At 40.5% G+C, this 72,089-nt stretch overlaps 3 protein-coding genes across 6 annotated transcripts in view; 1 reads left to right on the plus strand and 2 right to left on the minus strand.

Annotated features, from left to right (window-relative positions):
• Positions 1–27,176: 27,176 nt before the first annotated feature.
• On the plus strand, positions 27,177–28,579 carry LOC148346785 (general transcription factor II-I repeat domain-containing protein 2A-like). Its single transcript, XM_088325664.1, has 2 exons — positions 27,177–27,441; positions 27,795–28,579. Exons 1-2 carry the CDS (start codon positions 27,177–27,179, stop codon positions 28,577–28,579), a joined length of 1,050 nt encoding a protein of 349 aa, XP_088181790.1.
• Positions 28,580–33,002: 4,423 nt separating this feature from the next.
• On the minus strand, positions 33,003–48,346 carry slc30a1a (solute carrier family 30 member 1a). Of its 2 annotated transcripts, none has more exons than XM_088325135.1 (3): positions 47,302–48,346; positions 38,667–39,539; positions 33,003–33,491 (listed from the first exon to the last, which is right to left on the minus strand). In XM_088325135.1, the coding sequence occupies exons 1-2, from the start codon at positions 47,849–47,851 to the stop codon at positions 38,677–38,679; spliced, it is 1,413 nt and encodes a 470-aa protein (XP_088181261.1). In that variant the 5' UTR covers positions 47,852–48,346; the 3' UTR covers positions 33,003–33,491; positions 38,667–38,676. The 2 variants fall into 2 exon arrangements, with proteins under 2 accessions (XP_088181261.1, XP_088181260.1); XM_088325134.1 differs by lacking the exon at positions 33,003–33,491 and adding an exon at positions 35,290–36,974 and having other exon boundaries at positions 47,302–48,345.
• An 819-nt stretch (positions 48,347–49,165) lies between these two features.
• The window catches only part of nek2 (NIMA-related kinase 2), a 24,764-nt gene continuing 1,840 nt past the window's right edge, over positions 49,166–72,089 (minus strand). For 2 of the 3 annotated variants that reach the window (XM_088324781.1, XM_088324783.1), the window contains 8 exons: positions 65,593–65,810; positions 62,863–63,103; positions 60,574–60,656; positions 60,374–60,500; positions 58,996–59,218; positions 58,216–58,270; positions 53,829–53,899; positions 52,943–53,331 (listed from right to left, as the gene is read on the minus strand). In XM_088324781.1, the coding sequence (XP_088180907.1) occupies positions 53,156–53,331; positions 53,829–53,899; positions 58,216–58,270; positions 58,996–59,218; positions 60,374–60,500; positions 60,574–60,656; positions 62,863–63,103; positions 65,593–65,810 (1,194 nt within the window). In that variant the 3' untranslated portion in view covers positions 52,943–53,155. Of the gene's footprint in view, positions 49,846–52,942; positions 53,332–53,828; positions 53,900–58,215; positions 58,271–58,995; positions 59,219–60,373; positions 60,501–60,573; positions 60,657–62,862; positions 63,104–65,592; positions 65,811–72,089 lie in introns of those variants that run through there. The other variant, XM_088324782.1, reaches the window with a different exon arrangement.

A 72,089-nucleotide genomic window follows, 5' to 3' on the forward strand; every position in this document is an offset into this window, starting at 1 on the left:
CATTAGTTGTAATACATGCACCTTATTGCGATGCACATATTTGATTGTAGTATTTACTTTTTGTATTCATTTGATGTTTCAATGTTTCAATTAATTTGGTTCTTTCCTAGTCATGTTTTGAAGTGCCCTTGAGTCTCCTATTTTTTTTATCAGAACACCTGCAAAATCCAGTCAGAACAAAGGTTTCTTGTGAAGAAGTCCCTCTCGGAAAAAACGGCCAATATTAGTTTCATTTTTTATTTTGTCAAAGCCACGCCTTTTTCCTTCAAGACTGGGATAGATATTATTCGATGCCCTTTAGTGGGAGAACGCTCACCTGATCAACCGGCCCAGAGTGACTCGATTTATTTTATTCGGTAACTTTGCGATACAAGTCCTTGACTGAACTGCTCTCACATCTTATTTTTTCCTTGTCTAAATACTTGGTCGGGTCCCGGGAGTTGAGCTCACTGCGAGACACGCAATGTTTACGCTACAAGGCTTCTTCTCAAGGTTTCTTATTTTCCCCTCATGTTGAGGTTATGAGTTTTTCCTTGCCCGCATGTCGGTTTCAGATCAGGGGATGATGTCATTGTGGCCTTTGCAGTCCTTTGAGACAATTTTTGATTAATTTGTGATTTGACCTGATGCGCAATATGAATAGCAGTATAAAGTTGGCCATTTTGCCACGAGCAAAGCTGTGTGATTGGTCGCAAGAAAGGAGCGATGTCATTTCTGGTCGTCAGAAAGAAAAAAAATGGCCGCTTAAATGAATAACATTATAAGACTTTTCTGTTTGATTATAGTCTACAAAAAAAATGTTTCAGTTGATGAGGTTGTATAAAACAATGTGTAATTTCAGAGCCTTAAGAATAAGTCTAAGTTAGGAAGGGGCAATTATTTCAAGTCTGGGACTTAAAAAATATGGCCAAGCGGCCAATTCTGGAGTTCCAGTTTTTTAACTTGTGAATAAATATAAATGCAGATATCTCCATGCTAGGTTTCTTTATAATTGTTGTAGTTTTATCTTTGTAATTTTTCTTCAGTAGTATTTTTGAGGTTTTTATGTGACGCCTTTGTAGTTTTTCCCCTTACTATTTTTTTTTGTATCATTGTAGTATTTCTGTGACATCTTTGTAGTGTTTCCATAGGAGATTTTTTTTGTATTTTTGTAGTATTTCTGCAGTCGTATTTTTGCAGTTTTTCCCATAGTAGAATTTTTGTAGTATTTCTTTAGAATATTTGTAGTATTACAGTAGTTTTTTTGGTAGTATTTTTGTAGTATTTCTGTGGTATGTTTGTAGTAGTACAGTATTTTAATTTTTGTAGTATTTTTGTGATATTTCTACAGTAGTATTTTGAAGTATTTCTGTGCTATTTTATTTAGTTATTCCATAGTAGAATTTTCATAGTATTTCTGTAGTATGTTTTTAGTGTTACTGTAGATTTATTTTGTGGGATTTCCGTGATATTTCAGTGGCATTTTCATAGTTTTTCCAATAGTAGAATTTTCTAGTATTTTGTAGTATTTCTGTGGTATGTTTGTAGTTTAACTGCAGTTTTATTTTTGTAGTATTTCTGCAGTAGTATTTTCATAGTATTTCTGTGACATCTTTATAGTTTCTGCCGTGTTAAATTTTTTGTAGTATTTCTGTGGTATCCTTGTAGTGTTACTGTAGTTTTGTTTTGTGGTATTTTTGTGCTATTTCTGTGGCCTTTTTGTAGTTTTCCAATAGTATAATTTTTATAGTATTTTGTAGTATTTCTGTAGTATGTTTGTAGTTTAACTGCAGCTTTATTTTTGTAGTATTTCTGCATTAGTCTTTTCATAGTATTTCTGTGACATCTTTATAGTTTCTGCCATATTCGAATTTTTGTAGTATTTCTGTGGTATGTTTGTAGTAGTACTGTAGTTTTATTTTTGAAGTATTTCTGCAGTAGTGTTATTGTTTCTTTGGTATTTTTGTGGTATTTTTGTTGTAATTCTGTAGTATGTTTGCAGTATTGCTGTAGTTATATTTTTGTTGTATTTTTGCAGCAGTGTTTCTGAGTATTTCTTTGGTATTTTTGTTGTAATTCTGTAGTATGTTTGCAGTATTGCTGTAGTTATATTTTTGTTGTATTTCTGCAGCAGTGTTTTGTACTATGTTTGTAGTATGAATGTAATTTTATTTTTGTCGTATTATTTGTGGTATTTCTGCAGTCACATTTTGTGGTGTTTATTTGGCATTTTTGTTGCATAATTTTGTAATATATTTGTATTTCTGTAGTATGTTTTTGTAATAATTCTGCAGTAGTATTTTTGTAGTATTTCTCTGGCATTTTTGTACTTTTTTACAGTAGAATTTTGTAGTATTTCTCTAGTCATAATTTAGTAGTATTTCTGTTTCTATTTTGTATCACTTTTCCATCATAGTATTTTTGAGGCATAAATGTATTATTTTTCTATTAATATTGTAGTTGTATTGGTGTGTGGGAGTGTGTGTGAAGCGCATTGTAAAGTGTGGGAGTTCTTCAGTGACTAGAAAAGCACTATATAAATCCAGAGCATACACCATTCACTATTTAGTTTTTCTGTAATAATATTTCTGTCTTGCTATTTTTGTAGTTTTTCTGTTGTATTGTAGTATTTTAGTCATATATGTCTAGAAGTATTTTTTAAATATTTCCATTGTAGTATTTTTGTCTTATTTCTTTCTTCTATTTTTCTCTCACTTCCTCTCATTCTCTGTATCTATTCTTGAAATGAAAATGAAATGAAATAATCTGCATTTATATAGCGCTTTTCAAGTCAAGACTTCCCAAAGCGCTTTACAGTGTGCTTCACATTTCCCAATAGTGGCCGTGCAGCCATGCAAGGCGCTAACCTGCTTATTGGGGGTACTAGGGGTTCAATGTCTTACCCAAGGACACTTGGACATGTAACACGGAGGAGCCGGGATTCGAACTGCGATCACTTGATCCCAAGACGAGCGCTCTACCTCCCGAGCCACTGCCACCCTTTTTAACTCTCTTTCTGTCATTCTCTCTCTTATGATCTCTCTCTATATCCTCTGTCACTTGTTCTCTCTCTCTCTCTTGATCTCTCACTCTTGTTCTCTCTCTCTCTCCCTCTTGTTCTCTTTCTCTCTTCTGTCTTTCTTTCCCTCTCTTTTCTCTATTTATTTCTACAAATTACTGTCTCTCCATCTCTGTCTCTCTCTCCCTGTCTCTTTCTCATTCTCTCTCTCATACTCTTTATTTATCCTGCTCTCTTTTTTTCTCTCTCTCTTGTTGTAATCTCTCTCGGTCTCTCTTTCTCTCTCTCTATATCTCTCTTTCTCTTTCTTGTTCTAATTTCGTTCTCTTTCGTTTTCTCTTTTTTTCTTGAATCCACTAGTCTGACCCCCATTAGAGTTTTTTTTCCTACCATGTGGCTCCCAAGCTCAAATGAGTCACACCCCCGGTGTAACTGGAGTTAACATTCCAGTGGGCTTAGTTTTAAGCCCCCGCGACCCCTAAAGCTCTTTTAGCGGAGGCCCAAAAAAATGCCGAGTCTGGGAGAGGACAAGATTGTCATTTTCATTAATACAAAACCTGAGTGTCGTACAAATTGAAAAAATTATGTAAAAAATTATGAATGCATAGTTGGTTATACAAATGGTATAAACTAGGAACAAGCCCTGCAAAAGAAAACAAAACATTTTTTACAGTTGACAGGAAATGATGAAATAAGAGAAGACTGTAATCACTCAGCTGAAGTATATTAATTAGATAAAGTGCATTCCGCTCTTGTGGCTGAGATACATTATCCTTGATTTACACCTAAAATGAACTCCACCGTGGTGGTCATGATCTGTTATCCCCAATCCCATACTACTGCAAGCGGGGACCAGGACTTTTGTAAGGAGGTGTGCCAATTGTGGCCTTCCTAAAATGAAATGCATTGTTTTGGAGGCAATCCATTATCCCCAGTTGACTACTGCTGAGAACAGGGGTCGGCAGAATGCATTTTATTCTCTTACAACATGCCACTGTAGCAGGGTTAAAATGAAATTCACTGTTTAGGCCACAATCGACTATTCCAGTTAAGTGATGCTGCGGGCAGGGAATGGCACTTTTGACGGGAGGTGTGCTATTGTGGCCTGCCCAAAATGTAATGCACTGCTTTGGACACAATCCATTATCCCCAGTTGACTATTGCTGAGAACAGGGGTCAGGAGAATACATTTTATTTTTAAACAGCATGCCATTGTGGTTGGCCTAAAATAAAATGCACTGTTTGGGCTTTAATCCATTATCCCCAGTTGAGTATTACTGCGAGCAGGGACTGGTACTTTTGACTATTGTGGTCCGCCCAAATTTTACTGCACTGTTTTAGCCGCGATCTATTATCCTCAGAGAGAGAGTAAATTTGTGTCAGCTCTTGTTTCAATTATAAAACGCATCCCTGCTAGATCCATTATCCCTGGTCAACTTTTGCTGCAAGTAGGACACAGCAGAGAGCATGTTTAAAATGTCATGAAGGAATACTTTTATGTAAAGGTTTCAAACCCGTGGCCCGCGGCGGCCAAATGTGGCCAGTCACATCCTTTCATGTGTTCCGCAAGAGCTTAAAATGTCAGAGCCTCTTAAAATAATCTGGTTAAAAGAGTGCACAAAGTGATGGCTCAGTGTCGCTAGACGCCAGTATTTAAATATCATGTCGATGAGTGGAATTGAGGAATAAAGGATCTTAAAATGTCCAAGAAGATTTATTTATTTTGTTATACAAGGATTCCTCAACACGCAAGATTACTTGTACTTGTATCTAGAATTGCTTATATTTCGGACAAATTTTCCCAATGCGAAATAACTAACGACCAAATAATTTGTTCCTGGCCTCCCAATAGCATCCAAGTTAACCCAAAATTCAAGTCAAATCTAGTCATGTTTATTTGTATAGCCCTTAATCACAGGGAGTCTTAAAGGGCTGCACAGACCACAGATTATTGCAAACAACAGACTATTATTACACCATCCCCTGATCTAAAACCTACACGAGGGCAAAGAAAAACTCAAAAACCTCAACATGAGTAAAATGAAAGAAATTTGATAAGGGACCACACATGAGTAATCCCCCTTCCAGGATGACCAGGTTGCAATGGATGTTGTAATAACAATTAATACACAGACATCGTCAACAGGAAATATAGGTCATTCATAAATTACAGAATAGAAGTTTGTTTCAAGCCTAGATTTAAATAGTTACACTGAGGTTGCAGATCGAATCTAAGGGTGCAGAGCATTCCACAACATCGGGCCCCGAATTTAGAACGCTCTCAAACCTGCGGTTTTCTTCTTGGCTCTTGCGATCACTTATAGACCATTATTTTCAGAGCAGATGCTCAGGACCGGAAATAAATAAATAAATAAAATAGCTTTAAAAACATCTTCCTGATTACTAAAAACACATTCAAATACTAATTGAACATACAAACACAGTAATAAGAGGAAAATGATAATAAAAGGAATATAAAATCCAGGTCTCTTGTGGTAAGGTCTGGAAATTCTCGTAACTTTTCTCTTGTATATTGGGGGAAATTTTTGTTCAAAGACTTATCATAACTCAAATTTATCAAAGCTCATATGTAGAGGGTATTACTTTATTTATTTTTAACAGTATATATGTGTGGTGATGTATTTTTTAAATGCAACTGTAATGTTTGTAACTTGAATAATGAATGAATTCAGAGTTACTAGTTTACATGAAGGAGTAGTTACGTTTATTTTACATACCGATTGCATTTAGTTACATTTTTAAATTACATTAGGCCCTTTGAGAACAGCCATTAGTCTGATGTGGCCCTTGCTTAAAATGAGTTTGACACCCTTGTTACAGTATATGTGGTTTGGTAATGCATGCTAACAGGGGTGTTACCAGGGTGAGACCTGAGGGCAGTCTGAAAAAAAAAGAAAAAATAAAAACAAAAGAAGGGAGAAAAGAGAAAAATATATAAAGCAAGGAAAAGTAAGTAAAAAGCTGGGTGGAAAAGAAACAACAATAAAAGAAAAAAACAAAAAAGGGAAAAAAAACAGCAAGCAGGAAATATATAAGAAAAAAAGCAAGAAAAAACAGGTAAAATGCTACAAAAAAAGAAACAAAATAAAAAATAAAAGATAATAAAAGGGGAAAATGGAGAACAAAAAAAGAAAAAAAATGTAAAAATCAAGGGGAAAAGACAAAACAAAAAAAAGCAGAAAAGGGACACAAAATGAAATAAACATTTAAAAATAATCTATTAGTTATTAGTTTTTAGCTATTATGACAGTTGTTTTCTTTCCTTCTCCAGTGAACTTTTAACTTATTTTAACTTTTTTTTATATTAAGCAAATTGAAACTGGAATCCCTGCATGACACAACTAAATGTAAAAATATTTTTCAGTGCAATAACAAACAAACTACAAAATACAAGAATGAACTATACAGTTAAGAAAAAAAAGCTAATTGTGAAACACATCCCTGTAACAGACTGGAGACATGAATACAAATATTAACAAATATATTAAAACAATTATAACACAAAAAAAAACATATTTTATATACTCAACAAATTGACTGTCAAAAACACAGTAATCAAGGAAAAAATGCATATTGATCAATGACAAGAGAGGAAAAAAGTGCAAAACTAATATATGCAGGCTAATGATATTTGTGACTCTACATGCATTTGATATGAGAGACTCCTGTATGGTTTTTGCCCTGTATAACAGGGAATTTGATTTTGGTTTATTTGCTAAAAATTGACACCGGAGTCAAAAGGGTTCAATGAAAACACGGGACGGTGTGCTGACTAGCTTTTTGAAAACGCACACGCACACAATTACCCGCAGGCAAATGTTCAAAGAACACCCAGCATGAACAAAAAAGCCTGCAAAAAACCCACTTGTCCACATGAAACCACAGCGGCACAAAGGAATGCTGGGTGAGCCGCCCCCCAACCCCCTCTACCCCCTTTATGTAAGACCCCACGGCCTACTGTCGTGAGGTCAGACGCTGTAGTCGTGCTAGATTTCGGCATAGGACTCCCATTTCTCTGTAAAAGTTTTGTAAACAAATATTTAAGCGAGCCCTAAAATTGCAGAAAAAAAATGTTTAAATCTGCTCAAACTTGTGTTTGGGCATTTGGGTTGGCCATTATCCACAAAATTTTGTGTGTGTTTTTTGCTACTTTTCCATTTTTTTATTTCCTTTTTTTGTATGTGTTTGTCTTGCTGTCAGTCACCCCTCTCGAGGGATATGACAATGGTAGCTAGATAGATAGATGTGCTCATGAATTGCACTGAATCAGCTAAACACAAGACAAACTGTCCTGGAGTGATCTTTTGTTCATTCTATCAAAGTTCAGCTGATTTGGCACAAGGTGCCATGAAACTGAAATTTCGTAAGCTTTTGAGTGCTTCCGATTAATTGATCACAAAATGTTATTTAGGCCACTGATTTTAATTCTAGTATATTTATCAGGGTTTGTACACCCTTTTAAAGGCCAAATTCAAGCACCCTTTAAGCACTTTCAAGGCCAATTTGTTAACTTTACCAGTACCTAAGAAGGAAGAAATTCTTCGTCGATCAAAATAACATTTTTTGGTGTTGTTGACTTTGATGACTAAAACAAAGTCGCTAGCTTCCTCAATTTGTGCCATTTTGAGCTGTTCCTATCCATGATCTAGGATCTTTTTGAGCTGCTATAAACTGACTGCTTCAACAATGCACGTGCAGCTTCAATACGTCCCACTTTTTCACAAACATGGAAAGGGCTTGATAGGTGTTGGTTAATAATTGAGTTCAATACGGAAGACCAAGAAGAAAGAAAGGAAGTACTGTGTGTACAAAAAGCAAAGAATTATCCAAGTTCTGACTCATTTGAGTATCTATTATCTGCACCGCTCATCCTCAGTAGGGTTGCTGGAGCCCATCCCAGCTATCTTTGGGCAGTGGGCAGGGAACACCCTGAACTGGCTGCCAGCCAGTCGCAGGGCACACAGAGACAAACAACTCACTTGCTCATTCACATTTAGGGACAATTTAGACGGGCCAATTAAACTGTCATGCATGTTTTTGGATTGTCGGAGGAAACTGATGCCCGGAGGAAACCCACGCGAGCACGGAGAGAAATCGCAAACTCCGCGTACGCGCTAACCACTCAGGCGCCATGCCATGAAGCAGAGTTGATTTAATCTTTCAATCTAAGAGTCTGCTGTTCTTTTGCTTTTTGTTTTACTTATTTTAATTTATATATTTTTTGCGAGTTTCCAGATTAGCTGTAACTAAATGGGTGAAAATAGAATTGTTTTTTTAAATTTATTTTATTGTTTGCATTTTCAGGGATTTTGTGTTGTTGTTCGACTTAAAATTTGTTCTGTGTGTAAGAAGCTAATTTTTTTTCGTATTTTACTATTTCCTTAAGTAGATTTGTTAATATTTTAATTTACATTTCAAGTGTTTTTCAGGGATCCCCTGCAAAACGTGAATTTACTAATTACTAAATCATTTGGTGAATAATGTTTTATTGTTATTAATAATATATCATTCATTAAAAAAAAAAAATACATCTTTCAGTGAGCCGAGCCAAAAGAAACGGTTTTCTAAATAGAGCTGTCCTCTTGGGGCGGGAAACCTCCAAAACCTTTTGGCTCTATCGTTTTTGTTATGATTTGCCCATTGCCCTTACCTGTGCCCGCTCGTTTGGCCCCAGCTGTTTCTTGTTCCCCTCCTATTTAAACCCAACACTCTCATTCACTCCTTGTCAGTCTGTCAGCGACCTCCGCACATACAAGGCAAGCATTTCTTGACTCTGGCTCCCGTCTGTCCTGTCCGATGCTTTATCTTACTCGTCTACCATGCTTTGATCTCTTGTCCAGGCTGCTCGACTCGTTTCCGCCCCTCAACCACGCTCCGACCTCATGGGCTTCCTTCTTCTCCTGCCCAGCGATCATGAATTGCTGGTATTTGTTTTCCTGCGCCCGACTTCTCCGCTTCCGCAATAAAGCTTGGTGTGAAACGTTATGCGTTTGGGTCTACTGTCTGTTCTGGTTCTGACAGTTTTTTTTTCTGTATTTTTACCACTATACTTTTTTAAACTTGTTTTTTTAAGGATTAATTTTCCTGGTGGATCTAATGACAAATTAAATCAATCATGGTTTAGGCTGCAAAAAAAATAAAAATAAAATAAAGCATTCTACAAATGTTTAAAATTATATTTCCTTTATGTCCTTTTTTAACCCCCTTTTTCTTTAAAAAATTTTTATATATATATATATATATATATATATATATATATATATATATATATATATATATATATATATATATATTCCGTAAAATGAGCAAGATTATGAGACCTGGCATTTCATTCAACTCATTTTCATCCTTTTTTATTCATTAAAGAAAAAAATTGTGCTATTTTAGACTTTCATCATGTAGTAAAACAATAAAAATAATCATTAAAATAAGCAAGTTCAAGATAAGGCAGATCATTTTTTTACATATTATGTTTTTTTCTCTGAGAAAATTATCCCAAATTAGCAATATTACCTGACATTTTGTTATTTTAGTATTTAAGTATTGTTTGGCTTGAAAAATAATAAAATCAATCTTTAAATTAATTAATTAATAATTTATTATACGTTTTTAATTAATTAATTAAGATCGTCACATGAGCTGTCACAATCACCCGGATCGGGAACACCTGTGTTCAGGATTTGGCGCCAACAGCCAGGACAGCTGATTGGCGCACCCTGTATATTTAAATCCCCAGCTTCCGGTAACACTTTGTTCGATTGTACTATGCGATCTGTTGTCATCTGCTCAGAAAGCCCGTACCTCCGACTCTTTGCCTGCCTCTTGTTTTTCTACCTGATCTCCGTTGCCGACCCGTTTCCGAATCTGCCTACGACCTGCCCTGCCCGCCTGACTCCTGATCTCTCTTCCGAACACAACGACGCCCTTCTTCTCCAGCCCCAACCAACAACACGCCGACTACGCCTGTCCGCGACCATTCCCGCCAAGCCTTCACCCGCCTGTCAAGTCTCGACAATCTGTCAAACAACGGATCGAAGATTCACGTCTTGTCATTCCTTCCTTCCAATAAAAACCAAGAAACGAGTGCAAGTGACCTTAGTTTTCCTTACATCCTGCCTGACAGAACAATCGAACCATCATGAGATCAGCGCACGTTTCTCCGAAGGAAGAACCAAGCAACTCGGAGTCCCCTTCCGCTCTACAACGGCTACAATGGACCGAGAGTGCCGTACAGAAGTCTGCAAATGACGTTGCCACACTACAACAGCAAGTCCAACAGCAACTAGGTCTTCTGCAACAGCAACAACACCTCTTACTACAGAACCAACAGCAGGTCACGAGCCTGTCTGAGCAGCTGTCAAAATTACTGACGTTGTAGTGGGTTTTACATAATTCACCCACGGAACCATTTTTTAGTTAGCGAGTTCCTAGGGGGACTCTTAATTCGGCCGGCTCGAGCCACTCTCGTGTTTGTTTTGTTATTGCAAGTTTAAATGTCATTAAAGCAGCTTTCGTTGGCACCTTTGTTTGACACTCCGCCTACAACTCCCGTCTGCTCGCTACATTGGTGACCCCGACATTAGTCTCGTGGAAGTTTCCGAGGCCGTGCATAATACTGAGCATACCGACATGGCATACGCGCCCGTTCTCAAGCTCCCCGAGTTCTGGGAGTCATCGGCGTTAACATGGTTCGCACAAGCAGAGGCTCAATTCGCCCTGCGCGGAATCACTGATGATGACTCTCGCTATTACCACGTGGTGTCTGCTCTGGGGAGCTCAACTGCAGCCAGAGCGGTGAGCTTCATCACATCCCCTCCTGAACTGGATAAATATAAGGGACTGAAGGCATATCTCCTCAGAATCTTTGAACTGTCGCGTTCTGAGCGTGCTCGACGCCTCCTTGCTATTCAGGGCTTAGGAGACAGTAAGCCATCGGATCACATGGAAATGATGTTAAACTTGCTTGGCACCGAAGAGCCAAATTTTCTTTTCACTGAACTTTTTCTGCGTCACATGCCGCCGCATGTCCAGACGGCGCTTGCGAATACAACCATTACAGATCCGCGTGCACTGGCAGAGGAAGCGGACCGGTTTTTCCTGGCCACACATAGATACACACATGAGGTGCTGGCCCCTACACGCACCTACGCACCTACACACCAGCCAGCAAGGCACGCGCGGCCACTGACGGTCAGAATGTGTCAGGTCTGTGTTACTACCATGCACGTTTTGGGCCCAGGGCCAAGAAGTGCCGTCCCCCTTTCACCTCCAACGCAACGGGAAACTTCAAGGCCTGCACTCTGTAGCGGCCGTGAGTGCAGGCGCAAGAAACCGGCTACTGTTCATCCGGGACGCCATCTCCGGCCAAAAGTTCTTGTGTGACACCGGCGCCCAGAGGAGCGTCCTCCCTGCCACTGTGGACGATGTGGGGGGGGGGAACACATGGACCTCCATTAACTTCTGCCAATGACACCCCCATCCGCACATACGGGACACGGACAGTGGACGTGTGTTTTGGGGGTCAGCAGTTTACATGGGACTTTGTCACTGCGGATATTGCTTTTCCTCTTCTTGGTGCAGATTTTCTGTGTGCCAATGGATTACTCGTCGATGTGAAAAATGGCCGCCTCGTTGACGCATTGAATTTCTCTTCTCTCGCGTGTGTCCGCGACAAAGGGATTTTTGAGGGTCTGTCCAGCTCTCTCTCGGACGGTGATATTTACCACCAGCTCCTCGCCGAGTTCCCCAGTCTGGCGAAGCCCACCTTCTCAGCCTCCACGACCAGACATGGGGTTGAGCACCACATTGAAACCAAGGGGCCCCCGGTTCATGCCAGGGCCCGACGTCTCAATCCAGACAGATTGGCAGCTGCTGAATCCGAATTTGCTAACATGGAACGTCTCGGCATCATTCGCCGATCAGACAGCCCCTGGGCCTCTCCTCTAAACATGGTCCCGAAACCAGGCGGTGGCTGGCGCCCATGCGGGAACTATCGCCGCCTTAACGAGGCTACTTCTCTTTTCCAAGGTGGACCTAGTGCGGGGATACCACCAACTGCCAGTGCATCCCTCAGATATACCGAAGACGGCCGTGATAACTCCATTTGGGTTGTTCGAATTTCTCAGGATGCCGTTCGGACTGAAAAATGCCGCTCAGTCCTTCCAAAGGCTGATGGATTCAGTGCTCAGGGACATGCCTTTTGTGTTCGTCTACCTGGACGACGTCCTTGTTGCCAGCTCCTCAGAAGAGGAACAATTGGAGCATCTCAGAGACCTCTTCACCAAGCTCAGTCAGCATGGCCTGATTATAAATCCCGCGAAATGTGTTTTTGTACCCTCCATCCACTTCCTTGGGCATCTCATCACCAAGGATGGGGCTTCCCCCCTACCGTCTAAGGTAGAGGCCGTCTCCACCTTTCCTCAGCTGCCAACAGCACGGGGCCTCAGGGAGTTTCTCGGCATGGTGACATTCTACCATAGGTTTATTCGCCGAGCCGCTGATGTCATGCGCCCACTCTACGAGGCCCTCAAGTGTAGGTCACCCAATCAAGCTGTTGAATGGACCGCTGAGAGGACCAAGGCATTCGAGGACACAAAAACCGCGCTGTGCCTGGCAGCCATGCTGGCTCACCCAGCCCCCGGAGCCCCAGTCGCACTGATTACAGATGCATCAAACCTTGCAGTGGGTGCCGTGTTCGAGCAGTGGATTGACAATGCTTGGCAGCCACTCGCCTTTTTTAGTCGCCAGCTGGTCCCCAGAGAACGTAAATACAGTGCATTCGACAGAGAACTACTTGCCATCTGGTTGGCGATTCGCCACTTCCGTTTCATCTTGGAAGGCCGTGAGTTCATCGTCTTTGTTGATCATAAGCCTCTTACGTTCTCCATGTCCAAGACGTCCGAACCATGGTCCGCCCGCCAGCAGCGCCAGCTGTCATTCATATCGGAATACACGACTGACATCAGGCACATTGCTGGGAAGTCCAACGTGGTTGCGGATTGCCTGTCCAGAGCAACCATCAGCGCTGTGCAATTGGGGCTTGATTATTCCAGTATGAGTGTGGACCAGGATTCTGATAACGGCGTCCAAACGCTCAAGAGCTCAGACACTGCTTTGCGGCTGGAGGAGGTTGCGGTCGGAGACTCAGGGGCCAAGCTTTGTTGTGACCTCTCCATGGGTTGGCCTAGGCCGCTTGTCCCTGCTGGCTGGCGTCGGGCTGTTTTTGAGGCAATACACGGCCTGTCTCATCCTGGCAGGAAAGCATCCATTAAGCTAGTGGCCCAGAAGTTTGTGTGGAAAGGGATGAGAAAGGACGTCCGGGACTGGGTCGACTCATGCGTGGCATGTCAACGCGCCAAAGTGCACCGTCACATCAAGGCCCCATTGGTACCATTCGCCATCCCCGAACGGAAGTTTGACCATGTTAACATTGACCTGGTGGGCCCACTGCCCCTTCACACGGTTTCACTTACCTCCTGATGATGGTAAACAGGACGACCCGTTGGCCTGAAGCAGTTCCGCTGACTTCCACCTCAGCTGTCGATGTGGCCCGGGCGTTCATCGGCACATGGGTCGCCCGTTTTGGACCCCCTGCAGATCTCTCATCTGACAGGGGCGCACAGTTCACCTCCGAGATGTGGAACACGGTTGCCGAGAGCCTGGGAGTCAAACTTCACCGCACCACTGCCTACCACCCCCAGGCTAACGGGTTGTGCGAGCGGTTCCACCGCTCGATGAAAGCGGCCCTGCACGCCAGCCTGACCGATGGGGACTGGGTCGATAAGCTACCCTGGGTCATGCTGGGACTGAGGGCCGCTCCCAAAGAGGACCTTCAGTGCTCTTCAGCTGAGTTGGTTTACGGTCAAGTGCTGCGGGTGCCAGGTGATTTCATCCCAGACCCAACGACACCCTGGGCTGCATCCAGGGAGAAGTCCATCTTGCAGGGCACTGCGGGAGCGTTCATGCCTATCCCCATATTGCGACACGGCAGGCCAGTTTCACGAGTTCCCTCCAACCTGTGCTCGGCTGGTTTTGTTTTCATTCGCCACGATGCCCACCGCGGACCAATGCGCCCTCCTTATGATGGACCGTTTAAGGTCCTGCAGCATGGTGACAAGACCATGGTCGTGGACATTGGTGGTAGGCCAGAGACTGTCTCCGTGGACAGGGTTAAGCCTGCCCACATGGATATGTCCAATACATTGGAACTGGCCCAAGCCCCAAGGCGCGGCCGTCCTCCTGCGGCACGACCCTCCGCCCCCAGCAACTGTGGGCTCTCCAACTGAGTCCACAAGCTCTCACCCCCCGCTGTTCCAGCTCCTTGTACCCGCAGTGGCCAGGTCAGCGTCCCAACCAGGCACAGAGACTTTGACTATGGGTGAATTCTGGGGGGGCTTGTGTAGTGGGTTTTACATAATTCACCCACGGAACCATTGTTTAGTTAGCGAGTTCCTAGGGGGACTCTTAATTCGGCCGGCTCGTGCCACTCTCGTGTTTGTTTTGTTATTGCAAGTTTAAATGTCATTAAAGCAGCTTTCGTTGGCACCTTTGTTTGACACTCCGCCTACGACTCCCGTCTATGCTCGCTACAACGTCACCATTTCCGCATTCCGTCAACCCGTCTCCGAGTCCACAAACACTCCCGCCGAGTCTTACATTGCCTACCTCGCATGTCTCCGAAGCAGCAGAACCCCATGTGGGTGCACCCGAAAAGTTTTGCGGAGACCCTACCAAAGTCCGTGCCTTCCTCGTAAACTGTCGCCTCATTTTTGATCTCCAACCCCGAAATTTTAGATCCGAGGGAACCAAGGTTGCGTTCGTCATTAACCACATGACTGGGAGAGCTCGGCTTTGGGGTACTGCCGAGTTTGAACGAGGATCGGTGGCATGTTCCTCGTTTGCACTATTCTCCCAGGAGATCCTGAAAGTATTCGATACTGGGTCTGCCTCGTCTGACGCATCCCGCTCCCTGCTTAACATTCGCCAAGAAAAACGTTCGGTCGCCGATTACTCAATTGACTTCAGAACACTCGCTAGCCAGAGCACCATGAGGGTTCACCCAACGTTTCATGTTTCCCGCATTAAGCCTGTCCGCCAGAGCCCCCTGGTCCCTGAAGTTCCTTCCCCCCCAGCCCCTCGCTTCCTGGATGGTGACCCTATCTACACCGTGCGATGTCTGCTCCACTCTCGTCGTAGAGGAAGTGGTCTCCAATATCTCGTGGACTGGGAGGGATATGGCCCGGAGGAACGGTCCTGGATCCCCACCCGGCAGATCCTGGATCGCTCGCTCATCTCCGAGTTCCACCGCCAGTATCCAGATCAACCTGCTCCTTGCCGAGGTCGTCCTTGGGGTGTCCGGCCAATGACTACATCTCCGCCGGGTCCATCATCGACTACGCCACCTGAAGACGACGATGGAGCATCGGTCCGCTCAGAGGAGTTCTAACTGGCCAGCCTGTCGGATTATGTTCCTGCATGTTGGATTATACTTTTGCCTGTTGGATTATACTCTTGCCTGTCGGATTTTTTTTTTTTTTTCCTTTTTTCTGGGGACTTCTGGAGCCGTCCCTTGAGGGGGGGGTTCTGTCACAATCACCCGGATCGGGAACACCTGTGTTCAGGATTTGGCGCCAACAGCCAGGACAGCTGATTGGCGCACCCTGTATATTTAAATCCCCAGCTTCCGGTAACACTTTGTTCGATTGTACTATGCGATCTGTTGCCATCTGCTCAGAAAGCCCGTACCTCCGACTTTTTGTCTGCCTCCTGTTTTTCTACCTGATCTCCGTTGCCGACCCGTTTCCGAATCTGCCTACGACCTGCCCTGCCCGCCTGACTCCTGATCTCTCTTCCGAACACAACGACGCCCTTCTTCTCCAGCCCCAACCAACAACACGACGACTACGCCTGTCCGCGACCATTCCCGCCAAGCCTTCACCCGCCTGTCAAGTCTCGACAATCCGTCAAACAACGAATCAAAGATTCACGTCTTGTCATTCCTTCCTTCCTTCCAATAAAAACCAAGAAACGAGTGCAAGTGACCTCAGTTTTCCTTACATCCTGCCTGACATGAGCCAGATAATTTCAGTTTTTCTTTGAGAAAAATAATTAACGTAAGCAACATTATCTGAAAAAACATTGCTCTTTTTTGGAAGATTTATTTTATTTTACTTGAGGAATAATTACAATAAAAATCAAAGTAATACAATTTTGATTTCCTAAATTTGCAGAATTTTTTTCTCCTTTTACAAAAAATGTGTTTCTTATTTTTCAAAAGGAATTATTCTAATACTGAAAAGAAAAATTGCCTAATTCGAAGAAAAAAAAATTACAATAAAATAATAAGTCGTTTTTGCCTAATTTGGAGAAACATTTTCACTTTGCAAATATATATATATATATATATATATATATATATATATCAAATGATAAAGAAACAATCACAAAAAAATTGTGATAAATTTATAGTATTCCTACATTTCTTTTAATTTTACAAATATCTGTTCTTAATTTACAAGATGGAAAATAAAATGACAGCGGTTACTGCCCAATTTGCAGAAAACGTATAATTTTAAGAGGTTTTCGCTGACTAGATATTTGAGTAAATTGTAGTGCACACCAGTTTTCAGCTTTCCACAGCATTTACTCCCGAGAAATCTGTTTTGGAGTTCATAGAGCAAATCAAAGGAATATTTTGTTTTTATGATGATTTTAAGTAAATTCTGATCTGAGGTGAGTTGAATATGGTTTGTTTTTCGCAAAAACAAAACAAAAGGTAAAACACAAATTATAGAGTTATACATATTTCCCGTATGACCTCACAACCGCCGGGGTATTTTCCGACCCGGCGCCATTAGTTCATGTTGTCGCATGTTATCGGCACTGTTCGATTTAAAAATTCAAGCCGAGATTATAAAGTAAAATTGGTTTTCTTTTGTTGGATCGCGCTGGAGGTTCGGTTAAGTTTTGGATTTCATCAAATACCAGTCTCAACTCTACCAGAGTAGTGAGAAGACAAAGCTTTTGTCCGAACGAGGACCGGCCAAAGCCTTCATGGGTCATTAAGAAAACTTAGATCTGGGGCTTCATATTACTTGATAATTTGCATCCATACTAGAACTCATTCCATGTTCTACTCCAGGGGTGGGCAACTATTTGGAGTCGGATGCCGCATGTGAAATGTTATACTGCTTTTTAAGTCAAGTCAAGTCATATTTAGTTGTATAGCCCTTTATCACAAAAAGTCTCAAAGAGCTGTACAGAGCACAACAACAAAATAACTAGTAAAATAGTATAACATCAGCTATATAGAATACTTTTGTAGGAACGTGAATGTTTTAAGCAAAATATGGAAAAAGTAAATATGTAACTTGGTTTACATAGAATCCAAATGCCAAATATTGATTATATCAATAATAATAATAACAGATTTGTTTTATCAAATTGGTTTGAAACAACCACAATGATAGCTAAATATTTAAGAAGAAGAGAGTTAATTGTTAGAAATGAGTTTTAAAGTATTACTGTAGGGTTTTTTTTAGTTTATTTTTTTAGTATTTTTGAAGTCTCATTTTTAAGTTCTGTAGTTTAATTTTTGTAGTAGTTCTGCAGTAATTTGTATGTAGTACTTTCATAGTAGTATATATTGTTTGTTTTTCTGTAGTACTTTTGTTGTATTTCGAAAGTAGCTTTTTTGTTGTATATCTGTAGTATTATCGTAGTATTTTTGTATTATTACAGTACCGTAAATTCCGGACTATAGAGTGCACCTGATTATAAGCCGCACCCACCACATTTCGGGAACTGAATTAAACTCTTACCTCAAGGTACAAGTGTCTAGGATCGTATGGCATCACCTGACCCATACTTTGCTTTCCTACAGAACCGTGACCAGGACCCGATTGACGTTCATATCTCCAGATGCCTTTTATAACAATACCAGACTTCAATACGTGTAAGGGTTCTCTTACTTATTCCTCCCCTTGTGTCTTTCTTTGCAGGTTACACTCGTTAAAATCTGAAAACTAAAAAACGATGAGTGATAATTGGTTTAAATTTATCTTTGAATCTACTTAAGCAGAGGGTTTGTTACTTGTGCCTCCCCCTTGTCATTATTGGCATACTATCCACATTGAAATAGGAAAATCTATAAAAGTTTGGGTGGTTTTAGTAAAAACAGAGTTTATTTCATCCGTATGGTTTTGGATGGGTTAGTTATTCCTCCCCCTTCTTTTATTGTTTGCTTGCTATCCTTATTACAATTTGGAAGCCTATTCTATTCTAATATTTAAGTCAAGTAGAAACTGACTTTTATCATCTGTGTGATTTTAAAAAGGAATTGGGTTAGGTTACTTATTCCTCCCCCGTCTGTCATTGTTTGCATGCTATTCTCATGGAAATGTGGAAATCTTTAAATATTTGAAGGGTTTTAGTTAAATTAGACATTGTTTTTTTTTTTCATTTGTGTATTTAGGAAAATTCAGTTACTTATTCCTGCCCCATTTGTCATTGTCTGCACGCTATCTTCATTAAAACATGGAAACCTCAATAAAATACCGACACCTCAAAATGTTATGGTGGTTACAATGAAAGCGGACACTGTTTTTTTCATCGGTGTGATTTCAGAAAGGCATAGGATTCAGTTACTTATTCCTCCCCCTTGAATGCCATCTTCATTATAATATTCAAACCTCTTATTGTTTGGGTGCTTTCAGTTAAAAAAGACACTGTTTTACTCGTCTGTTTGGTTTTGGATGATTTGGTTAGTTATTCCTCCCCTTCTTTCATTGTTTCCTTGCTAACCTCATGAAAATATGGAAACCTATAAATGCTTGAGTGGTTCTAGTTTAGGGAAAAACTGACCTTTTTCAGTTGTGTGATCTTAAAAAAAGGGCGTTGGGTTCAATTATTTATTCCTACCCCTTGGATGTTATTGTAATCATAATATGCAAACCTCTTATTGCTTAGGTGTTTTCAGTTAAAACAGACACTGTTTTATTCGTCTGTTTGGTTTTGGATGATTTGGTTAGTTATTCCTCCCCTTCTTTCATTGTTTCCTTGCTAACTTCATTAAAATATGGAAACCTATAAATGATTGAGTGGTTCTAGTTTAGGGAATATGTGTAACCATGTATAATCTGTATTTGCAACTGTATATTTTTGTAATGTATTTATTTTAGAAACGTATTCTTTTGTACGAGCAAATGAGAAAGAAGGGGCGGAGCAAACGCGGGCTGGCGGGAAGTGGAGTAAAGGTGAGACGTGTTTGTGGATGAGGCCGACAATAGTGGATATATATTTTTCCCACCCTTACCTTTGGAAATATACACTCTTTTTCCTTGGATTACTTTCAACGGGCACCTGGACTCTGCAGGTCTGCATTAAATGTTAAGTACCGGTATCATTTTCCATTCATTTTGACGGGTGTGTTTCTTGGACTGTATCGGGTATGGGTTAATTTCGTGTTTGTATTGCGTTTTTTCAAAGTGGGCGCATGCGGCTAATATACAGGTGCGGCTTGTGTATGTACAAAATCGGTTTTCCCCCCCGAACTGCTAGTATTTTGTAAGCTTATGTAATTCAAGACCTTTTTCAAACCTACCGTTTCTTTCTAAAGTACTTGAAAAAGTTGTGGCCCAGCAGCTGAATTATTTTATATCTGAGAATAATCTTTCTGAATCTATGCAATCAGGATTCAGGAATAATTACTCCACTGAGACAGCCCTGGTTAAGGTAACCAATGATCTTCTACTGGAAATAGACTCCGACGCTTCAGCACTGTTGCTGCTGCTAGACCTTAGCGCTACCTTTGACACTGCAGATATCTTACGGTTGGAAAAATAGATTGTTCTCTCAGGAACCATCCTCTTATGGTTCAGATCCTACCTCTCAGAAAGACGCATTGCGATAAATATGGCGAAATGATATCTGAGCCCTTTAGTGTTACCTGTGGTGTTCCTCAGGGTTCAGTACTTGGCCCACTTCTTTTCAACATTTACATGCTTCCATCAGGTGATATTATTCGCAAGTATAATATCAGTTTCCATTGCTACGCAAATGCCACTCAACTATATCTTTCGATGGAGGAATCGGCCCCACGAAACTGTGGAAATTTGGAAGCCTTCCTCACTGAGATAAAAGAATGGATGTCACTCAACTTCTTGTACTTTAACTCTGAAAAGACCGAAGTGTTAACAGGGATGTGATTTGACCAAAGTGAAATTATCTGAAAATTAGCGGGGGGGGGGGGGGTGATTGCTAGCTGGGGGGGGGGGGGGGGGGGGGGACCAGGTAGGACCAGGGCAGTGCCCTGGTGGGGGGAAAAGTGGGGCGAAGCCCCCCCCCGGAGCTCATGGGTTTTTTTAAGTACTTTCAATGCACTCAGATGACAAAGAAATAGACAAGACAACAGCATAAATTTTCAATGTATATTGAACTATCCCATATAAAATTACAGTTTAAGTCAACTCAAAATCAGTCACATTAAAAAACATTTCCCCAACGCCACTATCTTAATTGTAAAGAAGATGGTTCCAGTGGCAAGGGAGACCCTAGACGACCGGCATCTTTCTACAACTGCAGGCGGCTAACGGGATCCAAACCTAAAAAGTGCAAACATGCAGCATTCATTTGAGTTTGTGTCAATGATTAACCATGTTATTAATATTAAGTAAATTATGTACCATAATAATATCGTGGCCATTAAGAAAATCAATGGTAGAATATCATACAAGTACTTAATTTAAAAAATATAAATACTGACAATAGTTTTGATTACTATTAGGCTTAATAATATTTTTAAATTTCCTAAATCATATTTTAAATGTAATAATTTATTTCTTTAATAGCAGCGTATCCAAGTATTTGATAAATGAAAGTACAATAAGTATAGGCCCTACAGTAAAGTGTTGGTGTAATGTACACATGAAAATCTATTATTGTAATTGTTAAATATTTATGGCCATTTTTATTACGTTATAATATTTTCGAAAAAAATGGGAAAACTGTCAAATAAATTTGAAAAGTTTACCACCTACCTCAAAATTCACGACTCTATCAGCAACTGGTACAGGTTGTTGGGGTGGATCACGTCTCTTTATTACCGCTTCCGATTGTGATGTCAATAAGGGATGGAGGCCGTAAAGTTTTGGAGTTTTCGTTTGGGCACCGAAACTTCCAGCGATGGAATAATTTGTCGTTCTTGACTGGAGTTCTTTCACGTGTTTTTTGCTCTTTGCGTGACTTTCAAGAGCTTTGAAACCTCTCCCACCATAGTCGATGGTATCATGACACCAAATGCAAAGTGCTTTCCCGGCACGATCGATCTTCCGAATAAAGTCATTGAACAAATTCGTCACAGTCTTCTTTCCAACATTCGTAGATAATTCCTTCTCCAACCAGTCCCATCGAAACTTGTTTTTTACAATCTTATCAATTTCTTTAGCTCGCGGAGCATCTTTGCGTTCGATCACGGACATCTTTCTTTAAACACCCGGCAAAAACGTGTGAGAAATGAACAATGGCACACTCCTATAACAAGCGCGTTTATTGGTCAACACGAGACTTCAACCAATCGCAAGTACGTTTCATTTCAGTTACGGAAACACTCAAATGGCATGCTGTCGAGACGAAATCGTTTTTTTTTACCAATTAAAACACCGGAAATTTTAAAATTTTATTTTTGGAGATAAAAAAAGCGGAATTCCGCGAATTAGCGGAAAAATCACATCCCTGTGTTAATTATTGGTCCATCTAAATGCCGCGACTTGTTCTCAAAAACTGCTCTGAACATCATCAACAAATGTAGTATCACCCAGAGTGATTCAGTCAAAAATTTAGGTGTCACATTTGACCCTGATTTGTCCTTCCAAACACACGTTAAGAATATGACTAGAACAGCTTTTTTCCATCTTCGCAGCATTGCTAAAATTCCCCCTATGCTGTCCCAGTCCGATGCAAGGATTATAATTCATGCGTTTGTATTGATCACTGTAATGTACTATTCTCCGGTCTCCCGAAGTCCAAAATCAAGAGCCTGCAGCTGGTACAAAATGCTGCAGCGAGGCTTTTAACTAAGACAAGAAAGTTTGGTCACATTACCCCGATTTTAGATAACCTGCAATGGCTCCCTGTTATCTTAAGACGTGATTTTAAGGTTCTGTTGGTATTATGCAAAATCTTGCATGGACTTGCTCCCTCATATCTTTCGGATTTAATTTCCCCGCATGTTCCGGTCTGGAGCCTTCGCTCTGAAAATGCTGGTCTACTAGTGATCCCAAGAGCCAAGAAGAGAACCGTAGGAATGCTCTGCCTCCTGAGATTCGATCTGCAACCTCAGTGGAACTGTTAAAATCAAAGCTTAAAACACACTTCTATTTTTATAGCTTATGAATGATCTATATTTCATGTTGACAATATCTGGTGTATTATTTGTTATTGCAACATCCATTGCAGCCTGGTCATCCTGGAAGGGAGATTACCTCATGTGCAAGCCCTTCCTTTTCCTCATGTTGAGGTTTTTGAGTTTTTCCTTGCCCTCGTGTAGGTTTTAGATCAGGGGATGGTGTAATAATAGTCTGTGGTTTGCAATAATCTGGTCAATCTGGAAAACAATCTTGACAATCCCAACAGCAATCAAGCACAATATTATATTTCAATATGACGTTTAACAGCAAACACAATGTGAGGTTTGAACAACCCTTCTCGAAAATCTTAATAGCAATCAAGCGTATTTACAATTTCGTTGTATAACATCTTTGTTAGTGTCAATAGATCCGTCCAGGGCAAAGTCGATTTTTTTTTGTTCTGAACAAATCCACCGACACCAACAGCAGCAAAACAAACACGACAATCTCAACAACCATCAAGCATAATCACAATTTTGTTATATCTGACAATATGACGTCACGATATGACATTTTAACACTTTTTCCTGTCATTTTCAACATCAATTAAACAATTTCAGAGTTATTTTATTTTAACATTAGTTAACCAGCGTGTAAAAGGCAATACTATTGTGCAAGGGCATAGCTCTGCCATCCCACCCTCCCAAGCAGCATCCTCCAGTCCTCTTTGTGGGTCCTCTCCCTTCTTACTTCTACTTTCCACAACCCAGGCCGTTGCTGCCGGGACCCCCACAGTGTAGCCCCGGTTCCCCACTCCGGGTGGGTGCAGACGATTCTTCTTTATGGCTGCGTCCTAGGCCCGCCGCTCACAGATTGTATGGTATCTACAGCCATTTGGAGCACAGCCACTGGGGGGATCTGCCTGCACCCAGCAGGTTTCTAGAGGTCCAGATGGCGTCCTTGATGGCGGCGAGAGTGAGCCAATCCCTGGCAAAGTCGTTCCGAGACCTCCTCGACCGACTCACCCCGTAAAGCACGTACTGTGCATCAGGGACCTCCCCTGCTGGCAAGTCCGGGAATTTTCCTAGTTGGTCGGCCATTGTCCACAAGTCCTCGTCAGCGCTGCACTCACAAAAAAGGTGCCTCACCGACTCCTGGGCGCCACAGCCAGGTCGAGGGCATGTCGCTGACATTCCTCGGTGGTGCATTACGGCTCTGACTGAGAAGCTCATGAGCCACCATCCATGACAAGTCTCGTAGTCTGTTTGGGAGGGCAGGATGATTCATGTTGCTCCAAACCGTTGTAGGTTCGCCAAACGCAAGCCCCCGCACAGGACTTACTGTTGCTCGCTCTTGCACAATAGCAATAAGGGCCCAACAAATTATGGCTATCAAGGATAAACAGAAAAGAAGCTCCTTCCAAATACCTAAGGATTTGTTTAAAGGACTTTGTGTCAGGTGAGCATCTTCAAATTTGATGACATACGTTATATATTTAGTGTTGTGTGTGTAACCGCGGTGTACCTATCCCACCAAAGATCCACATTCACGCTGGACTGGATGATGAGGTTTTTATTAGTTTCTGCAGATGAAATGAGTCACAACATTAGTTTCTCTGCTGGCTTTGATCTCGTTGGCAGCTCGCTCTGTAGACTTCCCAAAGCATATCAAAGAGCTTTCTTTTCAATTTACAGAAAATACATTTTAGAATATTACAATACATTTTTACATCCATTTTAACAAGAGACTTTTAACAAGAGATCGTAGTGTTTTTTTTTACGGTTACAATTAATTCAACATATTTTTCTTTAGCCTGAATTTTAACCAACATCATCCTTTTTATATATTTGAGAAAATAGAAATAATAAGTTGGGGTTGTCCATCGATTCGATGATGACCATCTTCTTTTATTTGTGAGTCTGCTGATGTTTGAACAGTCCGATCCTGGATTGTGGTCGGAGACTCAGGTAAAAGAGGATACCTGCGCAATGAGGGTTTTTAAAGTGGCGTAAGGGGTGCGCTTTCCCCAACGCCACTATCTTGATTGTAAAGAAGATAGTTCCAGTGGCAAGGGAGACCCTAGACGACCGGCATCTTTCCACAACTGCAGGCGGCTAACGGGATCCAGGTCTGTAGGAAACCGCCTCAAAGCGTGCCGCCACCAGCTTTTGGGATCACTCTTAGTCTGGACTCTACCCTTCGACCTGTTCGGCTTGGGTAACCCTACCAGGAGTACGAGACTCCCGCCGACATAGCTCTAGGGGTCATGGAGTGCTCCACCACGATAAGGTGGTGATCCGTCGGGACACAGAAATAATAACGGCATAGAAATAATAACAATAATGAGTATAAAAACGGATACAATTTACCTGCAGATGAAATCAGTCACAACATTAGCTTGTCTGCTGGCTTTGATCTCTTTGATCTCTACAAGAGGATTAACATTTTAGCACAACAGAAACAAAACGAAAATAAACCCAAACAGCTTGACAACATCAATCACATTACTGTGCATGTTGAGAGATTTGTCAGCTGTGGTTATAATGTTTAAAATTAACTTTTTTGGTGGAGCACCAATAGATGTCTCTTACCGTTGGCAGCTTGCTCTGTAGACTGCCATCAAACCCCGCCTTCCTGTCACATGTTGACGCCAAAACAAACCCTACCCCATACCAGCAGGTGGCACTGTTGGACTCATCATTGCAGGACACTTACCAAAAACTATACACATATTTCAGCAGGAATTTCAATAAAACAAAAGTAATTGTTACACCCGTTACATACACCCCCCTGAAATTCTGCTAAATATGGGAGTGCTACACTAAACAGAAAAAAATCACATGCAAAAGTGCAAATACTGATGAAAAAAAAGGACACTAAAACTGGTACAGTATTACAAGGAACAAACTGAAGTGGATGTCAGTTCTAGAACTCTTCCAAAAAGGAGTGTGAAAAGAAAGGAGGCGATCAAACTCCTAACTAAGCGCAGACTCAAAGATGCCGGTTACATCTCTGAAATATAATATACATTGTTCCTGTAGTTTCAAGTACTCACATAGGCACAATTCTTGTTTCTTGCTCAAGCTTTGTTACTCAAACTGAAAGTGCATCTCTAAAGAACCTAAACAATGAACTAGCAGATATTGCGGACACAGAATTGTCACCTACCAACTGATCATTCATCTGACAAATAAGACGACTGGGAGGCCTGATGGACTGGCCAGATCTCCCTCACAGGGCAAGAAGCTAACAGAGAGCAGTAAATTCCTGTGAACTACCTTATCTTTGCCCATCAGGCAATCCTTGACTCTATAGACATTGAGATCAGGCTTGACTGATATGACTTCATACGGGGTCGACTCCCACTTATCTGCAACCTTGCGTTTCCCTGGGACACCTCTGTTGGCGATCAACACCCGGTCTCCCACGACGAGGGGCGATCCTTTGGCCCTACGGTTGTACAGCTTGGCATGGCGAGTCTGTTCTCTGAGAGTATTCCTCCGTACAATCTGAGCAGCTTCATGTAGATCCTTCTTCAGATGGGTTACAAAGTCAGAGTAGCTGACAACAGCATCATTGGTACTAGCATGTTGAAACATGACATCGACAGGGAGACGAGGGATCCTCCCAAACACTAGGTAGAACGGTGCAAACCCTTATGTCTCATGCTCTGTGCAGTTGTAGCAGAAGGTGAGCTGCTGCAGCATTTGTGGCCACTTTGCTTTGGGCTGAGGGGCAAGGGTTCTGATCATATCTCCCAATGTTCTGTTAAATCGTTCTGCGATACCATTTCCCATGGCATGGTATGGAGTTGTATGGGATTTCAGCACCCCAGCCATCTCTAGAAGCTCTTTGGTCAGTTTGCTCTCAAAATTGGCTCCCTGATCAGAGTGGATACGCCGAGGGAAACCATAGGCAAGAAAGAAATCCTGCCACAGACGGCGAGCAACTAGTTTGGCAGTTTGATTCCTGCAAGGGAAGGCGTGCGCCATCTTGGAGGAATGATCAGTTACAACCAGGACATCTGCAGACTTGTTCTCTTGCTCAGCAGTCCAAAAGTCTGTACAGACCAACTCAATGGGCTCAGAGGTGACTATGTTCTTGAGTGGTGCACGGTTGTGTGGTTCCTGTGTTTTCCCTACTATACAACGCTGACAGGATTTAACATAGTTCACAACATCACGTTCTATGCCAGGCCTGGGCAAATTACGGCCCGCGGGCCACATCCGGCCCTTTGTACGTCCCTGTACGGCCCGCGTAAGACCAATCATAAACACCATAAATTAAACAATTTTTTTAAACTTTTATTTTGAAATTTTATTTTGACTACATAGACACGTCATAGACGTAGCGCCTTCACGCGCGTATACACTTGAGTGAGTGAAGGTGATACTGTTCGCCAGGGTACCCTCAAGATGTCGGCACACCCCAAGAAAAGAAAAGTTGATAACGAATGCCGTATTTTCAACAAGACATGGACTGCCAAATATTTCTTTACAGAAATTAAAGGTAAAGCAGTGTGCTTAGTCTGTGGTACACAGGTTGCTGTGTTTAAAGAATATAATTTGAATCGCCACTACACGACCAAGCATGAAGATGAATACAGAAACCTGTCTGGTGAAGAGCGTGCAAGGGAGTCTGATGCATTGCTTGCAAAACTACAAACCCAACAAGGTTTTTTCACTAAACTTCACACTTCCAGAGATGCAGCCGTCAGGACAAGTTGTGTAATTTCTCATAAAATCGCCAGAAAAAGTAAGGCATTTTCCGACGGAGAGTTTATTAAGGAGTGTTTATTGGACTCTGCTGAGCTGATGTGCCCAGAAAAAAAGGGCGCGTTTGAGAACGTTTCACTCTCCCGACGCACTGTAACGAGGCGGATTGAGGACATCGCGGGAAATTTAGAGCTTCAGCTGAAGAAAAGAGCGGCCGACTTTGACTTTTTTTCTCTGGCTTTGGATGAGAGCTGTGATGTACGTGACACCGCCCAGCTGCTCATCTTCTTACGTGGGATAACCGCAGACTTTCAAATCACGGAGGAGTTGGCAGCCATGCAGTCAATAAAAGGGACAACCACAGGTAATGACTTGTTCAGAGAGGTAAATGCATGTATGGACATGTTAGGACTGAAATGGAACAAGCTTGCAGGTGTGACAACAGATGGTTGTCCAAAACTTGTCGGGAAAAATGTTGGACTTTTAAAGAGAATGCAGGATAAAGTGACAGAAATGAACCCTGCTCAGAAATTGACATTTTTGCATTGTATCATACATCAGGAAGTGTTGTGTAAGACAGTGTTAAAAAAGAAACATGTTGTTGATTCTGTCACTAAAATAGTTAACTTCATCAGAGCGAGAGCTTTAAATCACAGTTTGTTGCTTTGTTGGAGGAAAATGAGGCTGAACATGGTGACATAAGCTATCACTGCACAGTTAGGTGGTTCAGCCTTGGCAAAATTCTGAAAAGTGTCTGGGACCTGAGAGACCAGTTTCAGGAGTTCTGTGTTCAGAAAGGTCATGACGTCTCAGAACTTTCAGATGAAGACTGGTTGGCAGACCTCGGATTCACTGTGGATGTGACTGCACTAATGAACGAATTTAATGTCAAACTGCAGAGCAAGGGCCTTTTTGTGCATGAGATGTACAGTGCAGTGAAGGCTTTTATGAGAAAACTGCAGCTTCTCTCAAGCAAAGTGAAGGACAACATTCTGTCCCACTTGCCAACACTTAAGGAAGCCAAAAGATCAGGCGATCACCTCCAAAAGTACTCAACCATGTTAGAAACATTGCATGCAGAGTTTTCAAGGCGATTTCAAGATTTCAAAACTCTTGAGAGTGAAATGCACATGGTCTCTTCGCCCTTCAACTGCAGTGTGGATGATGCGCCAAGTGAAGTTCAGATGGAACTCATAGATCTGCAGTCTGACACACTTCTGGCAGATCACTTCAAGTCAGTCTCACTGCTGGATTTTTACTCCTCCCTCAAAGAGGAGAACTTTCCACACCTGAGGAAGCATGCTCAGAGGATCCTAGTCCTCTTTGGATCTACCTATCATTGTGAACAGACATTCTCAGTTATGAAATTTAATAAATCCAAACATAGATCCTCTATGACTGATGACCACCTCTCAGCTGTCCTTCGCATAGCCACTTCAGACATTCCGCCAGATTTCAATGCCCTTGTTCAAGCCCAGAACAGACTGGATTATTCTCACTGAAGAGGTAACATGAGGTGGAGAACATTACAAGTTATTGTTTGTGGAAATTAACAAGTTAAAAATAAATTGCACTGGTTCAATCATTGTTTTTCTTATTTAACCAATACACCACAATTTCACATAGCCTAATATAAATATTTACAGAGTGCTATATTCTTCTGATTATCAGCATCAGCTATTCAAAATATTTAATTTGAGCATTTTACAATGAAAGAAAGTTGGTGGCCCTCTGACACAATTCAGGTTTCTCATGCGGCCCTGATAAAAAATAATTGCCCACCCCTGTTCTATGCCATTCCAGAAGAATCGTTGCCTCACCAGAGACAAAGTACGGTTCTGGCCTTGGTTACCTGCTGAGTCGTGGAAACCATGGAGGACTTTCTGTTTCAATGAGTCAGGCACCACAAACTGGAAGATCTTCTTGGCCATGCGAGGATCTTTACTTATTTTGTAGAGCATGCCATTCTGTATGGTGAGTCTGCTCCAATGCTTCAGTAGTTTCATCACACTAGGCGACTCGACAGCTCTCTCACGCTTGGTAGGTCTCTTGTGTCTATGCACAAAGTACATGGTTCTGCTTATTGTGTTGTCATGTTCTTGTAGACCAACAAGCTGACTCTGTGGGAGTGCCGTTGACTGATCTTCCTTCTGCAAAAGATTGAAGTTAGCATCCGTTCCCATGACTTGACCCACGCCGCCAGTGGACTGAACACTGAGGACAGCAGCAACTTCTTCTGATGTCACAGAACCATTCGTGCCTGGTGGAACTGCCCTTTTCACTGACTCATCTGATGTCCCAGCACTCTCGTCTACAACAGTGTGAGAATTGTTGGATACTCTGAACACCTCTTGCACAGTACTGTTGTTCACCCCTTTGACCTGGTCCAACAGCGGGGTATAGGGCCCGGTAACAAGGCAATGACCCACACATGACCGTACAAAAGGCTCACGGCTCAGAGCGTCGGCTACGATGTTCTGGGCCGGGAATGTACTTCAGGTCAAAATTGTATGCAACTAGCTTCGCTACCCACCGCTGTTCACACGCATCAAGTCTTGGTTTGGTCAAAATGTATAACAGCTGGTTATTGTCGGTCCACGCGGTGAAGTGTCCTTCTTTCAACCAATGGCTGAACTTATCACATACCGCCTATTTCAAAGCAAGAAATTCGAGCCAGTGTGCAGGGTAGTTGAGCTGGGAGCGAGAGAGCGTTTTACTTGCAAAGGCGACTGGTCTTGCGACACTTCCACAAGGTGGCAGCTGTGACAGGACTGCTCCAATCCCATCGAAGGATGCGTCGACAGCCAGAATAAACGGCGCATCAAAATCTGGGTGGGCCAGAGTGACACCTGTCACGAGGTCGTGTTTCAGTGTTTCAAATGTGTTCTGGCATGCATCGGACCAATCAGCAGGCGTCAGCTTCACTTGACCTTTCCTCACTAGTTTGCGGCCTCTCTTCCGCTTATGCTGGGCACCACATTCAGATGTGAGCCTGAACAGAGGTTTTGCCTTCGCAGAACATGCTTCAATGAAGCTTTGGTAATACATCACCATGCCTAGAAAAGATCTGATTTTACTAGGGCACGGCTTCGTACCGTCAGACTCCATTAGGCCAGCGACTTGTAGGTCATTTATCGCTCTCACCTTCTCGGGGTCAGTCCGAATTCCATCCTCACTGATGACATCCCCAAGAAATTTCACAGTCCGTCTGAGGGAAAAACACTTTTTGGGTGCGAGCTTGAGGTTGGGTTTCTTGAGGCGAGTAAACACCATCTGCAGGCGTCGGAGTGCAACTTCCTCTGTAGGGGCAAACACCATCAGATCGTAGAGGTAACATACTAGGTTCATAAAATTCTGATCACCGAATATCGACAACATCATCCTCATAAATGTTGCTGGGCTGTTGCAAAGTCCCTGAGGGAGCCGGTTGTACTCGTGAAGCCCAAAGGGTGATGAGAATGCCGTGTACTTTTTTTCATCAGGGTGCAAGGGGACTTTTAGTAGCCTGATGTCAGGCCCATCGTGGAGAAAAAGGCATTTCCCCCAAGTGCGGCCAAAGCATCAGCTTGATGCTGTATTAATTAGGTAGGCATCCTTTATGGTTCTCACATTAAGCCTTCTGAAATCAGTATATACCCTGAGTTCTCCATTCCGATCCATATGAGAACAAGCGCAGATGCATAGTCGCTGGTCGACTTCTGAATAATTCCTTTCTCTTCCATCTCGTTCAGAGTCGTCCTCAGTTTTTCATACTGACTTGGTGGTATGCGTCTGTAGGGTAGACGGAATGGCTTATCATCAACAAGGTGGATACGATGTAAACTCTTTGGCCTCTCCATAGTCCATCTTATGGCGAGAAAAAAATGACTCGGATTGTTCGATGATATGAAGGAGCTTGTCTTTACACTGCAGCGAAACATCGCATGACTTCAGGTCAATGTCTTGCAGTCCCAGAGCTTCCAACGTACGCATCATGTCCTCTTCTGACCTGGGTTGGACCTCTTTGCTCTGTACACTCTGCATGTTGCACTTGACCTCCTCTGCACTGGGCAGGTCTTCCGCTGCGATACAAGGAGACACAGCTGCAATTTTTCTGTTTCTTCTCAGCGCCACAACTCCGTCCGTAGGATTAAAGATTTTAACAGGCACCCATCCATCTCCCCAGAGTGGAGTAACAACTCGTCCGACAAGGACTTGTCTGGGCCCAGCCTTAGATTGGGTTGGCTCAACGACCACTGTGCTGCCCGCTGACATCCCGGCTGACTCAGGTAACTTGCCCCAAATAAGGTACTTGGTCCGTGAATTCAGCGTCACGCAACTTTTGATTTTCACTGTCCCTACCTTATCTGGAATGCAATCACCTCTCCATCTCTCTGTGTTAAAAACATTGACAGGAATTGACTGTGGTCATCAGACAGACCATTGTCAGGAGTGGAAACTAATCTCCAACCGCCTTCAGTGCTCTTCAATTGAGTCAAAATATGTTTGATGGCATTGCTGCCAAGGATCATCTGTTCTGTCTGGCCTGGCACAACCATTACTGGCATTATCATTTTTCATCCATAAACGGTGACATGAATGTTGTACATGTCTCTGGGAGAGACGTGGTGTCTACCGCAGCCTACAATGACATAGTTATCGGCCGTGTAACTCACCATAGCAGGGAATTGTTGCAGCAGGGACTTGGCAGTTGCTTCACTTACTGTACAAGCCATCGACCCGCTGTCTAACAATGCTCTGAAAGTGGGGCCATCATGCACAAGTACAGGTGTGTAAAACAGTTCGTCAGTCTCCGCTATTCTCTGAAACCCCTGAAAGATCAGCTTCTTCGATGGAGGTATCGTGTTGCTGTATAACTCATAAATGGATTGATTATCTTGCATGTAAGGCATCACATTAGTGGAGGGAGGCATACTCAGTTGATCTGCACTGTTCTCCCCCATGCGCAGACCAGTCAGTTTCCCTGAGGCAGTGGGACAGCTTTCTTCACTGGACAATCACGTCGAGAATGCCCTGGGGCATGGCAGTGAAAGCAAAGCTTTTTTTTTCAGCATTTAGAGAGAGCACTGTGTTAGTCATCTTTGCAAATAATACATGGCTTGTCAGTGAAACTATTAATTTTGTCTCTAGGTTGCCTGGGTAGAGTTCGCCTTGTCTTTTGAAACTGGTTAGAGGCACCACGTAGCAGAACTTTCTCCAACATACTGATAACGTCCGTTAGAGGGACATACTGTGGGCTAAAAGTCTGAGGTGGCTCGTGGATGAGGGTTGGACTATGGCTCACCTCAGCTTTGTGTATGGCAATTTCCGCAGGTTGTTGTAGGAAAGCTGCTTTGTAACTCTTCTCAGCGTGGTATTCATTCAGCACCTCTAGTACTTCACATGCTGACCACTTATCGATGGTTTTGGATCTGAAAGTGAGTGCCAGTTCTTTGCAGGAGCAGTTCCTAATAAACATGCGAGTTACCTCAATTTCAGGGTAAACCAATATTTTGCCCTGCTCTCTCAAGCAGTCAGAGGCAAGGTCAGCTGCTCTGTTTAGTCTCAGCCAGTAGTCATAGGGGTCTTCCTGGTCTTTGGGCAAGGTTGAGTAAAAGTCAGCTAAAGGGACAGCAGAGTACTTAGTACAGCTAAAAAGTTTCCTGAGAAGACTATAAATCATGTCAGAGCGGGTATAGACGTCTATATTACTGTTTCTAATGCCAAACCTAACTACATATTTAGCTTTTCCTCTCAAATGCATAATGATTTCCTCGGCCTGCTCTTCAAGCCTCACATTACGATACTCTTCTTAATAAATGTCCTCATCAGATTTTCCCACTCATGTACTTTTATTGAGTCTGAGGTTCCTTAACCTTTCTCTGTGTAACCACCTGAACCTGTGATACATCAAACACATGACTAAGCTGACTCAATATGTTTGCTACATCTTGTGTGGCAGCAGCGCTAGGAGCTACTATACTGTGTGACTGTATACGTGAGAAAATGCTATCAGCCAATTTATGTCCTATCTCCTGAATAATATTTGTCATCTGATCAGCTACATCCTCAGAAATGTCACTCGTGCTCCGATTAAACATGTTTCAAAGATGTCTCAGCAACAGAAAAAAATGTAACAGTCAAAATCACAAAATAAATCAGCAGCCTGCGTAACACGTCACTGTATAGCACACTTAGTTATCTGCATCACTGTGACACTGCACGGTAATGAGCTTAACGATAACGTTCATGTGACTAAAATTTCAAATACTGTGAGCTGATGGCTTCATGAAGCGATGTGGCAGGTAGGAGAGTCCTCGGTTCAGAGAGCTTGATAGAAATCCGGGTCACGGCACCAATGTAACCGCGGTGTACCTGTCCCACCAAAGATCCACATTCATGCTGGACTGGATGATGAGGTTTTTATTACAGTTTCTGCAGATGAAATGAGTCACAACATTAGATTCTCTGCTGGCTTTGATCTCTTTGATCTCGTTGGCAGCTCGCTCTGTAGACTGCCCAAAGCATATCAAAGAGCTTTCCTTTCAATTTACAGAAAATACATTTTAGAATATTACAATACATTTTTACACCCATTTTAACACCCATTTTAACAAGAGACTTTTAACAAGAGATCGTAGTTTTTTTTTTACGGTTACAATGAATTCAACATATTTTTCTTTAGTCTGAATTTTAACCAACATCATCCTTTTTATATATATATGAGAAAATAGAAATGATAACAATGATGAGAATAAAAACGGATACAATTTACCTTTGATCTCTACAAGGGGATTAACATTTTAGCACAACAGAAACAAAACGAAAATAAATCCAAACAGCTTGACAACATCAATCACATTACTGTGCATGTTGAGAGATTTGTCAGCTGTGGTTATAATGTTTAAAATGTGTCTTACCGTTGGCAGCTCGCTCTGTAGACTGCCAACAAACCCCGCCTTCCGGTCACATGTCAAACGCCAAAACAAACCCTACCACATACCAGCAGGTGGCACTGTTGGACTCATCATTGCAGGACACTTAACAAAAAACTATACACATATTTCAGCAGGAATTTCAATAAAACAAAAGATATTGTTACACCCGATACATGTTTGGTGGATCTGCAGTCATATGCGGTGGTAAAACAGGTGCTTATCAGTTGCCAAATGGAAGTTACAAATGCTTTCGTGCTACCTTTGCGCTGTAGAAGTTGCATTAGCTAAACAAGTAAAGGCACACACAAATAACCTGTACAGATGCTGTACAGCTGTTAATAAAACTGGTAATGCCCGTCTTTGTTAAACATAATCACGTCTTACTCAAATAACGATGTCAACTATTACATGAAGTTACATAACCTAAAAGGTATGAAACCTTGTCAGTTAACAATTAATATGACACCACAAGAAGTCATCAAGATTTAATTACGGCATTCCAAGTTATTGAATTAAGCTAAAATAAATGCTTTTACAAATGATTACCTGAATGACTTTGCAAATATATTGTTTGAAATTATTTTTATTGTTTTCTGTACAAGTTCACCAAATATACACAATATCTAAAGCCCATGGAACGTGTGAAAAACCTCTGGCCAGTACAAGATAATGGTACACAAATAATAGTGCTGTATCGGAGGCAGATTTGCATAGTCTCTGCTGTTTCCTTAATTTATATTGGTCCACCGCAATAATAGCTGACAAGTTCGCTGCATATATGTCTCCTTCTGTTTTTGTGAGAGTAGCTTTATAATATGGGTCACCTTGTCATCTCATTATGGCTTTAAAAGTATTAGACACTGGATGAAAATTGCCAGTAAAGAGGTGTAAGCACAGGTCTTTGCCATCAAAGATGGACGCCCGGAGGATCACATGGTCTGTGGGAACTTTGTATGGGTTTATTGGCAGTAAAAAAAATAAAATAAAAAATATTGTCCATTTGGTCTTTCGGGTTCATGGGTGGGGAAAGGGAGACATATTTTTGACAATGTCAAATCAAATAAAAATGTATTTGTACTTACCTATATTGTAGTAAAGTTACAAAATAAATTAAAGAAAAATTTGCAGATGGGTTATTTGTGGGTTTTAATTTTTTTAAGAAACTGGTGCGCGAGTATGTGTATGAATGGGTAAATTGTGAAGCACATTGTAAAACGTGTTTGGAGGTTTTCAGTGACTTGATAATCGTTATATATGAAGACCATTTACAAGAGACAAAGAGACGAAAGAGTCAATTGTACCAAACAGCCATATATTTGTGTCTGATGACGATACAGTGGACAGCAACAGTTGATAACAAAGAAAACCCCAGCTGACATTTCGTATCTAAAATAACAAAATAAAATAAAAAAATTAAAAATTAACAAATAGCCACAAAAATTTGCCCGGCCGCATAACCGTGTAGGAGTGACTGCACTTTATTAAAATAAAATAAATGCAGAAACACATCAAAATACATTTCCCAGCACATTTGTTGACATTGCATATACATTTAGATCAGGAGTTGAATTCTCAATTGCACCTTATTAAGTGACAAAAAGAAGAAATATAGTGATTTTTTTTCTGCAAGGCCACAATAAAGACTCAGACAAGTTACATGATGAGTAGAGGTCGACCGATTATCGGGCAGGCAGACTATCGGCACAGATATTAGGGAATTTAACAGATGTCGATATCTGCATTTTTATACATTCGACAAGCCAAGACTCTTGCTCCTATTCCTTTCCCTCTATCCTTGATACCCACCCAGGGCCTTCGGATTGGATAAGCATCAGAGCCACTAACGTAGGAACAATGAGAGCGGCAGCTCAGCTAACATGTCCAAACATACCAGTGTCCGTGATAGAAATCATGTTGGCAATTACGCTATGTAAGTCTAGTTAACTTGTTTAGGGAATCACATTCAGGTGGAGCTTGATATATGAGCTCTTATCATAACATTAGTTGGTCAATCAAGATTGTGTGTTTGTGAACATAAAAAGCACGCTTAAGTGGAAGTGATGAGCTCTTATAATAACATTATTTTGTCAATCTGGCTCTAAAACAGGAGTGCCCACACTTCATTTTGCCAGCCCCGTTGAAATGTCGTTACATTTAATTATTTAAGTCATGTTGGTTGTATTGTACATCATTTATTTAGACTATTGTAAAAACTTTCAGGGAGCTATTTACGTTTATATGTACCTTTAACACAAATTGCTGCTCAGCCTAATTTTATTCCCTGCACGGTTTGTTTTTGGTTTAAGTAAAGGATTAGATGTTAGTTGCGGTGAAAATTCTAATTGATTTACTGTAAAATGTTTTAAAGTTTTATTTTGATTTATAACCAAATGTATTTATTTCCTTTTGCATAATCAAAAATGTCTTCAGTCATTTTAAACTTTTACAGCTAACAAATATATGCTCCAAATGTCGGTTATAGGCCTCCTTTCATACTAATAATCAGTGTCGACCCTGAAAAACACATATTGGTCGATCCCTAATGAGTCCCTCTGAAAGTGGTTTGTGAGCCTGAAAGGGGTTTTGGCCCCATGTAACTCTGAGATATTCTCCGTTTGGACATCGCGGGTCTCGTTTTCTAGCGGCGGGATGCATTTAGTGTTGAAAAAAATGCTCAGACTTTTATCCACTACACTGGTTGCCGTTTCCAGTGAGTGCAAGGCAGGCTAAGGGAAGTTTAGAAATTCAGCTAAAATGCCGCAGGAAATCCAACTACCAGCATAGATGGTGAAAGAAAGAGAAGCAGCATCTACAGAGAGAAAGAAATTATTTCTTCCTAATAAGTTAAATAATTATGCAATACAATACTCTATTTAGAAAACAGACACGAAACAATTCCACGGTTTTAGTGACGTGTGCTGGGGAGGATGTATGGAAGTCGTGGAGAAGCTTTGGCACCATAAAAACACGGGACAAGAAACTGAAGACCATGTGAAGAACCCACCAATCCATCGTTCGGTTTTCAGCGAGTGCATGAAAAAAAAAAAAGACTCCGTATTTGTTTTAGAAATTACAGGAAAAAAGCAGATTTTTCATTTTTACATTTATTTGGAGTAAATTTGATTTTTTTTTTGTTCAAAATAAATGTAATAATATCACTTGATATGTGTTGAGTTTAAGCTTGGAAAAAAAGGTTTTTAGGTATTTATTATATATATATACCACAGCCATATCCCCCTAGTGGGAGGTGGCTAGAGTCATTTCTGACTCTTTTTGGGAGATTGATTCAGAGGAGGGGATTCCCAGCCCTCTCGCTCAACCCAACTGAGGTGTTGGGAGTCATTAGGTGACCACAGGTATTTATACTGTTTTTTTATTTCATTTTCACATTGCACTAAAGGAGAAACCCTGACAAAGGCCGTTCATTATTCATTCATTTAGTTTTACAAGACTGAAAAACCTGGAAACAAAATGTTTATTTTTGGATGGCCCCATTTTTAATTACATTACATCTTTTTTAGCTGATCATGAAAAAGTGATTTTTGTGCCAAAACCAGAAGCAAAAAGTGGCCTGTGATGAAAAAAAAAAATGAAATTGTGCATAATATAGTAATTCAAAAAGTGTGTTCCATAAAAATGTTATATTTTTCCCATGTTGTCCAATATTAATTTAAAATTATAGACAAAAAATAATTCTCTTCTGACATAAATTCAGGAGCAACCACAATTCAAGCCCATCAAATCAACATTGAACCTATTTCTGTTAAAGTGCTGACTTAACTTGCATTAAATTGGCTATTACTTTTTTGACCAATGTCGAGTTAAAGATATAATAACTACTAATTAATACATTTTGTGCTGTTGACACGTAACCTTAAATTATCGTTTTACATTTAAGTACTGTATCTTTCGGACTATAAAACGAACCAACAAAAATACATCTTTGTGAAAAAATAAATCAGATTTAAGGCGCACCAGGTTATAAGGTGATCCTGCAAAAACAGTCTTACGTAAATCTTGATTATAAGTAGCATGAAATTAAAACTGCTGTAAGAATTGGGATTGCATTTAAGATAAACGTCAAAAAATTCAAAATAACTTATTGAATAGAACATGAATTAATATTATAAAAACACCAAAATAAATTCATTCATAAATGGTTATCGTATATGAAAAGATTTCATTGTAATTATGCATTCCCAATTCTATGTTTTTCTCCGATATACAGAGGCGTATTGGATCATAAGGTGCACCTGTAAATCTCCGGCAACATTTTGGTTTTTAGACACAACGAATAGTTCAGAAAATAAAAGTTTCGTATATAAGGCGGATTAAAGGGTCATCGTTAATATAAATAGCGTAAATTTAAATTTGATGTAAGAATTAGGAATGAATAAAAACGCACTCGATTATCAGGTTGTGTATTTTTCCCAGATTTTTAGATTTCAGGTGCACTGGAAAATACAATAACAAAAAAACTCAATCATGTTTTTTTCTCCAATTGACTATGAAAAATCAGCTTTTTCTCTCTCTTCAATTCAACAAACCAACGAGTCACCTTTTCATACGAAAGACAGTTCGGGAAGGCTCAAGACAAAATACTTGAGGTCGCAAACGTCGGAGCAGTTTTCAGACAAAACCGTTAACGTTGCCAGCAGTTGTTCAATCTTACCGGGTTTCTCTCACAGGGACGACTCCACTTCGGACGTGACGATAACCTGGGGCTGAACCAGCGGCACGCAGGCCGGCTCCAAAGCCCCACTGATTATTTTTAGATCACCGGTCGCTTTCTTATCAACGGCGGCGTTGTTTTGCTTTTCGCTGGATCCACAACATTGCTTGGGGCCGCACTGAGTCCGGCAGGAGAGCTCGCAAAGTGAGTACTGCGACTCTGAGTTGAAGGTGACGAACTCAGGCTGGATGGTGGTGGCGTGGATGCCTTCATTGTGGAAGAAGTCCTTGATGCGTTTGGCTACCTCCATGTAGGAAGTGGGGTCCTGGCACTTGATGTGCGCGGTGGCGATGATGCGGCTGCCCGCTAGTTGCCAAACGTGCAACTCGTGGATGGCGAGGACCCCGTCCAGTTTCAGGAGCCTCTCGTTCAGACGGTGGATGCTGATCTGCTTGGGCACTGTCTGTAGCAGGATGAGGGCCGACTCTTTGAGCAGCGGGTACGTGGTGTATAGCAGGATGCACACCATTATCAAGCAAAGCGTGGGGTCCAGGTAGAGCACCCAGCAGGGCCCCGCCATCTTAGCAGTAGGGTCCGCTTCTAAGTGAGTGAGATTTCCATGATGGCGGTCGCCGGTGTGACTGTCGACACACATATTGACACAGTTTTCGTCTTTGTTGCAGGGATTCCACACGAAGATAAAGATGAGAGCGTTGATGACCACGATGACGGACCCCAGAGCATCCCCCAGCACGTGGAGAAAGACGCCGCGCATGTTGAGCTGCGAGGACGTGCTGTGATCGTGTTCCAAGTCCTCAAACTGGACGGCGGCGCCGTTGATCTGCACTTCTGGGCAGTCTTTGATGGTCAGGTCTGTCAGATGTAAGCAGAGATCTCATTGTGAGAAAAAAATCTGAATGACCATATTTACTAGAGGTCGACTGATAATCGGCACTGGTATTTGGGAATTTGACTGATATCGGCATATTATAAGGAATACCACACTTATTAGTCATGTGAGTTGTGTTGAAATTATATTTAATGTACTCTAAAAGGTTTTAGAGCGTTATCAAAGTTTTATTTGAATTCATAACAAATATTATTTGTGACATTTTGCATTATTAAACATTCCTTGCGCAAAGTTTTAACATTTTACAGCAAATAAATAGACTCCAAATATCGGTCATCTGCCTCCTCTTAATACTAATAGTTGGTATTGGTCGTGATGAACCCATATCAGTCGATCCTTAATATTTACTGCACCAGATTATAAGGCACACCCCCACAAAATACACTTTTTTCATACACAAGGAAAACCAGACAAGGCGCATGAAAGATCTGATTTTAAGGTTCTGTTGGTGTTATACAAAATTATGCATAGACTTGCCCCCTCATAGCTTTCAGTGTTTTTTTTTTTTCAATTTTGGTGTGCAATGAAAATTGATTATCAATCATTGCACAATAATCACACCAATGGGGGAAATTACCGTGAACCCTTGTATGGCAACGCTACCTAGTATACCGTACACTTACTACCTTATGGGGCACTGTGTTAAAAGGCGCAGTCATCGTAGCTGGTTCTATTTCTGTATTTAAGACTACAAAGGGCGCACCACATAAGGCAAAGGAACCCTCTGCTTGAGGCTGCAGAAAAGCATACAAGTATGTGTATTTTATAAAAAAAAATCAAAGGAAGCAATACTGTGTTTGGTGGTGGTTTATTTAAGTATTGATTACAAAAGTAAAACACACTGATAGAATACAATTTAGAAAAAAAAGCTGGAGCATCACAAAAATAGGGACTCACACTTTTTACTGGTAAACCATAACAAACATAAACTCCTCGTACTACGTTTGAGACTAGAACAGTTTTGGTAAATCTCCATTAAAAGATCATTTTCTTCTCTTTTAGAGTCACTTTCATTGTAACTTCCCGTGCCCTCCTCGGAAATGATAGCAGCTTTTGCAAAAGCTCGAACGACAATCCAGGCAGACATGTTAGCCCAAGTGTCCATATCCATTCTTTTCATTATGATCAGCTGCAAGTTTCTGCACCACCTTGTGGGCCTCCGTTGTCCGGGTACGGATAGAAAGATGACACTGTTTCATGAAACAATTGCTAGATACGCTATGGCGCTAGCGTCATTGAGTACTTCCACATATTGCAAGTGACCTCACGTGTCCTCTTCTGCACAATGTTTTAGTTGTTTGACTCGGCCAGGGCTCGAACCAGTGACCTCCCAGTCTTGGGGCAGGCACCCAACCATAAGGCCCCTAAGCTGGTCTACGTCAGCCGCTCTTCATCACAGATATGGCGCGGCCCAGAATTGAGAAAATCTGAAACTTTTATGCGCTGCTTTTAGTCGTAAAAATACAGTGATTACTGTATGCAATAGGAATTGAATTGTATTGTCTTAATTGAATTGATGTCAACGTAGTGAAACATTGAATGCAAGGAGATAAGACATGGCACTCCAGGGTTAACATGTAATAATGAAAAAAAGACTTTCAGGATAGTAGGCAAGAATATTTACAACATAGTGGTGGCCCGAGCTATAACAATAGAGCAATGAAAAGAATAGCGCATCATAACAAAAGGGCAATGAAATGAAGTGCAGCAACAACAAAAACAAGCAAGCCTTAAAGGTTTTATTTTTCAGTCTTGTGCACTTACATATTCAGCATACAAGACAAGGTTCATCAGGTACACTTACCAAATTCTGGAAAATGTTAGTTTTTTTAAATGCGCCTTACCTTATAGAAAATATGGTAATTATCTTACAATGATCTTAATGGTTGGTTTGACTTCAAGGAACTTTTGTTTTTTAAACTTTCCCAGAATAAAGTGCAATTGTACCTCCACTACACTGGGTGGCAGTGGCGTTCTCAAGGGCAGAATTTTTGTTTACATTTAGCTTCCACGCTTTGCATTTGGCAAAGAGTATAAGTGTCGCGCATGTGTAGACACGAAATGTAACAGGCTCTAATGTGACGCCATGAAAAACACTTAACACAGAAACAGGCAAAAAGAGACTGGCGAAAGAGAAAAATAAGTCTCTTGTCGTAGCACTTCACTGCAACCTTAGCAGGAGACATGCAAAGACTGTTGAGCTTTCTATAGTAAAAATGTTCGCAGCGGACAACACGAATCCAAATAAAACTAGATAATTCCCGCGGCAATTGTAAGAGTTGTGATTGATCTGGAAGATGATCCCGAGATGAAACAGAAATTTATTAACTGGGAAAGCTGTTTTTGTAAATTTATACTTGGTTCTGTGTGGGGACTCCGCCCCCCCCTACACACCCCCGGTAATGGAAAGATGATTTGAGATGGTCCCATTCAAAATGAATGGGAAATTGCGGCTTTTTAAATCGTCAGTTATGTCGTCGTGGTGACGGATATCGTCATCCCAGAAGATGGAACACTGCTTCCGGTCAAGCTGGAATTTTTGATGTAGAAGAAGCGAATTAAAGTCGCAGGAAATTTATTAACTGGGAAAGCTGTATTTGTAAATTTATACTTGCTTCTGTGGGGGGACTCCGCCCCCCACCCCCCCGGTACTGGAAAGATGATTTGAAAAGGTCCCATTCAAAATGAATGGGAAATTGCGTGATTTTAAATCATCAGTTATGTTGTCGTGGTGACGGATATCGTCATCCCAGAAGATGGAACACTACTCCCGGTCAAGCTGGAATTTTTGATGTATAAATCGTCATTGTACTCTAAAAAACCTTGAAGGAGAAGCGAGTTAAAGTTTTATTCAGCGGGATTTTAAGTAAATACTAGACAATTCCCGCGGCAATTGTAAGAGTTGTGATTTATCTGGAAGATGTTGATAGAGAACTGGTAGCGTTGAGTTGTTAGCATTATGAGTTAGCAAAAAGTTTCTAACTCAGAGATGTATTTGTAATTTTTAACTTGGTTCTGTGGGGGGACTCAGCAACTAATGAGATAATGGATTTGTTGTATTACGGAATTAATGAGCCACAAAGTACACTAAATTACTGCAAATAAGACACAATTACATTGTGACGTTAAGAGTTGTAGTACCACTTTGCGCGCCAAGGCTCTTTTTACAAAAAAGTTCTAACTTTTTTTTTTTTAACATTTTTATTGAATATTGCATAATTATAAACAAAATTGGCATGAAAGTTTCAACTTGAGTTTTGACTGTTTCATATCAACATAAAAGTTAACAATTTTCAAGGAAACAATGTGCTGCATGAAAAGAAAAATAATAATGACATGTTTAACTTTACACAATGGACAGATTCTTAAGCATATTATGAATTATTTTCATATTCGAAATGTCTGTCATATTCAAAGATTTACAAAAAAAGATATTTGTTGACAACAATTTGAAAAAAAATGTTTACATCATTTATATAATTTTTGTGGATACAAAAATTGCTACACACAAAATGAAATGTATTGCTCTGTTTTTGTTTTGTATGATTAATCCAAATGTAATATGATTCTTGGAGGTGGTAGGAAAAGTCTTACATATTTGCAGGCGTGGATAGCATTTTTTTGATAATTGTCATGTTAGGTGACAAAAACTAAGATTTTTTTTTATTCCACATTATATAATATTCTGTTTTGAGCACAATCTGTCCAAAACTCTCTCAAACACACACCCACTTACTGTTTGAGAGAAGAGAAGGAAGTTAAAAATGTCTTAAAATGAGCATTGGGTAATATTTAGTGCGTCCTAGAGGTACAATAAAAACTTTCATTCGGTTAAAAAAAAAACATTTATGTCAATACTAGGCAAATATACATGAACTATCATACCAATTTAATTTTTATAATAAAAAAAAAAAAAATCACAGGTCAGTACTTAAGTCGCGCCATGTTTGTTGCATGCTTTGGCACGAAAACAGTGCCATCTACCGGTCAATAACACAAGCAGGCCTTCAAGAAATCAGATTCATGGATTAGTCAAAAAAATAACGATTCATCGATTATGAAAATAATCGTTAGTTGCAGCCCTAAAATCTTTGATTTGTCCCCAACCAATATTATGTAATCACTTAGTAAAAATTATTGAGCTTGGCGGGAGGTGAGAGGATAAAATGCTACACAAAAAAAGATCTAAAAATAAAAAAATATCAGGAATTAATGTGAAAATAAATCAATTCGCAATAAAATTAATCCAAGAGAGATGGGCCCTGGAAATTGATATAACACTATTAGGCCACAAACAAGTGGGACCAACCTGTGCATTAAAAAACAAAAGATGTTGGATTACCATGTGACCTCATGTTAATGAAGACGATCATGTGAAATTGAGTGGACTGTTATGCAATGTGGACTGCTGACTATGTGAATAGCAAAGGGTGGGGTCCAAGCCGTCAATGTTAACATTTACTTGGAGCAAAGGTGAGGAATCTTCGGCCCGTGGGCCAATTTGAGCTTTGATTAGACTACAGAAGAAAAGATTAGAATTTGAAAGACATTAAGTACAGTATTGTAAATTTAATTTTATTAATGTGTTCATAGTTTACGTTGTCAATACGTTTATTGTTGAAAAACGACCCCCAAGATTAACTTGTTTTCCGGACAATACGGCACACGAATTTCTGGCAAACTTATGTTTCTGTTTTTATTAGTCGTGCATTACAGAAGGTAAATTACAGTAAATATCTTGCAATGATCTAAATGAAATAGAGAAAAGCATCAACAAAATGAGAGAAGAGTTCATTACGCCTGCAAAATACTGTATTTCACATCGTTCTAAGAAATTCCTGAGGTGATGCGGAGTGCGCTTACGTTATAATTCTATCTCTAAAATACTGGCAACCAGTTCAGGGTGTCCCTTGACTGTTGCCCGAAGACAGCTGGGATGGGCTCCGGCACCCCCGCGACCCTACTGAGGATAAGTGGTGCAGATAATGGATGGATATTTCGAAAATAGAAAAATTCAAATATATTGTATTTTGTATTTACTTTTTATTTTATATTTGCAATTACAGCAAGGGTCTCCAATGTGGTGCCTGTGGGCACCAGGGTACACATAAAGACAGTTGAGGGGCACAATGTCTGACCATTTCTTTTTTCTGCACTATGATGTCTATGTTTGCACCAATGCATATGCTGACTATTTTTTTTGCACTATGACGACTTTGCACCAAATGCAATATTGCACAACCCTTACAATACCAACGGTATCACGATAACACTGTATGTAACATCCCACATGCCGACATTTCTTGTGTGAATACCATGTAAATTATAACTATAGCCATATCCCCCTTGTTTTATAACCTTATCTTCTCTGTTCCTTTATCTTCTTGGCTCATACCTCACTGTGAATGTGTAAAACTGGAGTGTCATGCCCAATTTCGTTGTCACAATATGTTAACCCATTTTGTAACAATGACCATAAAGGTATATTCTATTCTATTCTACCTAGCAATTTTAGAAATGCATATTAAACTGGGTGCCTGACGCTTTAAAAAGTTTGGAAACCCCTGAATTAGAAGGATCCCATGTGCCCAAAATTCCAAACGAAAATATGGATTAACTACAGTTTTTTTCAAGTCAAGTCAAATTTATTTATACAGCCCTTAATCACAAAAATGTCTCAAAGGACTGCACAGGATTACAATGACACAATTACCTGATCTTAAACCAACATTCATCTTTTCAAAACAACTAAAGACCATTTTTTAAACGTTTTTCGGGAGGTGCAAATTTTTTTTCACTTAGTTATTATGTGCCAAAAAATATTGTTAATTGAAAAAAATTGCTGATTTTTTTTTTAATCCATAACAAGAAATCATTTTTATCAACTGGTCTATTGTGAAGAGTCAAAACATTTACGCTAAAATGTGCTAAGAAACAATTGTAATTATATAGAACATCGATTGTTTGCTTTTTAAGATACCTATTAGCAGCAAGACGGCCGACTATCATGTCAGCTCCCTCTAGGTGAGCCATATCCAATGTAAAGAAAAACATTTCTTAACTTACTAGAAATTTAAAATAATTCACATGTATATGACAGTTGGAGGCAGAACGGTGGTTGATTGGTTAGCGCGTCTGCGGCACAGTTCTGAGGTCATGAGATTGAACCTTCCTGTGTGGAGTTTGCATGTTTTCCCCGTGCTAGCGTGGGTTTACTCCGGGAACTCTGGTTTCTTCCCACATTTCAAAAACTTGCATGTCAGGTTAATTGGCTGGTCCAAATTCTTCCTAGGTGTGAATGAGCAAGTGAGTTGTCTGTCACTGTGTGCCCTGCGACTGGCTGGCAATCAGTTCAGGGTGTCCCTTGCCCACTGCCCGGAGATAGCTGGGATGGGCTCCAGCATCCCCTTGACCGTACTGGCGATAAGCGATGCAGATAATGGATGGGTGGATGACAGTTGATGTATTTTTGCTTATTATATAAATTAATATGATTTTTCACTCAATGAATCAAGTTTTTGTGACATATTACTACATATTGTCCCTACCAGCTCAGTAGCCTAGATGGTAGTGTGCCCGCTTTGAGACTGGGAGGTCGCTGGTTCGCGCCTCGGCCAAGACATACCTAATTGGTATAATGGCGGCGCCCTCTGTTGGCTGCGGCTGCATCGACTCGCTACAACAGGTCAGGTGTATCGACATTTCGTTCTATGTACATTGTTACAAAGAATGACAATACAAAGGAAATTATTATTGTTATTATTATTTAAAATATTATAATTGACTCTTGGCTCATTCATTCAAAATAAATAAAAAACGTAAAGAAAAAAAAAGGTTTGATGGAAAACAGACAGAAACAAGAAAATGGTGATATTTTTAATCAATAGGTTAATACTTTTGCAATGTTTTTGGAAAAAACCTAAACATATATACACACACACACACACACACACACACACACAAAGTAAGATTTTTTTAGAGGATTTTTTCAAAAGTATTGTTTCTTCAATTACAGGGTTCGTACACCTTTTTCATGGTCAAAATAAAGTACTTTTGATAGTCAACTTTTCCATTGAGCCAGTACCATTAAAATCAAATCAGTGTGAATCGTGTATTTTGTAGATCCACAAATATATCTGTGATTATTAATCTTGCATGTGCAATTATCAAGACATGATTTTTAGCCCATCCCAGCCATCCCCTGCCCACTGCCCGAAGATGGCTGGGATGGGCTCCAGCCCCCCCGCGACCCTAATGAGGATAAGCGGTACGGCTAATGAGATGAGATGGGAGATTTTTAGATCTTGAGTAAATTGCAAATATATATGGATCTTAACAATACTCGTGTAAGTATTTTTGAGACAAGTCACACCCCTATATAATCCGTGCAGTAAACACTTCATCGTGCCCTGTTTAAGTGTAGCATGCACTGGCCACTTGGGGGCGAGCGAAGAAGCTTCATGGGACAATGCCATAGAAACTAATGCAGGCTGCCGTAACGTGGAGCCACCAGAAACCAGCGTCTGCGTAATTCCTAAGGGGACTTATTCTGAAACATGGCAACAATTTCAAGAATTTACAAGCACCTTACCCAAAATTCAAGCACTTATCCTTGTAAACACATTCAAATTTCTAGCATTTTCAAGGATTTTATACACACCGAAAAACCCTGTATTTACCATGAACAAAAATGTTCCCAAAGTTAAACGTTTTGATCATTCTTACCTATGATTTGAGAGGCGTCCGTGGAGCTGCTGTGGTTTGCCACCAAGTTGTTTGTCTCCCCGGGAGTCCCGTTATCAGCCAGGTGAGCTTTAGCGTGTTTCCCCTTGCTCCCTCCGTGCGAGTGACCATGTCCTCCACCGGCGTGCCCGTGGAACAAACACAGCCCGAGCAGGTTGACCACCAAGCCGGCGAACCCCACGCCGGCCAGGACCTGCGGACGCTCAATCTCGCGGGCCTCGGTGAAACGTTCGATTGCCTCCAGCACGATGGTGCAGCACAACGCCGTGAGGAAAACGGCATTAACCAGCGCCCCCATCACTTCGGCCCGGATCCAACCGAACGTGTTCTTATCGGTCGCTTGGGTCTTTTCGGCGAAGCGAACCGCCACGAGAGCCACGATCAGGGCGATGACGTCCGACAACATGTGGAAGGAGTCCGACAACATCGAGAGGGACGCGGTGATCCGGCTCACTACAACTTCCACGACGAAGAACGCGAACGTCAGCGAAAGCATGCATAATAATCGAACTCGATTGGGAGGGCAAGCCATTTTTGTTTTTAATTCTTCAACAGGTAAAAAAACTAGCTTGCTCAAGCTAGCTAGCTGGCTAGCTAGCAAGGAGAATGAACCCCGCGCTGACACCTCGAGCCGTTTCCCGAAGAAAAACACACGCTTCCCCCTACACTTCTGACGTTCTACGGTTGTCCCGTAAAGGCAGCGACTCTTTCACTAAAATAATTCATTCGAGAAAGGGGGACAACGCTAGAACATTTTTGACGTTTGTCTTCTTTCCAGTTTGCAGACGGGCTGAAACTTTGCACCCGAGCCGGTAAACTTTCCACACGAAACAGCGGCGAAAAGACGCGCCCTACGCGGGTTCCTATTGGATGAGAGGACAAAAGAACTAAATTGATTGGCTGAATGTCATCGGTGTATTGAGCAGGCGGGGCGAGGTAACTAGGCAACGGTTGTTGCTACGCACGCCAGTGGCGCGTAGTATCGCGATGTTTGGCGTATCCATCATTGGAAGAATGACTCTTTTGGGTAAACAAAACGTCAACAAAAATCCCGATAGGACTAAAACCGGGGCAAGCCTACTTAAATGTATTCTCCTAAAATGATTTTATTATGTCACACCTTTACAGCAAACAAAGGGGGTGCTTAATGACTAACAGGCACACGTTCGTCTAGGTTTGCAACGACCATATTACTAAGTTGAAACGGAATTTACACAGACGGGTGCTTTTACATTATATTTTTGGTTTCACATTCTCGACGGCAGGAATATTATTCCATACTTGTCAACCCTAGCCAATTACTTGTGGAAGCCCAAGAGTGCCACAATTTAATTAATTAATCGGACATTAAAATAATAAAATTGCCCTAAACGAACATTCAATGAATAAAAACGGCCTTTTGAAATTAAAGGCAGTCAGGAATATATTTTAATTAAACTTTTATCAACTTAATTCCACACAATTGCCACTGTTGTACTAAAAACATATTTTATTTTAACAAAGTACGTTTTATTTCAAATCATTGTTTTGTCCAATTTGCTTTAATTATTACTCCCCTGACTAATGTTTGCTATTCACCTGAAATAGTATTTTTGTATTAGAGTATTACTGTAGTGGTTTCTTTGTGGTAACTTATGTCCTATTTTCATCAGTTTTTGTTGTATTTCTGTAGTTTTTAGTATTTATGTCGTAATATTTCCGTAGTATTATTTTGTTCTAAAAGTATGACTGTATTATTTATTAAGCGATACACAACGGGGCACTGATTTCCTCACAGCAAGACAGACTATATAGAATAAAAACAAAAGTAATACGTGTAAAACCAGTTTATTTACCTATTGCCCAACACAACACAAACGATTGTTTCAGAATAATTTTTGATTCTTTTTTTCACTTGCTGGAAATCCAGTGTGGCTAATTATTTTTTTTGGTTTGAACAAATTTATTGACACTAAAAACAGAAAACAATCATGACAATCTCAACAGCAATTAAGCACATTCACAATATTATATTCCAATATTACGTTTTTAACAGCAAACACAAAGTGAGGTTTGAACAAACCTTCTCGAAAATCAAACATATTCACAATTTCATTATATAACATCTTTGTTATTGTCAATAGATCCGTCCAGGCCAAAGTCGATTGTCCTCGGTCTGAACAAATCCACTGACACCAACAGCAGCAAAACAGCCATCAAGCATATTCACAATTTTTTTATATTTGACAATATGACGTGACGGTATGACGTTTTAACATTTTTTCCTGACATTTCCAACATCAATTAAACAATTTCAGAGTTATTTTCTTTTAACAGTAGTTAACCAGCGTGTAAAAGGCAATACTATTGTGCAAGGGCATAGCTCTGCCATCCCACCCTCCCAAGCAGCATTCTTCCAGTCCTCTGTGTGGGTCCTTTCCATTCTGCGTGGGTCCTCTCCCTTCTGGGTTCCACAACCCAGGCCGTTGCTGCCGGGACTCCCACAGCGTAGCTCCGGCTCCCCCCTCCGGGTGGGTACAGACGAGTCTACATAACAGTGTACAGTATTTTAAAAATCCCATTCAAGAACTATACGGCGTTCAGTTTGAAACAAAAACATGTATAAAAATACGAAGGAAACGTAAAGGTTGTCATGTAATCGAGTCAAATCACGCATCATCACCGTCACCAATTACTGCGTAAAATGTCGTTTATTTTGAGTACAAACATAATTTATCATATATTATCAAACGTCAGTCTTTGAAAAAAATATACAAAGCAAGTTAGGGAAAAAAACTGGATACGAATAATCTATGGACAAGTGGTAAACGAGTGAACTCTTGTGGCACATATAGGCGTTGCAACAGACGCATTTATTGCGCTGCAATAAAGGATGCCGCTGCCAGACAACAGTGGGAGCCCCGTGAATACGGCTAAGCTGTGCCTCGACCGTGAGATTCTTGACATGGCGACATGTGTTGAAATACTAAATGCGTTGGCATTTTAGAAGATTGATTATTGCAATCCGGAGATGGAATGAGAATTGCTTTGTCCACTCCACACATTGGCCCGGTACTGCAGTACCTCCGGGAACGGTGCATTCGCAATGATCGCTACTTCGCTCTGTGGCTAGGACCTTGACTCGGCCTCTTGGCTAAGAGTAAGTGTCTCGGCCCCTTGTCTTTGTAGCGTATTTTGATTTGACCGATAACAGATAATGGATAATTGATAAAGAATATAGAACAATAAACCTTACAAAATCCCCCCCTCCATCCCCGGTTTGATCAATGTACCCTGTGTCATGAGTTTTCCTTCTTTATATTGCAAATTTGGATTGGGCCGTTAAGTTCAGTTAGCTGATGGACCAACATCCCCTAGCGGTCATGGCCAGGCGGCCGAGACCTCACAACGTGCGCTTCCTTTTTAAAGATGTGGGAGCTGATTCCATCAAAATGTCAAGGTTGGACTTTTCGAGGAAGTTTATTCGAAAGTGTCTGAAATTTGAAACGGAGGATTTAAATGCAGTTACAACCATGCCATTTAACAAAGGCTTTGATGTGAGTTTCACATCGGCAGCCCTTTTTGGCAAGTTTTGGGACCGCTTTGAGGGAGTGAGGCCCCAGTTTTCTGCTTTTACGGTGGAGAAGCTGACTGACAATGCTTGCAGAGGACATCTGCTTTTGGTTGAGCAAGTACTGCACGATAAAAGGCCAGGCTATGAAGGTGAGGGATGAAGACGGCGTCTGGAATGGTGCCTGGAGGGTACCCATCCAACAATGGCAAGACCTTCAGGGTTTCCAGGGACTGAAACACCTCCCGTCGAGGATAGTCCTGGGGGAAGACCAAGGTTATATCCACTATCAAGGACAACCCAAATTCTGCCACAAATGTGGTGAGCATGGACATCTGGCTAAGGCATGTGATCGAACCTTTGTGGAAAGTGTAGGACAATTGGGCATTCTTTTGAGGAGTGTACCAATAGCAGAAAGTGCAATCTCTGTGGAGAAACGAACCACCTCTATAGGAACTGCCCGAAATTGTTTGCTAACAAGTTGAAAGCTGGGAAAGAAGGTAACAAAGACAATGAAATGAATAAAGATACGGAAATGCCCAAAGAAAACGGACAAGAAATACCCAAAGAAAATGGACAAGACAAACAAATTGAAAATGCAGATGTCCCTCCCAAAACCCCTTTTAGTCAGGAAGGACCTGGAGGTGAGGCCAAAAAATCAGACTTGAATTTTCCTCCAATACCTGAAATCGAACAAGACAAACAAATCGAAAAGACGAATGTCCCTCTTGAGGCCAGAAAATCCAACTTGGGAAAGAGGGGTAAAAATAGGACCAAATTGGGGGTGGTGACCACAACGGAACCAAAGATTAGAGATTTAGAAGAAAACCGATTGCCGATGAAAAAGCCCACAAGGGAATTGTATGAAGTTGAGCCGGAGGAAGCGGGGGAAGAAAAAATCAGATTCCTTCTTCTTGTGGGCAGGGAAACAAGAGACTTGCCCTCGACACGTCCTCTGGCCCCCTGCCTAACCCAGAAAAAAGGGGAAGGCCTGGAATCACAGAAAGAGAGTCAGAGGACTCCAGAGTTTTCTCCAGTGGGTCTCCAAATGAGATGCCAGAGTCAGACACAGGTAACGCTCTCAATGACCCCCAGAGAATGGACTCGGACCCCCCGGTTTTGATTAAGTAATTTGTATACTTCAACAACACCTACGAACTTTACCGTCTCTACTATCAATGACCCACCCCCTTTTGGAAGGTTATGAACAGTGGGAAGAGATTTGGCCCTTCATTGTGGAGTGGCTTGGGTGAGGATGGGGTGGCCATTTTAATAAACAACCCTCGACTAATCATAAAGGGGAGCACTGTGATGAAAGAAGGACGCGATCAAACAAGAACTAAAAGCTTTGGCGGAAATAAAGAGCAAAGGCAGAATGTCACACTTTCACTTTACCCCCAGAAACCTTGTTAGAATATGATATGGTGAAATTGTGAATGTGTTTAATTGCTGTTAAAAGTGTTGATAAAAATTGTTCAAACCTCATATTGTTAGAATATGATATAATGAAATTGTGAATGTGTTTAATTGCTGTTAAGTGTCAATAAAATTGTTCAAACCAAAAAATGTATTGCGCTGCATGTTTTTACTGTACTCTGTTACTTTATCGAGAATTTGCATTACTTTCCTATGGTATAAATTATTTAATATTAAAAGAAATAAACACGATGACCTTGACTGATGTAAATAACACAAAGTAATATGGAAATACTGTGGATACTTCATCTTAGAGGTAAACCCTTTATAGTTTTCTAGTTATTAGTCTTAATGTTGTAAATGGTTGCCAACTGGAGTGTCACCATAATTTTATCGGCGCAATAGAAAGATAAAGGTGATTCTGATACAGAATACTATATTGTCACTAAATTCTAGTTGGTTCTTTGGAATGGTTGTCAACTCGTTGAGTATAAAAATCAACAGTAAAATTTACTTTTGTTCACACCTTTACGAAAATGTGTTGGATAATTCTTAATTATTTTAGCAGGATCACTTAGCTAATATGTATCGTAACTGCCCACACTTTCATTCCCCCAACGATGACTTCCGCGCTACATCAAAAATTCCACAAAAAAATGTCGGTGTAGGTTTTGAATCATCACAAAAAATTCACAGCTTGACAACATTACCTACTACAATAATGCAAAAAACAATTTGCAGTACTTTCACCTTTTGTTTAAAGATACCCAATTACATTCTATTAATAACCTAAAAACAATAGCTCCAATGCTATTTAAGCTCTCAGTGAGACAATAGCTAGTATTTTAAAACAACATACAAGGAATATAATCACAATATATTGTACAGGATTCGGTGGGCTCTCTCAAAATCAGTCCTTATTTGATCAAATTGAGCAGCGTCTTCGTTTCGATGTGCAACTGTCATTGAGTGCTTAATCCGAAAGTTTTCTTTGTCAGCTCCGGTAAAATGCACTTTTTTCCCTGGGGAACATCGAGCCAAAACACCTATGGGGGGCAAACAAATACATTTTTAGTCAAGTCAAGTCTTAAAAAAATGTGAGCGTCATTTTTAAATCTTTATTGACATCATCATCAAACCATCCATCCATTATCTGCACCGCTTATCCTCAGTAGGGTTGCGGGGTGCCCATTCCAGCTATCATCGGGCAGTGGGCAGGGGACACCCTAAACTGGTTGCCAGCCAGTCACAGGGCACACAGGGACAGACAATTCGCTCGCTCATTCACACCTTGGGACAATTTGGACCGTCCGATTAACCTGACATGCATGTTTTTGGAATGTGGGAGGAAACCAGAGTGTCCGGAGGAACCCAACACAAGCATGGGGAAAACATGCAAACTCCAAACAGGAGGTTCGATTCATCAAACCATCAATTATAGAATTTCATTCAAAATATAGAAGTACAACAGAGGCATAAAATCATAACAGGATTTTCCATGGTAGGCTGTGTGTGTCAAAAAGTCCTTATCTGGCTTTTATACCTAATTTCTTATCAAAGAGTCGTCCCTCTTCATTGTGATGCTCCGTAAAATGCTTCAATACACTCTGCGCCCTGGAAAAAAAAGAACATAGGTAGACATGTCATCTGATCATAATTTCAGGACAGGCAACCCATGCAAGTAAAATCACCCATCACGCTAAACCTAAAAACTGTGGCTCAACTACAACAGACAAAGCTGCTGAATATTGAAAATGGCGTTTCAAAATGGATGATACTATCAAAGCAATAGCTCCAATGCTATTTAAGCTCTCAGTGAGACAATATTTAGTATTTCAAAACAATGTACAAGGCTTATAATAACAACAATATATTATAATATATTGTATATTTTAAAGAATTTTCCTAGTAGCATTTAACGGCACCATTTTTAGGTTGAAATTACTCCTTTGAAATTTTTTACTTCAGGATTTGTATACCTTTTATTGGCAAATTTAACCACTTTTTAAATAGTTTTAAATCAAATTTCCAATTTTATTCCAGTGCCATTAAAAGATTTAAAAAAAAAAAAAAACAGTGCCGATTTAACGAAAGAGGGCCTAAAGCTTAGTTTCTAACCCCAACTCCAGCAAACATTATTTTGGAACCCTAAAAATCTGTTTAAAACCCAAACTTGCTGCCCAAACCAAAGCTCTACATCCAACCCTAGCTGTAACCATAGCCCTAACCCTAGCACTCAAGATATTTGGAATCCTACATTCGATTTAAAACCCTAAGATTGAACTCAAACATATCCTGACCCTAACCCTGTTTCCAATCGTAACCCTAGCTCTAAACCTATTCTGGACCCCCAAATTAAGTTTAGAACCCTGATTTTAAGTTCAAACCCTAGTTCCTAAACCTACATTCAACTAGCTCTAAACTCTAGCCCCAATCCCATCTCAGAACCCCCCACTTTAATACCCTAAACCTTAGTTTCCAATCTTGGCCCTAATCCTATATTGCACATATGTCAGAGTCAAGGCCCACGGGCCACATTAGGCCCGCGAGAGGGTTTTACCTGGCCCGCGTGACGATATCAATATATTATTAGATCCGGCCCGCAGGCCGCTGCAAGCCAGCAGCCCGCAGTACGCATGAATACTACATTTCCCACAATGCAACGGGGACGCGCCGAGCGGTAGCAAAGCGGGAGGCGGTTTGATTTATTCAGCAGTCGATCAGCAGCAGTCATTAGCATAACAGCAAAAATTAGCCCACAGATACCCATCAACAATGGCTAAACGGAAGGTGGACACTGAAAACCGGGGCTTTCAAACAAGGTGGGAGTTGGAGTACATGTTCACGGAGGTAGCTGGAAAACCTGTGTGTCTGCTATGTGGAGAAAGTGTGGCAGTGATGAAAGAGTATAATATTAGACGGCATCATGAAACAAAACACACACCTCAAACAAGTAATGTAGAGTTGTAGTAATACAGTACTGTATATAAATGTATGTAAATACAGTAATAATACAGTAATGTTTCCTGTGCAATTACACATTTGAAGTTTTTACTCCGTTCAAGTTTAAAAGTTAAATATGCACATAAAGAATGTCTTGTTTTTTGTTGTTCCCCTCGGGAATTTTAAAGCTTTATTGTCTATGTTGACTATGTTGTTTTTGTTTGCCGACTCTGTCCTGGGAGTGTTTCTTGTTTTTCGGCTTTTCATGGAAAATAGATCTTGATGTGGACAACAGTCTTTTGATAAAATTGTCTCCTATTTAACAGAGAAAATGACTTTTGATTGTTATCATTTGTTAATCAGTAATTCCTTTTTTTCACACTAACCCAGAGAAAGCACAGAAAGGAAAGTCAATGTACATTTGAGCAGGACAGATGAGGTCCAGTGTGTTGATTGCTATTGGTTTTAAGTAACAAGAGATTTTTGCTTTATTTTATTGTATTTCGAGGCTCTCTTTCTTTTTAATAATTTCAGATGATTGAATGATAGAAAATGGTTATGAGTTGTTGTTATGAGATATGTTATGAGTTTTTTATATAAAGGACATTTGTATTTTGTGCCTGCTGAAATTAAAAATGACTGACAGAGTCATAAGAAAAAATTGCTTTATTTATCCAATCATATTGTAATATATTTGTTGTGTTTTCAGTAGGTTAAATCTTGGTTTCAGTAAAGATTGGACAGTCCGGCCCTGGGCTTGTAGCCAAATGTTTTATTTGGCCCTCCGTCCATTTGACTTTGACACCCCTGCTATATTGGAACCATAAAATATGTTTACAACACTTATTTTAAGCTAAACTAAAGGCCAACCTAAGAAACATGGCTAGAGTCTTAAGAATTTATAAGCACTTCACCTAAAGCACTTCACCTAAAAGTCAAGCCCTTTTCAAACCTTAAAAACAACATTTAAATGTAAGAATTGTCAATGACTTCAAGCACCCGTACGAACCCTCTCACTATCTGTAACAATCAGAGGATTGCAAACTTGTAAATGTATTTTAAAAAAATATACTGAAATATTTGTATTACATCTGTATTAAAACAAAAGCCAAGGGAGTTAATTCAAAAATGGAGCAAAGTACAAAAAATACTGAATAACATTGTCAACTAGAAAACTAAAATACATTTTAGTGCACAATATTTTGAAAGTCAGTAATGCAAATAAAGTGTCAATTATCTCCTGTCTGCCATAGTGACAACGAATTAACAGGCTTTTGTTCAGGAACATGTTTACATTCTTGATTGCAGCTCGTCTCCCTCTGCAGTTTTTTCAAGCTTCGAGTAGGTGTGTGTGCATAGGTTTGGCCCTCTTTTCTGCCTGGCAAGCGTGGAATGGAGTGCGAGGTATTGGACAGAGTGAATCAAGGAATCAAGGTTTTGGGTGCTCTGAGGAGAGTGATGAACAACAAGAGTATGAGTATGAATGTTAAGAGGGGACTGTATACGAGTGTGATTGTGCCGACTGTGTTGTATGTTGCAAATACTTGGAGCCTGAACGCAGATTTGAGAAGGAAATTACATGATTTGAGATAAAGTGTTTGGAAGGATTGAGAAATGAAATTGTGAGAGAGAACTGGAGTAGTAGTGGAACTGAGCAAGCGTGTGGATAAGAGAGTACTCGGTTGGTTTGGACACGAGGAGATGATGGATGAGGAGCGAATGTTGAAAAGGATCTAAAGAGCAGAAGTAAATGAAGGAGACCAAGTGGAAGGCCGCGATTGACGTGGATGGATGGTGTTATGAGTGCACTACAGGAAAGATGTCTAAATATAGTGGAAGCTAGAGCTCTTGTTGGTGATAGGGTTGAGTGGAGAGGTGTTGTAAAAGGATAGTGGGATGTTTAGACGTGTTCCAAGGGATGGGCAGGGCACCTGTATGATGCGGCAGGGGTAAACCAGTGAAAGCTGTCAGGCCCTGCTGTTGAACAGAAGAGTGTGTTATGTCACCCTGACCCGAGTGAGATCGCGCCTCTTTCTTGTGTACTGTTTCATCCTGAGGGACGAAAGCATGACCAACTTGGGTGCCGAGATGCTTAACTAGTTTGGGTGTTTGGGCATTTGGGTTGGCCATGGTCCAAAAAATTGTGCATTTTTTGCTACTTTTTCCCATTTTTTTATTTTCTTTGTTTTTGTATGTGTTTGTCTTGCTTTCGGTCACCCCTCTCGAGGGATATGACCAGATAGATAGACAATAACTTACAAGCTTTACAAACTTAGTTTATGCTTTTTGGCCAAACATGTCACTATTTGCATCTTCAAATCTGCAGAATTTTATTTTCTGTTCGGTGCCATTTTCTTAACTTTCCCTTTCGTTTGCCAAACCGTTTATTGAGGTGCTGAACTTGCAGTGCAGACTTAATTTGAGGGACTTGGCCCCAAATAAACCCCAAGCTGCGTAGTTCAGCTGAAACGCACAGTTCGGCACTGAAGTACGCACTGCCAGAGTAAAGCTTTGTGTTTACTTTGGCGGAAAATTAAAGCTTCGGGTTAATTTCAGGCTAGTGTATCAAGTCAAGTTAGTGTTAGGTTCGAATTTATATACCTGCGACTCGGGTCGGGCTCGGCTCAATTTTTTTAGGCCCGGTCTTACGTCTAGTGTGAGCAGAAGGGCTGTACTTTCTACATAGGGAAGCAGCGTTCTGAAGAAATTGGTGGAGGAGTGAAGTATCATTCCCAGGACAACAGTATCAATCTAATCCTAGTACTTGCTTAGTATTGATAATATCTATGTTTGGACCGATCCGCTCACCTGTAGTATTTGGCACTTATAAAAGAGCCACTGTATCACACAATCAATAATTTAATGCTTTGATTATATTTAATGGTAATTCAATTATTATAAACTAAACCTTTTACATAACAACACAATGGCTATAACTTTCAGCAAACGTTTCTTACTTTATAATAATAATATAAACAACAATTTACCTTGATATTTGGTCATCTGCAAGGCGTTCACGGACACAGATTTCGCGTTCTCGCCCTGAAAAAAGAAGCAAAAATTAAAACTGCACTTTTCCAGATACGAGTTTATTCGGGCTGCAACTAACAATTATTTTGATAATCCATGAATTTGTTAAACATGCAATTATTTTTTTTCTTATTGATTTATTTTCTGTTCCCTTGAAAATTGTTAACTGTGTAGTGTTTGACTGTTTCATGCCAGATTTATTTGTAACGATGCAATGTTCAATGAAAAAGGATTTTTTTAAAATGCTTACTTGATACTTTTATAAAAACAGTCTTAAGGCGCCCTCTACCGGACCAAAGTGGTACTAAATCTTCAGTCACAACGAAATGCAATTAACTTATTTTGCATTAACATAACATAATAACATAATTTCCTTGTATTGTCATTCTGTGTAACAATGTACACAGAACGAAATGTCGATTGCACCTGACCCGTTGTAGCGAGCCGATGCAGCCGCAGCCAACAGAGGGCGCCGCCGACCACTTTTTAAGTCTTAGGAATGACTCGGCCGGGGCGCGAACCACCGACCTCCCAGTCTCAAAGCGGGCGCCTTACCATCTAGGCTACTGAGCTGGTATTAAGTGCATAGTGGCTCATATATCACGCGACAACAAATAAATGAATATATTAGTTGGATTCTTTTGATTCGTTGTTACAGCCTTATAGTATAGTATGAAATGTTTCAGAGAGACATCTTTGTCAATTATTGATCTTGAGAAAACAAGAACTAAACTCACGCTCCAGCAACTCCTCACGTTCCCGTAGCGCCTTTTCTCGCTCTTTAAGGCCCCGCTCTAGGAGCTTGAGTTCGGCGACAGAAGGCAACAATACTGCTGGCTTATCAGAAGTGCATTTAGAGTCCGGCAACCGCCTGTGGAGATGCTTATTCTGTTCTTCGCCAACCGCTTGAAACAGGAGGCTGCTCTGGAGGATTGATTCCACAGACGGCCTCAGGTAGTCCTGTTGGGGGCACGAGCCGTTTTAAAATAATTTTAATACAATTTAAAACATTGAGTCATACGTTTTTGTTAAGGTTATGTTTATGCCAGTCGTTGGCATTAGTGTTTCATGTTGGACATATGTGAATAAAACAGTTAGTCAACAAATTTGTTTTTTTGGTTTAATCTTTGAATATGATAAACATTTCCAATATGAAAATAATGTATAATATGCTTAATAATCTGACCCCTGTGTAAAGTTAAGCATGTAATCATTTTTCTTCTCATTTTGATTTTTTTTTTTTTACCTATTTTCTGACTTTTTTTCTGGTCTTCTGCAGCACTTTTTGTTCCCTTGAAAATTGTTAACTTTGTTACATGATGAAACAGTCCAACAGTACAAAGTTGAAACCCTAAAGCCAAATTTGTTTTAAATGATGCAATTTTCAATAAATAGTTAGAATAGTTGAAAAAATGTAAGATAACTTTATGAAACGGTCTTGGCGCCCACTGTTGGACCAAAATGGTACTACAACTCTCAGCATTGCAATGGAATTGTGTTCACTCTTATTTGCATTGCTTTAACGTACTTAGTGGCTCATAAATCACGTGATACAACAAATCAATGCTCCAATAACTAACTAATAAGTTGTCAACCCTTTTAATAAGCAATTTTATCGATTAGTTCTTGCAGCCTTCAACTGGTATGCTTCCTTTTAAAAAATATGGAATCTAAAAGTTGCGGCTCAGGGACTAATTGGGCCAGTGTGTGGCGTTTATTATTTATTAATTCCTCATCTTTTTTTATGTTGGTTGTTTGGTTGGATCCCTTAACCACTAGGGATGTAGGGGCACTATTTCCTGTGAAATAGCCAAACATATGTTTTCATGTGTTCTCGAACCGGGGACCTTTTGCGTGTTATGAGAATGTGCTAACCACTGTTTTTATGAGTTTTTCTTGTGTAAATCCCGATTTGGCCCAATCTCAACCAGACCCTAGCTCTGGCGGCCCCCAAGTAAAATGAGTCTGGGACCCCTGTTCTAAACCATTAAAGGTGGAGTCCTAAACTTGAAATTTTGCTACTCTCTGTTGCCATGTCCTAGCTCGACAGTCTGACCTTAAGTTAAGGGGTTAATGAACAGATTTTCTTTTTGTACTTATCATGTTATTTCTAACCTTCAAATTGAGCATTTTCTTGAGTAAAGTGTTCATTTCCTCTGAGTACCGATACGGTATCCTGTCGAACTTCCCCTCTCGGATCCTGACAACCAACTCTTTTTGGTTGTAGGCAGTAAAAGGAGGCCTACAAAAACAAACATTTGCAGCTTACAGTAAACAAAGGAAACCAGGAGAAGAAATTGCTGAAGGAGACTTACGATAGAGCACACATTTCATACAGCAAACAACCCAGCGACCAGATATCAGATTTTTCATTGTACGACATCTGGTTGATTTGCTCCTGAAAGGCAAATGCAGCGTGAATCAGAATCTTTTCAATTTTCAAGCACTCTTAAGGTAACATTTTTGATTTTTACATTACCTTCAAAGGAAGAAATCCAGTGCCCATCAAAAGAACATTTTTTGTTAACTTTGATGACTAAAACAAATCTTACTGCTAGCACATACTTTGTGCTATTTTGAGCAATCTAGGATCAATGGGCTGCTATAAACTTACATGAATTCTGACTTTCTGCTTCAACAGAGCACTTGCAATCTTGGCTATGCCACACTTTACAAACACAGAAAGGGCTATATAGAGGTTGGAAAAAAATGGAATTAACACATAGGATAAAAAGAAAGTACAGTATTTATAGAGAGCAGAAAAATGAGCCACATTTAGACTCATATTGATTGCTTTTTTTGATGATCCATGTATAAATGGTTGTAAAAGAAAATAGTTTAGAAATGTGTTTGTATCATTTATTCATAGCCCTTAAGAGTTCATATTTTTAATTAGTATTTTATTGTTTTGCATTTTCAGGGATTTTGTGTTGTTGTTCAACTTATATGTTCAGTGTGTAAAAAGCTTAACTTGTTTGTATTTTACAATTTTTTTGTTTCGATCTGTGAATATTTTAATTAATAATTCATGTGGTTTTTTTAGAGATCTCCTGCCAAACATATGATATTACCAAATACAAAACAGTTTGATGCACAACGTTTTATTATTATTTTTGACAACATATCATTAAAAAAAAATGATATGTTTGGGAGGCGGATCTTCTCAGTGAGCTGAGCCAAAAGAGAAGGTTTTCTATACAGAGCTGTCAAGTCAACTCTAGTCATGTTTATTTGTATAGCCCTTAGTCACAAAGAGTCTCAAAGGGCTGCACAAATCAAAGACTATTGCAAACTATAAATACAGACTATTAACCTACATGAGGGCAGATGATACACATATTATCAACATAAAGTATAGGTTATTCATATTCTATAGAGTAGAAGTGGGTGCGACCAGTAGGGCACTGCGACGTTTCACATGACAACGCTACAAAGACAAATCACCAGAGCAGGCGTGTCCGCGTCATCTTCACGCACTTTTAAAAACAATTACCGTATTTTCCGCACTATAGGGCGCACCCCCAAAAAAGTTTTTTGTCCTACATCTTCCATACATAAGGCGCACCGGATTATAAGGCACTACAATGGGAACGTCGACAAAACAGTCAGATAGTTCAGTCAAACTTATTACCCCCTTAACATTCTGAAAGCTTGCAAAGAAGCAAATACGTGTCTCAGACATATACGGAAACAGTGTCTGTACGATGTCACTCAAATTCATCGTTCCAAATATCATTCGGAAGGTTAAAGTCTTGGGATTCAAGAAATGCCAACCATTTCTTAGTTTCTATTTTCTTTTTCGCTCGCAACTTTACTGTGCATATGACAACACTTGGAATTGAGTTTAATTTAAAAAAAGACCCATCACAAACATCGAGATCACTCTGAAACAAGATACTGGGAAAATATATAGCCGGATTAGCTCATCGAAGTCGTTGCGTTCAATAATAATGTGCAACCATGGTCCTTTTATATCCGTGAGTGTAGTAAATCCAGGAGAGTAAAATATTTACAAATACAGAATAGTAAAACATGTTTTTTCTATGCCGTAGACAACCAAACATGCTATTCACATTCATCTTTTTCGGCCAATTGCAGGCTTTGTTTTGCCCCTTTAGCCTATGCGAGCCTGTAAATGATAAAAAGGATCCGCCTCCTTTACCTCCGAATAACTTTAGCCAATAGTGATCGATTCAAATGATGATTGACACATTGGCTGGGAAATGAAACGCCGGCATATGTATACCAGCATACACCGCGGACGACTTCGCCTTCGGGAGAAAATCTAGTCGGCGGCTGCTTGCCTTAGTTGCAAGACTTTGCGACTTAATATTGAACCATATATAAGGCGCACTGTATTATAAGGCGCATGGTCAGTTTTTGAAAAAAATAAAGGCATTTAGGTGCGCCTTATAGTGCGGAAAATACGGTATCTTTATTTATTGCATTGTCTATAGAGTCAGAATGCTAAGAAACACGGCAATCTTAGCAATTTCAAGTACTTCACCCAAAATGCAGGCATTTTCCTGACCTTAAAAACAACATAAAATGTAATGCATTTCCAAGGAATTCAAGCACCCGTACAAACCCTACCCACAACTCACAGGAGACATGTAGTAAGGCGTTCCAACAAATGTCTTGGCAAAGCTGGTGTCGTGCTTGAGGATCCGGGCCAGGCCAAAGTCACCCAGTTTAACGTTGTTTTTGTTGTCCAGGAAGATGTTCGCTGGTTTTAAATCCCGGTGAAGGACGGTGGGCCTGCCGTCGCTACGCTTGTGGCACTCCTTTAGCGCTAACGTGAGCTGAGCCATGACGCGCACGATGAATCTTTCGTTTAAATAACGTCTGAGGAAATAAAAACATTCTAACAATTATCATACAGCTGGGGTTTCAAATGGTGCTGCAACTAAGAATTATTTTAATAATTGATGCATCGGTTATTCTTTTGATTTATCTGATAAGAAACACATTTTTAGTTTTGTAATCCTTATGTCAATTTTTGGACAAACACAAAATAGTGCACAAAACAACAGAATTTTCTATAATGTAAAACAGGCATGTCTAACTCATTTGGCTCTAGGACCACATAATAGGGAAAGAAAACTCTCTCAGGGGCCGGCTAGTAAGTAAAGAATAGAATAGAATATACCTTTATTGTCATTGCTACAAAATGTGGGTTAACATATTGTGACAACGAAATTGGGCATGACACTCCAAGTTCAAACATTCACAGTGAGGTAAAAAAAAACAAGAAGATAAAGGAACAGAGAAGATAAGGTTATAAAACAAGGAGGCCGAGCAAGTATTTATCAAAGAAAAGATGAGAGATAAAACAACACTAAAAGTAAAAAGATTTACTGGAGAGACAGGTGGAGCCGCTGCACTCGCGCGTGCCGCCATCTTGAACATAAAGCAGAGAGAGCGAGAGAGACAGAGAGAGAGACAGAGAGAGACAGAGACAGAAAAAGATACAGTAATATAGCTCCAGTTGCTTTGTGAGTGGCGCCTGGGTTTGTCAACATCAACTGGACATATTTCAAACTACAGATTTTTCTGTTTTGCTTCTCTGGGTGTTGCCTTGCGGGCCAGATTTAAAACCTTGGTGGACCTCATCTGTCCTGCGGGCCGCATGGCGCCAGAGTTAGGTTGCTGGCAAAGTGGAGCCACATCGCATAAAAAATTCAACTGTTCTCAAATATATTTTTTCTACAAAAAATAATATATAATAATGGAAAAAAACTGGATTAATCCATCAGAACAATAATACACAAGTAATAACTAAATCAAACTATTTAGGTGTTTCTCTCTCAGCATTGGTCTCTCCCTGTGTCTCTCTCTCTATTTCTCCCTCACTTAACCTTAGGTCCTGTCTCTCTGTCTCTTCTGTTCTCTTAATCTCAGACTTTATCTCCCCATTTACCTGTCCCTCTGTTTCTCCCCATCGCTCCCATCTCTCCCTCTTCCCGTCCCCATCTTTGTCTCTCTGTCTCTGCCTCTCCCCCCGATCTTTCTCCATCTTAATCTCTCTACCCCTGTCTTTCTTTCGCTATCTCTCCCAAAATAACTCCTTATGCTTCTTTTTCCCCCTCTCCACATGTGTCACTCTTCGTCTCTTGCCCCCTCCACATGTGTCTGTCTCAGAACATCTCAGATGTCATCTACCTCAGCACGGGCTCCCCCCAAGGCTGTGTCCTGAGCCCCTTGCTGTTCACCTTGATGACACACGACTGCGTCCCGAGGTCCGCCACAAACCACATCGTGAAGTATGCTGACGACACAACAGTGGTGGGCCTCATCAGGGACGACAACGACCTGGCCTACAGAGAGGAGGTGGAGCAGTTGGTGGCCTGTTGCAGGCACAACAGCCTGGTCCTGAATGTTGACAAAACTAAAGAGATCATGGTCGACTTTAGGAAAAACCAGCCCAACCATGCCCCACTTTGCATCAACAACAAGGCTGTGGAGGTTGTCAGCAGTATCAAGTTCCTAGGGGTGCACATTACAAACAAACTCACCTGGTCCGTGAACACTGCATCACTGGTTAAGAGGGCATGTGTTACTTTCTCTCTCTGTCCACATGTTTTCACTCTCTGTCTCTCCCTCTCCACACGTGTCACTCTCTCTCTCTATCCACAAGTGTCACTTTCTCTCTCATGTGTCTCTCTCCATGTGTCTCCATCTCTCTCCCTACACACATGTCTCCCTCTCTCTGACCTCCCTCCCTCTCTCTAACCACATGTGTCTCTCTCTGTCACGTTCTACATGTTTGTCTCTCTCCCTCCCTCTGTGTTTTCATCTCTGAGTCTCAAGCAAAGTAACTTGACTTTCAAATGCTGCATTTGAAACACACCGAAGATGGACCATGCGTTTTGCAAACTAACATTTCTGTTTTTATCCCACACACACTGTAATTGTGACTGGCTTTGCGTGTAAATAATTCCCAATTTTGAGCCCTGCTTAAATACTTAGCACAGATGTATCATATCAGACTTGCATGGGCCGCATTAATGCTAAACATTTACATTAATAAAAATATCACAGTGTCCTTGGGCAAGACACTGAACCCCTAATACCCCCAGTATGCAGCTCGCCGCCGCCATCCATGTGCGAGTGTGTGTGTGAAAGGGTAAAGGGTAAAGTGTAAAGTGTAAAGTGAAGTGTTTTGGATGTCTTCAGTGACTAATAAGGCCCTATATAAATACTATCCATTTACATTAAGGCAGGAGCCACAAACTGTCGTCACAAGGGCTGGAAAAGTTTGAGACCTGTGCTCTACAGTTAAATTCTGATTTTGTCTACTGCCATCTCCAAAAACAGGAAGGTCATACGATCACCTTTTCTTGATGCATTGGGTGATTAAGCTTGCCAAGTCACCACCCTCACAGTACTCCATGATGATGTACAATGTAGTGTTGTTGCGGTCGATGATGCGGTCGTAGTATCGAACGATGTTGGGATGTTTTAGCTCCCTTAGGAGGTTCACCTCGGACACCAGCATCTGCTTCTCGCTTTCGGCCATTGCGCCGTAATCCAGCGCCTTCCACACCAGAACCTTAAAACAGAAAGACGAGGGGCAATGTAAACAGATTAAGATTTGGATAGGTGATGAACAAAAAATTAAAACCATGAATTAGGAATGTGAATGACACAGAATTAGGTCCAGTGAACCTTTTGCTCGATACTTAACAAAAACATCCTAGTGTATATGTATCAAACTTATAGCCAATGCTATAGATCAGGGGTCGGGAACCTATGGCTCGCGAGCCATATATGGCTCTTTTGATGACGGCATCTGGCTCTCTGAAAATTTCTGAACGAAACAAATTTTACTAATAATGTTACTTTAGCAAAATAAATAATAATAATAATAAAGTCAGAAAAAAAAACATGTCAAAAAATAAATAAATAAATACACACATTTTAATTTATATATATTTTCACCTGCAACTTTTCGTTCAGGCACGCAGCTAAGAGCCAATCTGTTCTCCGGTGAGCGGGAAGGTCCGCTACACGGAAAGTCTAATTTTAATTGATAATTTACAACAATCTGCACAAGTCATTTTGAAGCAAAGAAGAAATATTTCCTTTCGTTTTTGGTTAGCTTTTTTTATGCAGGGTGAACCCTTCTAATCAAGATGACGAAAAGGAAAAGCGATGAAGATTACCGTACGTTTCAGCAGGAATGGACAGAGCAATTTGCCTTTATTGAGAGAGCAGGTTGTGCAGTGTGTCTTTTATGCAATGATATTATTTCCTCGATGAAACGGTCAAACATAAAGAGACACTTCGACACACGCCATGCCACATTTTCAGCGAAATATCCAGTGGGAGACAAGAGAAAGAAGGCCTGTCAAGAACTACTTTCTACAGTCCAGGCGAGTCAGCAGCAGCTCCGTGTATGGGCCAAACAAGGTGATTTTAACTCTGCTAGCTTTGCTGGTTCTTTAGCAATTGTGAGGAGCGGGAAGCCGTTTACAGATGGCGATTATGCCAAATCATTCATGCTTGATGTGGCCAACGAGCTTTTTGACGACTTTAAGGATAAAGATAAAATAATCAAACGGATAAAAGATGTGCCTCTTTCAGCAAGAACTGTGCACGATCGTGCCATCATGATGTCGAAACAAGTGGAGAAAAAAACAAGTGAATGACATAAATGCAGCAGAATTTTTTTCCCTCGCTTTGGATGAATCAACAGATGTCAGTCATTTATCCCAGTTCAGTATTATTGCACGCTATGTTGACGGTGACTCGCTGCGTGAGGAAAGTCTTGCCGTTTTGCCACTAAAAGGGATGACGAGAGGAGAGGATTTATTCAAGTCTTTCATGGAGTTTGCAAATGAAAAGAATCTACCAATGGATAAACTTATTTCTGTGTGTACCGATGGTGCTCCGTGCATGGTGGGGAAAAACAGAGGATTTGTAGCGCTGCTTCGTGAGCAGGAGAACAGACCCATCCTCAGCTTCCACTGTATTCTACATCAGGAGGCACTTTGTGCGCAAATGTGTGACAAGCAGCTTGATGACGTGATGTCACTGGTCATTCGGGTGGTCAACTTTATTGTTGCCCGAGCTTTAAACGATCGCCAGTTTAAAGCACTGTTGGATGAAGTGGAGAATAATTATCCTGGTCTTGTTTTGCACAGTAATGTGCGTTGGCTGTCAAGAGGGAAGGTGCTTAGCCGTTTTGCAGCTTGCCTGAGCGAAATACGGACTTTTCTTCAAATGAAAGGCATAGAGTATCCCCAGCTAGCGGACACTGAGTGGCTCCTCAAGTTTTATTATCTTGTGGACATGACTGGACATCTGAACCATCTCATTGTGAAAATGCAAGGCATTGGATATACAGTCTTATCCCTTCAACAGGCAGTCTTTGCATTTCAAAACAAGCTGGAAATCTTTACTGCGGATATTGAGACTGGTCGTTTACTACACTTTGAAAAACTGAAAGTATTTAAAGATGAGTGCACAGCAAGTGACTCCCCTGAACATTTTGATCTCCATCAGCTCGCAGTTTTCACATCTTCTCTCCTGACGTCATTCATAGCACGCTTTGGGGACTTTCGTGAGCACACTAGTCTTTTTCAATTCATCACTCATCCTCACGAGTGTGATTTGGACAAAGTAAACCTGAGTTTCATCCCCAATGTCTCTGTCAGAGATTTTGAAGTAGAAGTTGCTGACCTGAAGGCCACAGACATGTGGGTTAATAAGTTCAAGTCACTGAATGAAGATTTGGAAACCCTTGCACGAGAACAAGCAGAGCTGGCAGGCAAACACAAATGGACAGACATGGACAGACTTCAGCGCGCAGACCAGCTGATTGTCAAAACCTGGAACGCGCTTCCCGTCACGTACAAAACACTGCAGCGTGTGAGTCTGGCTGTATTGACCATGTTTGGATCTACGTAGGCATGCGAACAGTCGTTCTCACACCTAAAACACATCAAAACCAACCTGCGATCACGTTTAAAAGATGGAAGCCTAAACGCCTGCATGAAGCTGAACCTCACCACCTACCAACCGGACTACAAAGCCATCAGCAAAACCATGCAACACCAAAAGTCGCATTAATAGTAAGTCAGAAGTACTTTTCTTATCAATAAATACCTTTAATTTTATTTTGAACAACGTTTTATAACAGAGTTTTATAATATATATATATTGTTGGTCTTCTTCGATTTAGATAAGAAATTGCTGACCTGAGGGCCTCAGACAGCGGTGAGCAAGCAGAGCGGGCAAGTAAACATGGACAGATATGAATAAAACCTCAGCCTGCAGACCAGTTGATTGTTATAATTATAAATAATTGTTAGTTTTTGTTATTAACTTACAATGTTGTTCAAAATAAATTCTGTCTTATTATACTATAAACTCGTTGATTTTCCTCTTCCATTTAGCTGTTTTTGGTACTAAAATATACATATGGCTCTCCTAGGATTAGATTTTAAAATTTGGGTTTTTTCGGCTCTTTCAGCAAAAAAGGTTCCCGACCCCTGCTATAGATGATTTTAACTGTATTTATGACAAGCTTTAAAATGGCACCCAATGGATTACAGTAGTTTGGGTGGTGGAGCAGCAACTTGATGTCATACATTTTCTGCGTTATCTCAATGCGTTTTTGTTTTTTGGATTTTTAATCCAACATCACATCAATACAAACAAAATTTGAACGCAATAATCAAACAATTAAAAAAAACATGATAACAGTAAAGGCTGCAGAGGTTATGTAGACTATTTAAATGCTGCTAGTTCCCGCTGTGGCGCATGCCCATTACGTATCGCTTCCTAATTTTCCCATTATAACCATAACTACATCTACACTTTTACTATTGACCGCACGTGACGTCACATTGCCTTCACCCGCAGAATGAGAGCCATGACGGACCGCAAGGAGAACCCTCGCATGAATGAGCGTTTGAGTTGAAACAAATACCAATAACCACCACTAGAAAATATTTATTTAAATTGTATCCCTTTTAATGAGGGGTCTCAAACTCGCAACCTGGGGGCCAATTGAAGCTTCTAGGACAATAGATAGAGGCCCCTGCCTTAATATGAAAGTTTGTATCAATTGCCCACTAGATGTCGCCATATTCTGTCTTGCCATCAAAATCAAGTGCTAAAAGCACAAGGGTAGAAGAAAAATAAGGAGACTCAAAGTGACCAAATGTACCTGATTACTTTTGAAAAGATGAGACATAAGAAAAAGAAAAAACATGAAGAACAAAAGAAGAAAAGAAAAAAAAAGATATGACAAAAAGTAAATCTCAAGAAAAAAAGGAAAATAAAAATGAAAATAAGAGACTTTTTCACACCGTGGGTGCATTTTTTGTAGCATCCTAGCTACGGAGAGCTGGTAAGCATGCAGACTTTTATAAGCTTTTAGATCAGCACCAATGTATTGGAATACTCCATTTACAATATAGTGGTACAAATGGGGTGGAGTGAAGTCAGGCAGACTGGAGGATTCAGTTAGAACTGTAAATCTGTCAGGAGTAAGACTGTATTAGGTCGATTGCTAGCCCTGCTAATGATATTCTCAGTTTCTTTAAATAGCACCCTTTGTGCTTTCCAAACTCATCCGACAGCTGCAAAATATTGGTTTGATTAGTCATTGCCAATGGTTTTAAATAGTATAGCCATCTTGTCGTCTTGTCGAGTGTTTACTGGCCTTGACCACCATTTACTACACTTTACTGCCATCTGTCATGGTGTCGTCACGTGGTTAGGTCACGAGTGTACAAAGGGTCAATAGTGATCACTGTCATCTTCAATTTGTGATTTTAAATTAAGAATCAAGAAAATAAAGGGGGAAAAAGATTAAAATTAGAAATCTGAGATGGCTGTTATCATAATCAGAATATTTTAAGGCAGTGGTCGAGAACCTTTTCGATCCAAAGAACCATAAAAGCAAACATATTTGTATTTTGTGTTAAATGTTGTGGCTCTCTCCCTTTCAAAAAAAACCCCATCTAACCGCCAAGCTCTCCAGAAAGAACAATTTTTTCAGCGGATTTTATTTCACTGTGTGATCTTAGATGATTTAATAAAAATCGATGAAATAATAATATTGCTGGATATGGTGGTCCGTTTTAATATACCACATTCCGCAGTTACTTTAAAATTTTCAAGGCTCATTTTGACTGTCATTTTCTTCCTAAATAATTGTTTAATAACAAGGTGCAAAGCAAAGTTCTTATGTAAAAATGTCACAAAATACTACAATCGAGGATGCTAGAGTATTTACCTTGCTGCTCCACCACCCAGATGGTGCTAGGCTAAGAGGGAGTGTCCACGCCTTGTGTTCGCCCATTCCTGCTGCTCACACAATCAAAATGCACTACATTCTCTGCGAAAGCTTCAGGGTAAAACTTTTTTTTTATGATGATGCTTGTTCTGTGGCTCATCATTAAGTTCCTTAAGAATGAGCATAGATCGTTTAATCAGCTTCCATAAAAAAAAAAATTCAGCAAAATACAGCCACAACGGGGTCTGTTGGTGACACCTTGGCTCTAAACTGTAGTTAAAATTGTGTCCTATATACATGCATACTGGACTAACACTCATTTTCATTGACAAAATCATAGCCTTTTGTGAGTGATACTCCACTAGGCAGGAGGTTATGGAGTACAAGCTTGAACAAGTTCAATTTTACAGAGTCCCAAAAGGTTAATGCAAGTTGAATTCAAGACCTTTTAAGACTTTTTAATGTCTTTTCAAAGACAACATAACAAAATTGAAACACACACAAAATAAATAAATACGATTTAAAAAAAAAACGCAAATATTTCTTGCACACAATACATCGTACCACATCCACACTACCTTGCACAAGTTTCAGCTATGGCGAAAAATGTTCCTCAGACAGCCAGACTTTGTATTCACTTTACACTAAATTTACATTTTCCCATGGTCCAAAGTCAGGGTTGGGTAGGCTTACTTTAACTGGATTACTTTCAATTACTTTTGGATTACTCCAATACCAAATATGCTAATAAAAGACAAAAGAAACTTAATATGAATAAAATTACTAAATTTTGTGCAGGCTTGGGGAGTAACGGAATACATGGAACGGCAAAAATGATGTTGGCAAGCTGTTTGGATTTATTTTCATTTTGTTTCTGTCGCATTTTATGTTAGTTTTGCCGGAGATCAAAGCCAGGAGAGAAAGCTTACCACGTGTTGTGAGTCATAATTTTATTCATATTTAGTTTCTTTTGTCTTTTATTAGCATATTTGGTATTGGAGTAATACAAAAGTAATTGAAAGTAATCCAGTTAAAGTAACCCTACCCAACCCTGTCTAAAGTAAACATATAGTTGTTATACGTATGTATATGTATAGATCCAAGACATGTGTCTGCTCTGAAAGGCCCGACTGAAACCACTTGTTTTTATACTTCTGTTATTGTGGTTACGTGATTACGCAACACAAGAAAAAAAAAAAGGTGAATTATTTAAAAGACAGTTTATAAATGTTACTAATATATTTTAAGTTGAACCAAATATACGTATTAATTTGTTCACATTTAAGACAAAACAGATGTACAGATTAGCAGCTTTGTAGGCTTACTGTGTGTGTGATTGACTATTTAACAGTCTAATGGCCAGGGGGACAAAGCTGTTGCAGAACCTGGTGGTCCTGCACCGCACACTGCAGTACCTCTTACCGGAGGCTAGCAGAGTGAACAGTCCATGATGGGGGTGAGAGGGGTCCCTAATGATGTTCTTGGCTCGGGATAGGCAGCGCTTCTGGCCAATGTCCTGAATGGAGGGGAGAGAAGTCCCGATGATTTTCTCTGCTGTCCTCATCACCCTCCTCATACTAC

The sequence above is a fragment of the Urocampus carinirostris genome, chromosome 20, assembly GCF_059441175.1.
Source record: "Urocampus carinirostris isolate Australia breed hairy pipefish chromosome 20, RoL_Ucar_1.0, whole genome shotgun sequence".
Taxonomy (NCBI): Eukaryota; Metazoa; Chordata; class Actinopteri; order Syngnathiformes; family Syngnathidae; genus Urocampus; species Urocampus carinirostris.

Coding starts and splice junctions, on each gene's coding strand:
- LOC148346785 (XM_088325664.1), top strand. CDS start 27,177: ATGTGCCCAGAAAAAAAGGGCGCGTTTGAGAACGTTTCACTCTCCCGA. Junction 27,442..27,794: donor AATAAAAGGGACAACCACAG/GTAATGACTTGT, acceptor ATCACTGCACAG/TTAGGTGGTTCAGCCTTGGC.
- slc30a1a (XM_088325135.1), bottom strand. CDS start 47,851: ATGGCTTGCCCTCCCAATCGAGTTCGATTATTATGCATGCTTTCGCTG. Junction 39,540..47,301: donor GGACGCCTCTCAAATCATAG/GTAAGAATGATC, acceptor TACATCTGACAG/ACCTGACCATCAAAGACTGC.